At 42.6% G+C, this 71,559-nt stretch overlaps 2 protein-coding genes and 1 pseudogene across 7 annotated transcripts in view; all 3 read left to right on the top strand.

Annotated features, from left to right (window-relative positions):
• Window positions 1–11,549: 11,549 nt before the first annotated feature.
• On the top strand, window positions 11,550–12,163 carry LOC110544092 (transcription factor BTF3-like; annotated as a pseudogene).
• Window positions 12,164–15,686: 3,523 nt separating this feature from the next.
• Nucks1 (nuclear casein kinase and cyclin dependent kinase substrate 1) lies at window positions 15,687–42,533 on the top strand. Of its 2 annotated transcripts, none has more exons than XM_021636383.2 (7): window positions 15,687–15,917; window positions 26,094–26,143; window positions 29,986–30,091; window positions 31,081–31,136; window positions 34,492–34,644; window positions 36,088–36,234; window positions 37,430–42,533. In XM_021636383.2, the coding sequence occupies exons 1-7, from the start codon at window positions 15,901–15,903 to the stop codon at window positions 37,627–37,629; spliced, it is 729 nt and encodes a 242-aa protein (XP_021492058.1). In that variant the 5' UTR covers window positions 15,687–15,900; the 3' UTR covers window positions 37,630–42,533. The 2 variants fall into 2 exon arrangements, with proteins under 2 accessions (XP_021492058.1, XP_021492057.1); XM_021636382.2 differs by having other exon boundaries at window positions 15,694–15,917; window positions 36,085–36,234.
• Window positions 42,534–67,672: 25,139 nt separating this feature from the next.
• The window catches only part of Slc45a3 (solute carrier family 45 member 3), a 20,596-nt gene continuing 16,709 nt past the window's right edge, over window positions 67,673–71,559 (top strand). Inside the window, exon 1 of one of the 5 annotated variants that reach the window (XM_060364254.1) lies at window positions 67,673–67,693. The gene's annotated coding sequence lies outside the window, so the exon portion shown is untranslated. Of the gene's footprint in view, window positions 67,694–67,944; window positions 68,081–68,784; window positions 68,938–69,007; window positions 69,107–71,559 lie in introns of those variants that run through there. The other 4 variants (XM_021636413.2, XM_021636412.2, XM_060364252.1 and 1 more) reach the window with 4 other exon arrangements.

Below are 71,559 nucleotides of genomic sequence, written 5' to 3' on the forward strand. Positions count from 1 at the left end.
TCATGTGGGTGTCTGTTTGGACCTATGAGTTTGTGGAGGTCAGAGGACAGCTTGCAGGAACCTGTTCTCTCCTTCTAACACGTGGCTCCAGGGTAATCAGGCTTGGAAGCAAGTGTCTTTACCCACTGAGCTATCTCACTGACCTTCTTTTCTGAGACAAAGCCTTGATGCGGACTGACCTAGAACTCAATATGTGGCCCAGGCTGGAACTTGTGATCTTGAGTACTGGGATCATAGGCATGTGTCAGCACACCCAGCAAGAAGGAAGCATATTTTAATGACCTTTCATATAACACCTACAAATCATGAACCTTGGTTATGTGAACAAATGAATGGGACAAAAGGTCTAAATAAAATAAGAAAAAGGATAAAATGTCTCCCCCCAATTTCCTGTATGTGTTGTAACCTGCTTAAATTCTATAGCCCCTCTGTTGAGACCTACTTTATTTCTTAGTATAACTATAGATCCTCTGTTAACACCTTTAGCATATCAGAAGCCATTTTGCCTCCAAGTGTCCATTTGCATCATGTCTCTGTGTTTTAATTTCTCAACCTCCATATACTTTGTTACCTGGACACTCTACGAAGTCTCCCACCTGCAAAATCAATCAAATTAAAGGTCAGTTAGAAATGTTTTGTCTAGCTAGCCAAACTGATGTAATGTTGCTTCTTACACCTGGATATCTGGTTGTGTTTTTGTTACCTGGTTGTTACCTAGATGCAGTTTGTTTCCTATACCTGGTTACAGTTTTGTTACCTGGTTGTTACCTGGTTACAGTTTTTTGTATAAAAAAAACAGCCTTAGGAGCAGACCAACATCATAATCCTGCTCCCAAATCCAGATTATGGACCTGGCTGTTCAATTCCTGTTTAGCATTCAATAAACCTCTGTTGAGTTCAGTTTGGTGTCTGAGTGGTCAGTGAGTGGCTATTCCTGAGCTTGTAACAGTGCCAAGAGCCACAAGTTATCCTCTGACCTCCACACATGTACCTTGGCACACACAGGATGCACTCATGCACATATAAAAAAAATAAATGAGTAAATAATGCAATTCAAAATTTTAATTTTGTCATTTGCTCCAGTGTTGCCACATACACAAGTAAACAGAAAGGTGATTGCATCCCCGTATTCACTCTGGCCTTTCTCATAATAGCCGAGACATCGGATTGGGTTATACGTCTATTGATGTTTGAGTGGATAAAGAATGTCACATCATGTGCCACATATTATCTATGTGATATAGATAATAATGCAATATTATTTATCCTTTAAAAGAGGACACCTTGCCATTTACAACAACATGGAGGACATTACACTATGTGAGATAAATCAGACACACAAAAATAAATATTTCATGTGTGAAATCTTGAAAAGTAGGAAATAATTGAAAAGTTTCCATGGGGACATGGAAAAATGATAGATGGTAGCAATTTTTCAGTTATAAACTGGATATATTTTATAGACTTAATAATGTACAGCATAATGACTGCAGTTAATAATGGTGGATTATCTTCGTGAGATGTCCTACAAGGATAAATCTTAAATATTCTCACCACACCAAGGTGTGTGGCAGGCATGTTAATTTGACTCGGATGATATTTACAGTTATTACTCGTCAGTTATATCTCTATCAATCCAGCAGTATAACCCACAGAATTGGGGGCATCAAGAAAAGAATGTTTGGCTTAGGGGAGTTGAACTTCTGGATACCCAAGTGGAAATGTGTGTGTTTTAGACATAGTGATACTGGGCTGGAATTTAATTTAATTGATTTAAAAAGATTTAAGAGGGGCAGCAGAGGTTGCTGGAAGCACACCCATATTGCACACAGCTGGAGGGAATGCCTTGGAGACTGTCAAGAGGTCAGGGTGAAAGAGGAGCAGCATCGCCATCCCAAACACTCGGTGGTGTGAACTGGCTGTGCGACACCTCCCACTCACCTTTCTCTCTCTGAGCTGTGGGCAGGTTTTGTTAACTCTGTCCCCTTGGTGGTTTCTGCTGAAGGAATAAAGTTTTTGCAACTTTGCATTTTTTGCTGTAGCGAAAACAATATGATCCCACCCAGCGCACACCCTGCTTCATAGATATAAACTACATCTGCAAGTGAACCCATTCTTTTCTCTTGTTATTCTACTGTGTGAAGTGCGAAGGAACCAATGTTGTTGTTTTCCTTTTCCTGATGAAGTCACTTCCCAGTGTGTTTGAAATCTGGGATCATTATCTAGGTAGTAAACCACAAAGATCACTCAGCTATTCTTCTTTTAATATAATTTTGTTTTTAATTTTTGAGAATTTCACCAGGCAGTGGTAGTAAATACCTTTAATCCCAACACTGAGGAGACCAAAGGTGCCAGATCTCCACCTTCAAGGCCAGTCTGTGATAACCGTTGTCTGCTACACAAAGCAACTTCTCTGATGAGGTCTGAGAGCTGCATTAATCTGTGGACATAGAGATACAAATTTAGAGTCCAGTTGGTACTATGTCCATTTAACAGAAAAATAGGAGTAGGTTAACTCTTGGTGCCTGTAAGCTTTCCAATTATGAGTTCTTGACTGGATTTAGTACCAGACATCTGCTTCCTTCTATGAAGCAGGCCTTAAATGGTTGCTTACTCCCATATTTATGCCACTATTTCCCCCTTGGGTATATCTTGCCAAGATGTTCTTTATTGAAGTTTGCAGGATTCACAGCTGGCATTTTTTTCCTCCAGCCCTACATAGCACCTTCCAGGATTATGAAAGCTGCCCATCAGAGAAGACACTTCCTGATCAGTACCAACATGATTTTTCTATGTCTATGAAAATCAGTGTGGTGTCCTGAGCAATAGGGCCTTACCATCTGTTGATTTTAAAACAGTAGAATCTCAGTCATTGTATTTTACCAATGAAGACTCAGAAGCCAGATGCTGAGGTGAAAACTTGCTAGCTCAGGGAGGCAGAGAAAGCACCCAGCTGACCTTCCTACTCAGATGACATCCCAGAAGATAAAAGCTCTTCCTCCTTAGCTCAACCCAGAAGGAAAAAGCCCTTTCTTCTTCTCTGCAATATCTTAAATACCTTTCAGCTCAATGCCCCTTCTTTCTGTTTACTCCCTGTCAGTTGGTTTCTTGCTCTGCCTTTTGACCTTGGGTTAACTTTATTTAATCCTGTGTATAGAAAGCTCCTTGATTAAAGGTGTGTGCTAGGGCTGAGACACACCATAAACACCTGTTTAAAATAAACAGAAAGTTCTTGGATTAAAGATATGTGCTAGGGCTAAATTCACCATAACCATCTGTTTAAAATAAAGAAACAGACAAGAAACAGGTGAGGCTCAGGCTTGGCAGGCGTGAGGGCAGGCCCAGTGAGACAAGGCCTCAGCAGGGGAGGCCTTGATGAATTTTAGGCAGTCACAGTGGAAAGCTGATGGTATCATACAGCCAGTCAGCATTTCATTTGAAATCAGAGATTTATAAACTTTGGGCAATAGGAGGGATTTTGAGAGTGGATGTGATTTACTAGGGTTAGTGTGTCAGGAATACTTGCTTTTCTTGTAATGGTGCAGTGCCTCATTTTCCATGCAGTAGCATGGTCCTATCACATGAAGGAAAATACATAATTATCCTAGGAGTGAGGAGAAAACAGTACAATTGAAAGTCACTGCTTAAAACTAAGATCTCCTTAGCTTGGATAGGGCATTTCTAGGAGTATTTGAACTGGTTTCCTTATCAGGAAAGAGTTCATCCTGTAATTTGCCCTAAGGGCTATGTGATGCTCTTTACAAGACCTGGGGTCATCCAGATTTGGGGGTGGGGGGATTTTTAGGGCTTCAATGACAAAAAGGAATTAACCATCACAGACTGAGCACAAATAAATAGCTATCTGGAGATGTCAGACTTCAACCTAATCCAGCAAAGCCTCACATTTAACCCTATGTTTCGCATATGAGTGAGAACATGTAACATACATTTTTCTGAGTCTGGGTTATCTCACTCAATATGATGTTACCTAGCTCCATTCAGTTAACTACAAATTTGATTTTTTTTTCTTTACAGCTGAATATAATTCTATATAGGATATCTAGATTGTTTCATGTGGATATTGTGTATCCCTATGAACATGGATGAGCATGTGTTTCTGTAGTAGGAGACAGAGTCCTTTGGGTATATGCGTAGGAGTTGTACGGTTGAGTCATTTGGTAGATCTATTTCTAGTTTTCTGAGAAACCACCTTACTGATTTCCATAGTGGCTGCGCCAATTTGCATTCTTACCAACAATGCGTGAGGGTTCCTCTAGCATATTGTGGGTTGTTATTTTTTTTAAGATTTTATTTTATTTTCAATTTGTGTGTGTGTGTGTATTTGTCATACGTAGGTACCTGTACATAAGGGTAAGTACCCAAGGAAGCCAGAAGAGGGCACCAGATCTCCTGAAGCTGCTGGGAACTGAATTTGGGTCCAGTGTGAAATTCAGGACCCTATCTCTCCAGCCTCTGTCTTTTGTTGTCTTAATCTTAGACACTCTGATGAAGGTAAGAGGAAACTTCAAAATGGTTTTAATTTGCATTTTCCTGGTGGATAACTTTTTTAAAACATTTCTTGGCCATTTGTGTTCTGAGAACTCTTCAATTCCACAGCCCACTTGTGTGTGTGTGTGTGTGTGTGTGTGTGTGTGTGTGTGTTTGAGATGGGTTTGTTTCTCCGCGTAGCCCTGGCTGTCTTCACTCTGTAGAGCAGGCTAGCCTAAAACTCAGAGATCCACTGGGTACAGTGGTACATGTCTATAATCCTAGCATTCTGGGAGTCAGAGGCAGGTAGATCTCTGTGAGTTCGAGGCCAGCCTGGTTTACATAGCGAGTCCAGGATAGCCCAGGACTACACAGAGAAACCATGACTCTGAAAAACAAAACAAACAGAAACCTCAAAGATCTGCCGCCTCTGTTAAATGTGTGTGTTACCACAGCCCACTTTTTAATTGGGTTGTTTGTTTTCTTGGTGTTCAGTTTTTTTAGATTCTTGGCTATTCTAGACACTAATCCTCTCTGTGTACAGCAGGGAAATTTTTGTTCCTATTCTGAAGGACCATCTCTTTGTTTGATTAGCAGTTTCCTTTGCAACACTGTAGCTCCTTAATTTTATGGAGGACCCACTTATGGATTGCTAGTCCAGATCCCAAACAACTGGAATCCCTTCAGAAAGTTCTTAGTTGAACCTGAAGTGGTCTATTTCTTCTGGGAGTTTTAGCTCTGACATTGAGATCTTCAATCTATTTGGGATTTATTTGTGTGCAGGGTGAGAGAAAAGGATCATTTCATTCTCCTACATGTAGATATCCACTTTTTTCAACACTACCTGCTAAAGATGTCTTTTCTCCAATGTTTTTTAACATTGTTAAAAAAAAAAAAAAGTCAGGTGGCTGTAGGTGCTTGTGCTTACATCTGGGTCCTTAATTCTGTCTCATTGATCACTGTACCGGGTTGTGTGCAAGTACAATGCTGGTATTACCACTGTGGCCCTGTAATAGAACTTGAAATTAGGAATGGTGGTGGCTCCAGTGATGTTTTTATTGTATGAAATAATTTTGGCTTTGTGGAGCTTGAATTTTAAGGTCTTTATTCATTTCTGGGAAGAATTGTGTTAAAATTTTGATGGGGATTGCAATCAATCTGTTGATAGCTTTGGCTGGAGGGCTATTTTCATAATATCAATCCTGCTTATTCATATGCATGGAAGGTCTATCCATCTTTTGATGTCTTTTTCAGTTTCTTCATTGTTTTAAGTTTTCATTGTAGGCAAAGTGGTGGTGGCTCACCATCTTTAATCCCTGGCAGAGATGGGCTAATCTCTGTGAGTTTGCAGCCAGCCTGCTCTACAGAGCTAGTTTCAGCATAACCAGGGCTACACAAAAGAAACCCTGTCTCAATAAACCAAAAGGGTTTTTTTTTAATAATTTATTTTTCTTTTATGCACATTGGTGTTTTGCCTGCATGGATTTCTGTGTGAGGATGTTGGATCCTGGAATTACAGACAGTTTTGAGCTGCCATGTAGGTGCTGGGAATTGAACCCAGGTCCTCTGGAAGAGCAGCCAGTGCTTTTAACTGCTGAGCCATCTCTCCAGCCCCTCCACAAAAAAAGGGGGTTTTAATAGATCTGTGCTGGCTAATTTTATGTCAACTTGATACAGGCTAGAATCATCTAAGAGGAGAGAACACCAATTGAGAAAATGCCTCTATAAGATGAGGCTTCAATTTATTTGTAATAGCCAGAAGCTGGAAACAGCCCAGATGCCCCTCAACTGAAGAGTGGATGAAGACATTGTGGTAAATCTACAAAATGGAGTATTACTCTGCAATGAAAAATAAGGAAATCATGCAATTTGCAGGTAAATGGTGGGACCTGGAAAGGATCATCCTGAGTGAGCTGTCCCAGAAGCAGAAAGACACACACACAGTATGTACTCACTCATATAGACTTATAGGATAAGCCTAAAATCTGTCCATCTAAAGAAACTAATCAAGAGAGAGGACCCTGACTAAAACGCTCAATCCCCATCCCAAAAGGCAAAGAGGATGGACATCAGAAGAAGAAGAAAGCAGGAAACAACCTAGGAACCTGTCACAGAGGGCCTCTGAAAGGCTCTGCCCTGCAGACTATCAAAGCAGACGCTGAGACTTATGGCCAACTGTTGGGCAGAGCACATGGAATCTTATGTAAGAAATGGGAAATAGTAGGTTATGGAGAGGACAGGAACCCCACAAGGAGAGCAACAGAACTAGAAGATTTGAACACAGGGGTCTTCCCAGAGACCCATACTCCAAGCAAGTACCAGGCATGTGGATAACCTAGAACCCCTGCGCAGATGTAATCCATGGCAGTTTAGTGTCTAAGCGGGTTACATAGTAATGGGAAGAGGGACTGGTTCCGACACAATCTGATAGGCCTGCTCTTTGATCACCTCCCCCTAAGGGAAGAGCAGTCTTACCAGGCCACAGAAGATGACAATGCAGCCACTGTGGATGTGATCTGATAGACTAATATCAGAAGGAAGGAGAGGAGGACCTCCCCTATCAGTGGACTTGGGGAGGGTCATTCATGAAGAAGGGGGAGAGAGAGTGGGATTGGGAGGGGAGGAGGGAAGGGCTTATGGGGGGATACAAAGTGAATAAAGTATAAAATAATAATAATAATAATAATAAAATATTAATTAAAAAAAGAGGATGAGGCTTCAAGCAAGCTTTGTGAGGCTGTTTTGTTTTGTTCTGCTCTGTCTGGTATTTAGTTTTTGGTTTTTGGTTTTTTTTGAGACAGGGTTTCTCTGTGCAGTCTTGGCTGTCCTGGACTCGCTCTGTAGATTAAGCTGGCCTCAAACTCATAGAGATCCACCTGCCTCTGCCTTCTTGAGTGCTGGGATTATAGGAGTGCTCATAATCTTAATAAGTGATAAATGTGGAAGGCCACAGTCCATTGCAGGTAGTGGCACCTGTGTGCTGGTGGTCCTGGATTCTAAAAGAAGCAGGCTATGGAAGCCACGAGGAGCAAGCCAATAAGCAGCATTGTGCTTTTCCGTGGCCTCTACATCAGCTCCTGCCTTTAGGATCCTGCCTTATTTGAGTTCCTGTCCTGACTTTCTTCGATAATGAATAATGATGTGGAAGCATAAGCGAAATAAACCCTTTCCTACCCAAGTTACTTTTGGTCATCACAACAGTAGTAACACTAACAAAAACAAGAACCTTCACTTTCTTGGTTAGATTTATTCCAAGAATTTTTTTTTTTTTTTTTGGCTATGAGAGACAGATATTCTTTTATTTATTTTTCATTTCTTAGATTTATTGCATTATTGTTTTACATATTTGTGTGGGAGGGTGGGGTAGGGAATACGTATGTGTGTGTAGTTACCCAGGGAGGCCAGAAGAGAGTGTAGGATTCCCCATGGAACTAGCGTTACAAGTGGACCTGAAATCCACGTCCTCTGGAAGAGCTGCAAATGTTCTTAACTGCTAAAGCATTTCTCCAGCCCCAAGACAAATATTCTTGTTTACAAGTTCAGTGTTCTTTCTGTGAGACCTCAGGACCCCTCTTCTCAGCAATGTTCATGCCACAGTGTTTGTTAGCAGTTTAGATATGTAAAGCTGTAAACCTTCACTACCACAAGAGTGAATTTTCTATAGATTTTATTGGTGTCTAGTAAAATAACAAACACTAGTCTTTGCCCCTTTTTCTTCAGCTTAAAATAAATGTCAAGTTGTATGTTGTCTATTGTTTTAGCAGCAGATTGTCACCTAAGCTTAGCTCTTAATGCTCTTCAAAGCAAAGAAGATAGATATCTGAAGTGGAACACTGAGGGCTTGATATGTGGCTCAGTTGGCAGAGTACTTGCCTATCATGACCAATGTCCTAGGTTCAACTCCCAGAACTGTATAAATTAGGCTTGGTAGCACACTCTTACCATCTTGGAAACCAGAGGTAGGAATACGAAGTGTTCAAAGTAATCCTCAGCCACATAGCAAGTTCAAGGCTGACCTGAGATACTGGAACCTGTTTCAGAAGGAAGAGGAAAATCAGAGGAAGAAAGAAGGAAGGAAGAAACACTTGAAAAGATGGAGACAAATAGCCATGTCCCATCTTACCCTCAAGATGTATTAGGGCCTGATCAAAAAGACAAAGCTCTGCCGTTCCATGGAGTCATATAGAGTGGCAGAAAGTCACCAGATTGGAAGCTTCTCTTAGGAGCTGGAGAAATGGCTCCATGATTAAGAGTTTACTGGCCATTCAATGGAACAAAGATAGCATCTTCAACAAATGGTGCTGGTCTAACTCGATGTCTACATGTAGAAAAAATGCAAATAGATCCATATTTATCACCCTGCACAAAACTAAAGTCCAAGTGGATCAAAGACATCAATATAAAATCAGACACACTAAACCTGTTAGAAGAAAAATTGGGAAGAGCCTTGAACTCAATGGCACAGGAGACAACTTCCTGAACAGAATACCAACAGCACAGGCTCTAAGAGCATCAATAGATGGGACCTCATGAAACTGAAAAGCTTCTGTAAATCAAAGGACACTGCCTTTGTAAATCAAAGAACAAAACGACTGCCTACAGATTGGGAAAGGATCTTTACCAACGCTGTATCTGACAGAGAGCTAATAGCCAGTATATATAAAGAACTCAAGAAGTTAAACAGCAACAAATCAAGTAATCCAATTAAAAAATGGGGAACAGAGCTAAACAGAGAATTCTCAATAGAGGAATATCAAATGGCCAAAAAACTCTTAAAGAAATGCTCAACATCCTTAGTCATCAAGGAAATACAAATCAAAATGACCCTGAGATTTTGCCTTACACCCATCAGAATGGCTAAGATCAAAAACTCAAGTGACAACACATGCTGGAGAAAGGGGAACCCTCCTCCACTGCTGGTGGGAATATAAACTTGTATAACCACCCTGGAAATCAATCTGGCAATTAGGAATAGCACTTCCTCAAGATCCAGCTAAACCTCCCAGGCATATATCCAAAACATGCTCAAGTACATAATAGGGACATTTGCTCAACCATGTTTGTAGCAGCTTTATTTGTGATAGCCAGAAGCTGGAAACAACCCAGATGCCCCTCAGTTGAGGAATGGATACAGAAATTGTGGTACATCTACACAATGGAATATTACTCAGCAATAAAAAACAAGGAAATCATGAAATTTGCAGGTAAATGGTGGGAACTGAAAAAGATCATCCTGAGTGAAGTATCCTAGAAGCAGAAAGACACAAAGGATATATACTCACTCATAAGTGGATATTAGACATATAATATAGGATAAACCTCCTAAAATCTGTACACCTAAAGAAACTAATCAAGAAGGAGGACTCTGGCTAAAGTGCTCAATCCCCATTCAGAAAGGCAAAGAGGATGGACATCAGAAGAAGGAGAAAACAGGGAACAGGACAGGAGCCTGCCACAAAGGGCCTCTGAAAGGCTCTACCCTGCAGGGTATCAAAGCAGATGCTGAGACTTATGGCCAACCTTTGGGCAGAGTGCAGAGAATCTTATGAAAGAAGTGGGAAATAGTAAGACCTGGAGAGGACAAAAGCTCCACAAGGAGAGCAACAGAACCAAAATATCTGGGCATGGGGGTCTTTTCTGAGAGTGATACTCCAACCAAGAACCATTCATGGAGATAACCTAGAACCCCTGCACAGATGTAGCCCAGGGCAGTTCAGTCTCCAAGTAGGTTCCATAGTAATGGGAACAGGGACTGTCTCTGACCTGAACTGATTGGCCTGCTCTTTGATCACCTCCCCCTGAGTGGGGAAGCAGCCTTACCAGGCCACAGAGGAAGACAGTGTAGCCACTCCTGATAAGACCTGATAGACTAGGATCAGATGGAAGGAGAAGAAGACCTCCCCTATCAGTGGACTTGGATAGGGGTATTTGTGGAGAAGGGGGAAGGAGGGTGGAATTGGGAGGAGAGAAGGGAGGGAGGTACAGGGGGTGTACAAAGTCAATAAAGTGTAATTAATAAAAATTAAAATAAAAAATATTTTTTTTAAAAAAAGAGTTTACTGGCTGCTCTTCCAAAAGACCAAGGTTTGATTCCCAGCACACACATAACAGCTCATAACTGTAACTCTAGTTCCTGAGCATCCTATGCTCTTTGTTAGCCACTTCAGACAGCAGGCACACATATGTAGACAAAATGCCCATACACCTAAAATACAATGAAATACACAGTTATTTAAATGTTTTAATGAAACAGAGTCTCTAACCTATGATAGCTCCAAACTACCTACGTAGCCTTGAACTTGAACTTGAACTTGAACTTCTGACTTTCTGCCTCCATTTCCCCAGTGCTGGGATTACAGCTGTGTGCCTCCAACCCCAGTTCTTGGAGACAGAAAAATTTAAGACCAGATATGGTGGCACATACCTGGGATTCCAGCACTCAAGAGGTGGAAGCAGGAGGATCAGAAATTTCAGCCCAGTCTAGACTATAATAGACCCTATCTCAAAAGAAGAAAATGATAATAATAATAATAATAATAATAATAATAATAATAATAATAAAAGAAATGTAATGGAAGTGTTGATTTCTTTAAAAACTCAGTTATGTTATGTAAACTTTTTTTTTTTTTTAATTTCAAGTGTGAGATTTTAGTTTGTCCACAGCTGATAATTACCTGGTGCAGGGACATGGTCTTTGCCAGTTGGAGTTAACTGAAGTCTGAGGACTCAGGAGTATAAATACAAGAGCCCATAGGGAGAACTTGCAGAGGCTTGGAAGAGATGGACAGAGAGAATACTTCCGAGAAAGAAGACTGTCTGTTGCATTTTCTGGTTTGCTGGTTACCTGGACTGCTGGGTATCCTGACTGCAGAGACTGATATCACATCTACCCAGCTGGAGGAAGTAAAGAGGTCTACATCCCCTTTTCCTTCTAACCTTCTTTCTCTCCTACCTAGGATGGGGGTTGAAAGAGAGGTAGAGGTTTTAGGAACCCCAAATAAGTAGAGCTTAAAAAACTAGTGCTTACAAAGAAAGAGAACTAGAGCTAAAGGAAAAGAGAACTAGCCATGCCCTGCAGAGTAATCACAAAACTTGTTTAAATCTCCCAGGACTCCGTACTTCCCTCTAGTTGCTTTCTTGGATCCCTGTGTGTGTACCTAATCTCAGCAGGTCTTCCAGAGACCCCCTGATCACGAATCTTCGTCCCACTCACAGACCCTTTTCTGCTGCAACAATATGAAAGAAACTGTCATGACCCAGGAAAAACTAACCAAACTGCAGGCACAAGTGTGTATTGGTGCTAAAGGGACCATTCACAGACAGAAGGTGGTTCCTAGAACAGGTACAGCAGGTAGTGAAGAACTTCAGTTCTCTTTTTAAAAGTTACTCATAAACAATATCTCTGGTATTGAAGAGGAACACTGATCCATTTTAACAACTCCAAAGTTCAGGCAACAAACACCATCACAGACCAGGCTGAGGTACAGAGGCCGGTGGAAATGCTTTCCAGTATCAGCTTTGTGCAGTCATTCTGACTGGTTGAAGGAGAACAGCAGAAGCTCTGCCCAAACAACCTGAGAATGGCAGAGCACCAGTTGCCACTGGAGAGAAGGAGGATGAAGTTGTGGGTCATGTGGAGAATTTTGATGAGGCTTCCAAAAATGGAGCAAACTGAATTGAGGCAACTTGTGAGGAAGATGAAACTTGGAAAAGTTACTGGGGCTACTGTTTCATGTCATGACCACTTTTAGAAATTCTTATGAATCTGATAAGACCTACATCTTTAATGTTTTTTTTTTAAGTTCAAGACCTCTGGACACTACAGTCCTTTTCAGTTGTTGTTTATACACAATTCATTCGTCACAGCAAATTAAGCTGAAGCAGCCTGGAAATCAAGTTTGAAAAAAGGTTAGTAAAATTCTTTGTCTAGTAAGAAGAAGAGAAGAAGGAAAGAAAGAAAGAAAGAAAGAAAGAAAGAAAGAAAGAAAGAAAGAAAGAAAGAGAGAGAGAGGGAAGGAGGGAGGGAGGGAGGGAGGGAGGGAGGGAGGGAGGGAGGGAGGGAGAAGAGAAGAGAAGAGAAGAGAAGAGAAGAGAAGAGAAGAGAAGAGAAGAGAAGAGAAGAGAAGAGAAGAGAAAAAAGAAAAGAAAAGAAAAGAAAAGAAAAAAGAAAAGAAAAGAAAAGAAAAGAAAAGAAAAGAAAAGAAAAGAAAAGAAAAGAAAAGAAAAGAAAAGAAAGGTGGCACATGTCTATAAACTCAGGGAGGTGGAGGCAGGCTGATCTCTGTGAGTTTGAGGTCAGCCTAGTCTACAAAATATGCCCAGGATGGCCAAAGCTACACAGAGAAACTCTGCCTTGGTGGGTGCCAGGGCGGGAGTGGGGGAGGAGAAAAAAGATACAAGGAATTAGAACACAGCTCTTGAAGAAAATGGGTTAGATTCTCATTAGGGTTATGGAGAGATTCATCAGTTGTGCCATTTCAGCACTACCCAGCCTTAGTTATTTTGGTGTGTGTGTGTGTGTGTGTGTGTGTGTGTGTGTACACAGGTGTGGATTGCTGGAGATAAACTCTGAGCTGTATTTTAAGCACATGCAGTACCATTGAGCTCCAATCCCACTTCTGTCTTTAAAACGTTTGTTTTTATTTTAATCTTTATTTGTGTGTATGCTCATGGAAACCAAAAAAGGACATCAGATGCTTGAAGAGTTGCAGTTATAGGTGGTCCTGAGTTATTAAACATGAGTGCTAGGAATTTAGTTCTTCGGCAATGTGTACCATCCCTCTAGTCCCCCTACTGTCTTTTTATTGAAAAAGTTCATTTGTGGCAGGAAGGCAGAAGACACCTTTTATTGTATAGGTCCCAGAGATGGGATGTGGATGAGCAGGGTTGCCAGTGAGAGTCTTCACTTAGTGAGCATCTAGCTGCCCTGCCCTCTTTTGTTGAGGTGAGAGTTTTACTATGTTCCTCAGGATAGTTTTGAACTTTCTAGCTCAGGTGATCCTCCCACCTCAGCAGGTAAAAGCTTTTGCTTTGATCCCTTGGACTCACATAGTGAGAGGAAAGAAGCCACTGTTGAGACTTTTCCTCTGCGCTCTGTATTCATGCTGTGATACACAAGGAGCTGGGGAGAAACATGTAATAAAAAAAAATTGGAGATGGATATTGGAGGTTTCACAACAACATGAATGTACCACAGACGTGTGCTCTTAAAAATGGCTAAGATGGCACATTTTATGTCATGGAATTTTTTTTTTCTTTTCTTTTCTTTTCTTTTCTTTTCCTTCGGTTTTTCAAGAGAGGGTTTCTTTGTGTAGCCCTGGCTGTCCTGGAACTCACTCTAGACTAGGCTAGTCTTGAACTCAAAGGGATCCACCTTCCTCTGCTTCTCGAGTGCTGGGACTAAAGTCGTTTGCCACCACTGCCCGGCTGTTATAGATTTGTCTTTTTTTTTTTTTTAAGTGAAGAGGGAATGATGTTGAATGGAAAGAATCAAGGATAACTTTTGAAGTATTTCTCTGTTGTATTATGCTGTTCTCTTCCCTTAGGGAAGTAGAATTTTACATTGGGAAACTTTAAGGAAGCAGATAGTGATGTGGTTTGTTACTTGGGGACTAGATCTCCACTTGGTTTTGTTGTTGACTCAGGGGCTCTCATAGCCCAAACTATCCTCAAACTCTGTATATAGTCAGAGATGACCTTGAACCTCTACCTCCTTTCTGTCCTCCTGCCACTGCCTCCTGGATTGATGGCCCAGTTTTAGGGCACATGCTGGGCAATTGCTAGCAACTGAGCAACATCTCCTCTCTTTAATTGGTTATTAACACTGAGTGTGGTAACGATTGAAGCATATTTATAACATAATACAGTGTGTTACTTTTCTATCCGTATGACTTGAAATATCAAGTCATAAGAATAGATTTATTTTTTTCTACGGTTTCAGATATTTGCATCTAGGGCTGCTTGGTCCTACTGCTTTGTGTCTGTAAAGAGGTAGAACATTGTGGTGCAAAGCCTGTCAGCAAAGTAAAACTGACCATATTGTGGCATATTGAAGCAAAGAGAGACGGAGGTGGTCAAGCCATGCTCCTGATATCATCTTTAATAGCACACTCCTAATGTCCTAACTTCTACCAGTCCCTGACTCACAAACACTCTCCCACAGACTGGCTAAGGCTTTGGCATATGGGTCCCTAGGGGACATATAATACAAAGTATAACACGAAGTAAATCCTAGCTATTAATACAGGGATGCTGAGCTCTACTTCTGACTTAGGCATTCAGTCTTGAGGCAGCCCCAACTACTTTTATTTTCTATTAAAAAGTGAACCTAACACTTAAGCCGATACCTTTCCGCATAGCATCTCGTTTATAAGGTAGTGTCAATTATAACGTAGTGTTGTTTCCTATTCTACTTATAAAACTGAAGTACAGAAGGGGAAACTTAACGCAATTACTAAGTGATAGACTGAGAATTACGAAGCAAATGTTTTGTCACCACTCTCGCTCTTAATCATCCACCTCTTTCTCTTTGAAATGGTAATGTCGGAAGATGGGATTTTATTGAGTATGAAGTAGTTCTCAAAGAACAGTTTGGAAAATGAAGAATGGAATAGAAGAGATTCCTTGTGAGCATAACTCTCAACTTCAGCAGCGTGACTGCCCCCTGGGAGGTTAACGAGGAAGCCGGAATACAGGATTTCTAAGATTAAGGTCAAATTTTTGAACCTAAGAAATTTCCCTCCAATTCTGAAGTAGTCTCTTAGTGACGAATCTGCTCCCCATCCCACGAGTCTTGCAATTATCTGATTTGCAAAATAATTACATCAGGAGAAATTAAATCCATTGCACGAACACCTAGTCACTGAACTAGAACTCTACATAAAATCAGGTTCTTTGGCGGGGAGGGGTAAAGATGTAACTCAAGACGAATCTGCGGCTCTGGCGTGGAAGCCAGGGGGCGGGCAATCGGCGACCATTTTTGTTTTGCGGCCATGCGCTCTCAGAGCACCTTGACTAACAGGACCATGGAGGAGGCGGGGCCTATCAGGGAGCAGGGCGGGGCCTGGGAGGCGTGATGATTCAAATGGACTAATAACTAAGGCGCGTCTGACAGAAGTCACCAATGAGCGGGCGTGCTGGGGCGGAGCACACAAACCCTAGTGTGTTTGGTTGCACCACGGCTTTGGCGCATTTTCGGCTGGTTTGATTCATCCATTTTGAAGAGACGGGGGAGCGGGGGGCTCGTCAGATCCAGGGGCCCGAAACAAGCAGCCGCGGACTCTGAGAAGCCAGCAGCTCGGGGCTCGGCAGCAGCGGCCCCGCCGGCCGGAGCGGGGGGGTGGGGCGCCGAGTGCGCGGGGAGGGGGGTCCTGGTCCTCAGCTCCTCGACTTGGTCGCGCCTCGACAGCGAACATGTCTCGGCCTGTCAGGTCAGTGCAGAGTCCCAGGCCCGGGGAGGGCTGGCCGGGCTGGGGCAAGTGGCGAAGGAGGTGGGCAACGGGCCTAGAGTCGTGTTCCTGACCACCATGCGCGGCCTTCTCTCGGGTCCGCGCGCGCCCGTGCGCGTGGGTGCTCGGCGGCGCGCGAGGTGGCGGCGGCGCGCCCGTGCGCGTGCCTCCACCCAGCAGGGCCCGGGTCGGCTCCGCGGCCGCCCCGACCTCCGCCCTGGCCCTGTCGCGGGCGCGGCGCGCACTGAGCGCCCGGTAGGCCGCACCCCTGGGCCCTGCCGGAGCCTGTCACCGATCCGGAGAAAGACCACACGCGACCCCATCCTCCCGAGGCTTGCGGGCAGCCTAGCGTCCGGGCGAGCGGGTTGCCCGTGCTCCGCCTCCAAAATCGGGGTCGCGGCAGGCCCCGCCTCCTAGCCCGGCCTGGGCGGGACCCAGGCTTTCTTTTCCCCCTGGGGCAAAAGTGAGTTTTGACCCTAAGCCCGGAAACCAAGGGCCGCTGCTTCTTCTCCACCAAGGAGTTCTTAACGCGTTAACCCACCCCAAGTTCTCCCTTTCCTCCCCCTGCAAATGCCCTTCCTCCGGGGACGTGCGCGTTAACCGCGCGACCCAAATCCCGTGTGGTTCTCGTTCCCCCCTCACAGCGCGTACAGGTCTCCGATACTTCTGTAACCCTCTGTTTTCCCGTGTCACGTTAATCGCAAAGGGACTACGTTCCGCTAGCGCTCAGACTTTTATTCACATGGTTTCAAGAAGTTTTTAGTTTTCTCTCGCTCGGCGGGCTCCCTTTAATGCCTTGGGTAGAGGGGTGAGGCCTCAGAGACGCAGAGACCAGGAGACCTAAGTCAATACATGTTACTCGGAAAGGAGTGGCCCCTTTTGCCTTTAGTTCTTGAGTGTTTTTACAGTTATCAATTATCCTTTCCTAGTTTCGGTATCGGAAGCATCTTAATACCAAAGAGAGGTTTGGATCTGGCAACGGTCTTGTGTCCCACCTTTGTGTCTCCTGACAAGATCATCTACTATTGGTGGTAGTTTGGGACCCCATACTCACTCCTACTCTCCGGGTGGAAATACGGAGACTGTTGCCTACCTGCTTGCTCTTTCCATTCTGTTGTAAACCGCACCTCCAAAATTACCATGTCTTCTGTGAAAAAGCTTTACTGGCATTTGGGAAGTAGTCGGTATGACTGTTTCAGGTTATAGTGAATACTTTGGGGATTTAAAACTAACCAAAACTCTACCATCAACTCAGGATATTTAGGATTAGGAAACAGACACTATTAAAATTTTCGTTTTACTTGGAAGTAATTCCCATGTGGTGAAATTTTATTTAAGTTCACTTAATCTGTCCGAATTTGTATCTGCAGCTCAATTATTTTAGGCCTTAGATTCAAGTTGATTGCTTAACAGTCCCGGGGTTAGGAAGAAAATGAGAAACTGGGGGTTCTGGCTGGCAGCTTAACTGGGACCTGGATAACGTGTATCATGCATTAGTTGAGACTAGAACCTAGGTTATTTTGATGTTTTCCTTTTGCTAAACAGATGTCTCAGTTTTTTATTTATTTCGGGGGATGGGGCAGTTTCTCGCTCTACCGCCTTAGCTGGCATGGAACTCTGTTCTAGGCTTGCCTCAAACTCACATCCCAGTAGTGTGAGACACTGCTATTCCCAAATTTAACTTTATAGCTAACTGTGCTACTGGGTGGCCAAGAGTCTGAGCGGCTATTGTAGGTTAAATTAAATAAAGATTACTGGGATGAAAACCTCCAGTTCACACTGAACATACAGATAGAGTGTGGGCATGTTAGTGGGTCGTCAAAAATGACCCCTTATTCCACAGAATAACCGAATTATTTGTTTTCTAAAAGGATTCTTTTCTTGAATTGTTTTTGTTTGGGTTTCATCGAAGGATTTTAAAAATAGGTGGTAAAATTGATAGTGGTTGGCATCAGCTATCGATGACCTATGGTGCCTAGATTTTATAGTTAACAAAGTCCTAACCTCTACCATGACGTTTTTAACTTTCAGAGTGCTTTCATGACTCTTGAAAAGAAGGAAAGAAGTTGCTTTGCCCAGCACAGTTCTACACAGAGTTTTGTTAGGCCAGTGCTAGGCCCACACGCCTTTAATCTGAGCACTTGGGGCAGAGGCAGGGAGATCTATGCATGGACTATACAGAGAAACTCTTTTTCACAAAACAAAAAAGAAATCCCCCTCTAATCCAGCCAGGACTGTTACACAGAGAAACCCTGTCTGGAAAAAAAAGAAAAACAACAACAACAAAAAGAAACAGACAAAAAAGGCCCCGGTTAAAGGGGAAATTTGAAAATTGGAGGTATTTTAGATTTAGCAAATAAATATAAAAACATGCTTAAATGTATATCCCATTGTGTGCTTAGAGATGAGCCTGATTCCTTTTATTTTTAAGACATCAGGGATATCTTATAAAGCTAGATGTGCTGATTTAGGCTTATTATTTCTAGCACTTGGGAGACTGAAGCAGGAATATGGAAGATACAAGGCCTACCTGACCTCCTTAAAAAAAAACAAAAATAAGGAAAATACATAATACATTTACAAAGGCTGAGTAAGGGGCAGGCTTTGCTTTATAAAAGCATAAATTGTTGACTCCTTCCACAGAGGACTGGTAGGCCTGGAACTCAAAAGTTCTCTGCTAGAATGCTACCTGGTTTTAGGAGTCCTTTTTTTTTTTAAACCCTGAGCAGCCCTAGCTGGCCTGAAACTCACTTTGTAGATCAGGCTGGCCTCGAACTCGGAAATTTACCTTCCTCTGCCTCCCAAGTGCTGGGATTAAAGGTGTGCACCACCACTCACTGCTTGGTACATATTTTTTAAGAACTGAGCCATCTCTCCAGTCCATGAGACAAATTTTTTTAGGTGTAAATTATAAGACAAATTTATAATGTCTGATTTTTTTACTGATGAATTAATTACACCTTTACACCCAAATGTTCACTCTTAAAATGTTAATTTTACTGTTTGTGACAGGCTTTTGTAAAGCCAGCTGATTTGTAACTTAATGTGAAGTCAAGGATGACCTTGGGTTTCTGATTTTTCTGTTTCCTTCTGGAAGTAAACCTCTGATTGACAGGCCTGATTTGTATATAGTGCTAAGGTTTGAACACAGTTTTGTGTGTGATAAGCAAGCACGCAACCAATTGAGCTATAACTCCAGCCCTCATTCTACTTTTAAATAGATAATTAAGTCCATTGATTTAAATAAACTCTGCTTTTTTTACTATTACTATTTGTCTCCCTATTACTATCAAAATCTACTGGGTTTGTGTGGGTGTTGTTTTTGAGACAGATCTAGCTGTCCTGGAATTTGCTGTGTTTAGTTTTTGGGTTTTTGTTTTGTTTTTGTTTTATGAGACAGACGTAGCTTACTGATAGAGTGCTTGGCTGGTATACAAGAAGCCCTAAATTCTACCGGAGCGTCACAGAAAGGAAACAAAAAAGGGTTATTAGAGAAAAAAAAAATCTGTGAAAATGCTATTTTTATTTTAAGAGGGTTTTCAGTTTTACATCAGGATCTTGAAAATGGAGAAATCTGGACAGAATGATGTGTCAGTCAGATAGATGGTCAGGTGTTGTAATGTCTCTGTTCTTGGCCTATCATGTTCTTCTTGTCCTTTTTTTTTTTTTTCTTCAGGGGAGGGAACTATTTTATTTATTCATATGACATAGGTGAAGAGTGATGGCAGGCTGATGACATTTGCAGAAGATAGGAAGTTAGAAGAAATATATACATTGAAGTGGTGTGAGGAAGTTGTTGGAATTGTAGTGTGACATCCACTGTGCAAAGGATTGTGTTAGCACCATAGAGTAGAATTAGTAGAAGAAGAGCATAGTCCCAATTTATTCCCCATCCTGTCTTTTGTGAACATTGTTATGTTTACTTATGGGCATTACTGAGTATTGTTTTATCTTTTGCTTGGAGGAACTCAACTAGACCATGAAGAAGATCCTTGAAATTTGTGATGAGTGACTTGTTAAAACCATAGTATTTAGGGACTAGGCATGGTAGCACACACTTTTAATCCTAGTACTGGGGAGACAGAAACTGGCAGATATCTGAGTTTGAGTTCAGCCTGGTCTACATAGTGAGTTACAGTACAGAGGGGCTATGTTGCAGAAAAACAAAACCAACCAACCAGAAACATAGTATTGACTTTGAAAGAAAAAAATGAAGCTAACAAAATGTTAAAGAATTATCTGAGAAGGAAGGGATAGGGTTGCAAATGGTAATTACAGTAGGTAGAACACATGACCTAGTGTTCTACCTAGCAAATGGTAGAGAGGCAGGTTTGGGTTCACTAAGAACCATTTAATGAATGGAATTTTCTTATTGTAAGCTACTTTGGATCATGAGTGGATCTTAGTTCTTTTTTGGGATTTCATTGACAAGAGTCAAGGCTGAATGAAATTGTTTAGAATTCAGTATCCATAACAGAAGTTGTTGAATATTACTATTTGTCTCCCTATTACTGTCAAAATCTACTGGGTTTGTGTGGGTGTTGTTTTTGAGACAGATCTGGCTGTCCTGGAATTTGCTGTGTAGACCAGGCTGGCCTCAGAACCCACACCTGCCTCTGTGTGGCTAGGATTAAAGGCATATACAACCACACCCAACTAACATTGTTTAAACTTTAAAGAAGTAATTTTTATTGAGCCTAGCTTGGGCTACAGAGTGAGATGCTTGCTCTCTAAAACAAAAAATATTTGCAGCCTGGTGCGATGGTCTGCTCCTATAATCCCAGCACATAAGAGGCTTAAAAGTAGAAAGATCACCAATATCAGACAAACCTGACCTCAAAAACATACATATTTTATAGCAAAATAGAAAAGAAGGGGTTGAAGAGATGGCTCAGTGATTAAGAACACTTGCTAATAAGGACCATTACAGACATGTGCCACCACTGCCCAGCTCCTAGGACCTTTCTTCTTTTCTTTTCTCTTCTCTTCTGTTCTCTTCTCTTCTCTTCTCTTCTCTTCTCTCTCTCCCTTCCTTCCTTCCTTCCTTCCTTCCTTCCTTTCCTTCTTCTCTTCTTCTTCTTACTAGACAAAAGAATTTTATTAACCTATTTTCAAACTTGATGTTCAGCTTAATTTGCTGTGACGAATGAATTGTGTAGACACAACTGAAAAGGGCTGTAGTGTCCAGAGGTCTTGAACTTAAGGACCATGCTGCCCATAACTCCAGCTCCAGGGGAGTTGACCCCCAGACCCTCTGGTCTCTTTCTTTCTTTCTTTCTTTCTTTTTTAACTTTAAACCCAGCTTATTTTTTTTAAGATTTATTTTTATTTATTATGTATACAATGTTCTATCTGCATGTACACCTGCATGACAGAAGCACCTGCATGAAAGAAGAGGACACCAGATCTCTTTATAGATGGTTGTGAGCCACCATGTGGTTGCTGGGAATTGAACTCAGGACCTCTGGAAGAGCAGTCAGTGCTCTTAACCTCTGAGCCATCTCTCCAGCCCTCTGGTCTCTTTCTTGAGTACCTGCACACATGTGTCATTTACTCTCACAGACAAATACCACTTTTCTGGTCATAAGTTATAAACAGTTTTTCTTAAAGGTAAAGCCTTCAAAAGTTTCTCTTCAGTGTACTTTTTTTCCCTAAGTGGCTCTTGTTAGAATTCTAGTCGGAAGTAAATTATATGTTATAATCAGCTTTGCACAAGAATATAAATGCCTGAAAGATCATACACTTAGGTGTTAGGGTACAAGCTTTCTCTATTATTGTCTATTTGCTCTTTTTCTTTTAAAATGCTGCATATGTACCAGTAAGTTGATTCAGAGGCCCAATAACAGGTTTGAAAAGCATTGCTCTGCAGGATCTCATTCATCTAATAAATGAGATGTTGGCCACCAACGAATGCGTGGAATTAGCAAACTTGGGTGTAAGGGGGCTGGGTGTCAAGAGAGTGTTGGGTCCTCTGGAACTGACTGGAGTTACATGTGGTCGTGAGCACCTGACTTGGGTGCTGGATCCAAACTCAGCCAGTGCTATTGATTACTGAGCCATCTCTCCAGCCCACAGAAAGTCAGTTTTTTATAAAATTAATTAACTCTGCAATAAAAGTAGTAATAAAGTCAGCATTGGTTGAACTGTAGATTGTTTATATCTCTCTTGGGCCTGGCGCAGTGGCACATGCCTGTAATCCCATCACTCCAGGAGACAGAGGCAGTTGGATCTCTTGAGTTTAAGGCCAGCCTAGTCTACAGAGTAAATCTAAGACAGCCAAGGCTACACAGAGAAACTCTGGCTTGAAAAAAACAAAACAAAACAAAAATAAAGTCTCTTGGGGCCTTAATTTTTTTTAATAGCTGTGCTCTGTGTTGTGTGTATAGTTTAAGTCCTGATGATAGGGTTTGCATTTGACAGTCGATTGCCAATGTTAGTTCAGCTTTCCTCACATAGATTTCAGATAGATGTGCAGACTTGTTACAAAACAGCAAAATTCTAGGGTTGTCGTGGTGATACATAACTTTAATCCCAGTCCTCATAAAGCAGAAGTAGATGGGTAAGTTCAAAACTAGCCTGGTGAAATAATTTCAAAACATGCTTTCTAGCTCAAACACTATTCTCCTTCACGCTTTCATTCTTCAGACAGAATTCTGTTTCTTACAGCAGACAAAAAGTAATGTTCCTGGTATGTGAAAATAACATTCTTGTTTGGTTAGGGTTTTTTGTATGTTTAGTTGGTGGTTTTTGTTTTTTTTTTTTCTCTTTTTAGGAGAAATTACACATTAATTTGTACAATATGTGGGTATGCATTTCATATCATGCATGTGGAGGCTAGAGGACAACTGTGGAAGTCATTTTCCTTTTCCACCATGCTGGTCCTAGAGATTGAACTCTGGTCATCAGAGTTGGTGACAAGTGCCTTTACCCGTTTTACCAGCCCTCAACATTCTGTCACTATTTAGTAGAAAGAAATTGATAATTAAAGTTTTATTGCTTTGGGGTGTATTGAGACAGGGTCTTAGGTGGCTCAAGTGGCTTAGGTGGCTTTTGAACTCAGCTGTGTAACTGAAGATTTTGATAATCTGATCCTCCTACCTTTACCTCCCAAATGGTGAGACTACAAGTTTGTTCCACCATGCTTCACTTTTAAAGTCCTATCACCTGTAAATTACTTCCCCTTTACCCATGTTCAGAACCAAATAGTTAATTGTAAGCAAGTATTCCCCACCCTCATTTAATTTGGGTTGGGGAACCACTAATAAATATACCCCAAGAGTACATTTTCTTTAAATAAGCAAAATCTTTCTGTATGGCACAGGCTGGCCTCACACTAACAGCAAAGTAATCCTCCTGTTTCAATATAAGTGTATAGATTATATCAGTTAAAGTAAATACAAATGCATCATTGAAATTTGAACACTTCTCAGTTGCTTGGGGAGGAGGTGGTCCTGATTCTTGTGGTGTTTGTTTCCTATGTTGGGGATTTTCTTTCTAGTACAAAGTTTTGGATTTGTTTGGATGGAACTTCAGTTGGCTTAAAGGATGGAAATTGCTATAATTCAGTTTGGGGCTATAGAGGTGGTTCAGTGGTTAAGAGCACTAGCTGTTCTTCAAATTATTCAGGTTCAATTATCAGCACCCACATGGTGGTGGCTCACTAACTGTCCATAGTTCCAGTTTCAGGAAATCTAATGCTCTCTTTTGAACTCTGATTGAAAGATAAAATGGCTACTCTTCCCAACCTAAAAGGAAGCTTGAAAACTGCCATATAAAGCTGGAAATAAGGTAACATAAAATAGGGAGATGATGCTGGGCAGTGGTGGCAGGTACCTTTAATCCCAGCACTCAGGGGGCAAGGTAGGCCTAGCTCTGTGTTTGCAGTTATACAGTGGAAGTTCCAGGACAGCCATGACTACACACAGAGACCCTATCTTGGAAAAAAAAAAAAAAAAAAAAAGGTAAGGAGATAGAAGTAATAACAACTGATATTTATTAGATAGTCATTACTTACCTTGCACTCATTCCCAGGCAATCTTGAATAGCTTTGCTTTAAGGTTGATTTTTTTTCCTTGGTGTGGTAGCACATGCCTTTACTATGGAGGCAGGCAGATCTCTGAGTTCGAGGTAGCCAAGGCTATATGGTGAGACCCTGCTTCAAAAAACTAATGTGTGTGTCTATATTAGTGTGTGTGTATGCGTGTGTGTGTGCGTAAGTATGAGTATGTAGGTTTGTGCACAAGGAGTCCAGAGGAATGGCTAAGATTCTTTAGAGCTAGAGTTACAAGAGTCATGAGCCATCTGCTGGGAATAGGACTGGTCAAGAGCCACTTTAACCACAGAGCCATTATCTCCAGCTCCATTCTTGAGTATTCCTCCTATTTTACAGTTGGAAAAAAAAAATCATGGTGATTGAGGAAAAATTCCTTACTCAAGGAAATAGAACCTGGTAGAACCCTGATGCAGTCTAGTGTAGTCATCTGTGTTGTGTTGAAATTCTCTATTTGCTCACGTTTCTGGTAGTTACTGTTCAACTGAAGAGTTCGTTCCACTTGGCATTTAAATAGCACTTTGAGACTAGGACTCTCTGCAACCCAGTCCACCTCAGACTCTTGCCTTCCTGGGGGTGACAGGTGTGTTGCCACCATTTCTGTCTCCCTAGTAGGATTTTGATAAGACTTTGTTTGTTTTTGCTAGGAATAGATAGAACAGGACGTCTCATACCCTTGTACTTAAGTAATCCTTATAAATGTTAGATTTTGATCGTGGTAGGTTTTGTTTTGTTTTTTCCAGCTACCACTTTCACAAGACCAGGTTCATACTTTAGCCATAATACAAGTGTGCAAATACACTTTTTAAAGTTCCTTATGTGAAATGCTGTATATGACCTGTGCACATTCTCCTAAATACTTTACAATTATCTCCAGATTTCATAGTTTTCACAGAATAAAACAGAAGGCAAAATTCCATTGGTTGGGTGTCGTGCACATCTGTAATTGCAACAGTGGAGACAAGAAGCAGGACAGGACAGTCCTGAGTATGAGGTCAGCTTTTGTTGTACCCTGAGACCTGTCTCAAAGCAAGCACCAAGTTAGGCACCCTTAGGACCTGGAACTCCAGCTCTAAATCTGAGCTCCATAGGTACCAGAACATATATGGTATACATGCATGTACATAAATAACTTACATATAAAATATATCTTTTTATAAAAGGTTTTATTTTATATTCACTTTACAGCCTGATCACTGTCCCCCTCCCTCCTTTTCTCCTAGTCCCACCCTCATATCCCCTCCACCAACTCCCCCTTCAGTTGTAGGACTAGGTGCATCTTCACCCACTGGGGCCAGACACGGCAGCCCAGCTATGTGAAAAGGGATCCAAAGGCAGGCAACAGAGTCAGACATTCCTCGCTCTAATTGTTAGGGGACTCACATGAATAACAAACTGCACATCTGCTACATATGTGTAGGTCCAGCCCATGCATGTTCCCATGGGCATTTTTTTTTTAGCATCATTTGACTTCACCAGTAAATTTTTTTTCTTCTAAAGCTTAGTGTTAACATAATGTGGGAGCATTGCAGCATAACTATATTATACCTTAAAAGCTTTTTTTTTTAATCTAGCAGTAATCTTGTTTTTTCAAGTGTAAGTGTGTATATCACAGTAAAAATAGTTGGTGACTATTACCTCTAACTCTGAGTTAGAGAATAGCCTTGTCTATATAAGCAAGTTCCAGGCAGCCAGGGCTACATGATATAGAAATAAAGAAAAAGAGTAAAATCACACTTAAACATCTGGCCTGGGGATATAGTCATCTATGTGTAATATATACTACATACATGTGGTGAACAGGTTCATTTGCCAGTTTCGTTTCGGGGGAGGTGGAAAATGTAGAGCTTGGGAGAACAGTGTTTAAAGTTGTCGCTGAAGTGCATAGCATAAGTCCAAAAGGTTTTTGCTTTGGAGTTTTTTTGGTATTTTGTTTTTTGAAGGAGGGTCTCTGCCTACCTCAGAAATCAAATCCCAAGGAATTAAAGTAATACACCATTATGCCTGGTTTAAGAGCTTTTCTTTTTATAAAACTAAAATGTGTATTCTGGTGTCTAAGAAATCAAACTTTTTTTTTTTTAATCATCTAAATTTGTCTCTTTCTGCAGAAATAGGAAGGTCGTGGATTACTCACAGTTTCAAGAATCAGATGATGCAGGTATGTCTTGTGATCTTCTGCAAGTCATGTTTTGTACTGCAGAACTGTCAGCTTATGTGCTTTTTATCATGCTTTTAGAAGGCTCTATTATTTGAGATTACCAGTGGTCTGTGTCAAACAAATCATGAACATGACTATTATCTTTGAGATAAGTTCTGGGCCTAGGCTGTCCTTGAACTCAAAATGCTTTTGCCTTACCCTCACAATTACTGGATTGCAGGTGTGGGTATGTGTGTCACCATGCCTGGCTTTTACCTTTTTCTTGTAAATCATTGAAATAAACGTCTGTTTGTTTTTTGTTTTCTTGGGGTTTTTTGTTTGTTTTGTTTTGTGTTGTTTTGTTCCTCTTACCTGGTTTTAGAATCTAAAGGTTAAATGTCCAGTGATTCTGATTCAGGGTTTATTTGTGCAAAATACCTACTGCTAGCTAAGCACAATAATTAATGTGAGCCAGAAGTCCCAACTGTTCGGGAAACAGAGACAGGTGGAGCACTTCAGCCCAGGAATTCCCGACCAGCTGTGACATCATAGCAAGACCCTGATTCAAAAACAAGAATATTGTGCTGTTGCAGTTGTTATCACAGTAAGATCTCTGCGTGAGGAACCTGTGCTTTTGTATAATGAAGTAAAGTGAGCCTTTATTATCTGGTTTTACTTGATTAAATGTTTATTATTTTCTGTGTGGGGGAGTTTGCATTTATGCCTGTGCACCAAGTGTATGCAGTGCCTGTACAGGCCATAGAAGGGCCTCAGATCCTGGAACTGTAGTTGGCTGCCATTAAGAGCTGCTATATGGGTTCTAGGAATTGAACCCTTGTCATCTGAAAGAACAACTAGTGGCCTTAACTGCTGAGTCCCTAATTTTACTTTTTTGTTTTGTTTTAAAATATTTATTTATTATTTACACATTATTCTGCCGAATGTGTACCTGCACGCCAGAAGAGGGCACGAGATCTCATGTATCTCATGTGGTTGTGAGCCACCATGTGGTTGCTGGGAATTGAATTCAAGACCTTTGGAAGAACAGCCAGTTCTCTTAACCTAAGCCATCTCTCCAGCTCCCTAATTTTACTTTATAGAGATAATAATGTACCCCTTGAGAAGCCTTGGAAGATACACAGAAGAATTAAAAACTTGATACATAATTCTGTCTCTAAAGTAATACAAACTAATTAATTTTACTACATTCCAGGAATTGTTCTAAATGTTTATGTTTAATAGCTTCTTTTTTAGGGCAATGCTGTTATGGGATCTCATTTCATTTTGCAGTTAAGGAAACTAAAGTAGAGTTGATACTTAATGTCCCTTAAGTTGACATGTAGCTGTTTTGACCTTTTTCCTCTCAACTTTGATCTTTTAAAAAATGTAGTTGAGGGACTGCGGTAGGGCTCAGCAGGCAGAGATGCTTAATGCCCAGCTTGACAATTTGAAATTGCTCCCCAGAATGCATACAGAATGCACTTATCTGGCAGGCATGCCATGCCATACACATGCAAATAAATGCTTGACTGTTCTTTGGGTTTTGCTTTGTTTTTGTTGTTTGGTGTTCTTTTTCTTTTTTACCTTACTGTGGCTAAGGGTCTTGCTGTAGAATTTTGGGCACTGCTCTTGTCTTTCTTGGGTCTGTTTTTCTTTTTCTTTTTTTTAAAGATTTATTTATTTATACAGCATTATGCCTGTATGTGTGCCTGCACACCAGAAGAGGACACCAGATCTCACTGTAGATGGTTAAGAGCCACCATGTTGGGAATTGAACTCAGGACCTTTAGAAGAACAGCCAGTGTTCTCAACCTCTGAGCCATCTCTCTAGCCCCCCCCCTTTTTTTTTTAATTTTATTGTTATTTTTAAGGAGCAGAGGACCTGAGTTCAGTTCCCATCATCCACAAGCACCTGTCTCATGTGCACATAACCACATACACACACAATTAAAATAATATTGCTACTAATGGTTAGGATTAAATTCTAAAAATGGTTAGGGAATTTATAGTAAACCCAGAAATTTTAATAATTGCCAAAGTCCCAGGCTTACTTATAGTTCCTCATCATTGTATGTGGAAGAGGAATAACAACTTTGGGAGTAATCATCAGTTAAGGTGCTATTTTCTTATGAGGTGTTTAAAATTGGAGATATTTTTCTATAGTTAAAAGTGTCCAGAGTGCATTATATTGTAAAAGGAACTTATATTCACCTGGTTCAGTTGTTGTCTTTGAGGATTATTGCCCTCTTCTGTTAAGGTAGGCCTAGTCCTGGAAGCTTCTAGTCTCTGTACAGTGTAACGTAGGCCTAGAATGTTTTCAGCCTGTGAGACACTGCTTAGTAAGCTCACCCTTTCTTGTCTTACTAAGCTCAAAGCTGTCTGGTTCAACTCAGCTGTTCTGGCTCAAACTCCTCTCCCAGCTGACTTCTCAGCCCTCAAATACTGTTTGGCCTCAAACTAACTCCAACAATCTTTTCTAATGTTCTGGCTCCTTCTCATTCTTTGGCTCATTCAGTTTTCACCAGAGTTCTCTCTTTTCAGGCCATCTCTTTATTACTATCCCAGTAAGCTGCCTCTTCTTTCTCATTGTGCCTTAAGTAGCTTCTATTTTCTTTCTCTTCTTGTGAGAGTTGGGCACATCCTATTCTGTCAGGTCTTTCTATGATTCATCACTGTTTTTGCCACTCAGTTAGACATCATTTTCAAACATGTGCTTCCTTCTACCATCTAACTTTACCTTCATTGTTTGGGACTAAAGGTGTGTGCCACCACACCTGAACCTAAGCTTTTCTTACCTGAAATTTGCTCTATACCAGGCTGGCCTTGAACTCAGATCTGCTTGCCTCTGTCTTCCGGCTTAAAAGTGTGTTTGTAATTCCAGTTGGATTGCACATACCTAGAAGGCCTTTGGATGTGATCTCTGCCAGGGCAACCATGCTCTGAGTTAAAATTCCTCTGCATTGTAAATTTAATACTTCAGTTTAAGAGTAATTTACTTGATCACAATATTGTGTTAAGAGTATAGAATTTGAAGCCAGGTGTGATGGTGCACACCTTTCATCTCAGCACTGAAGGCAAAGGCAGGTGGGAGGACAGCCATAACTACACAGAGAAACCCTGAAAAATAAATGATTATAGAATTTTAGGGTTTTTCTTTCTAAGATGTTTATGATAAAACCATGTTACTATAATTTCAGATAGATACAAAGATGTTGAAACATGGGGAAATCATAAAGTAAATGGGAATGTTATAAAAGGCTGTAGTGTGGATGTGTAAGATGTATGTGTATAAGAGCTAGACAATATGTAAAATGGAATTAAAATAGGTGGGACTGGGGAGGAATTTTTAAATTTTACTTACTGTTGTGTGTGTGCTTGTATATAATATGTGTGTATAGGTGTGTGTACTCACAGAGAGCAGAGAAAAACTTTTGGGAATAAGTCCTACTGTGGCTTCCGAGGATCTAAGTTAGGTTTTAGGCTTGCACAGCCAAGTGCAGAGCCATCTTGCTGGTCCTTTTATTTTTATGGTGATAGAAATAAAACTCAGTATGCTAGGTGCCTGTGTGTGCTTCTGTGCGCAACATGATGCCTGCCGGCTACAGAGATCAGAAGAGAGGGCATCAGATCATCTGCATCTAGAGTTGTGAGCTACCATGTGGGTGCTAGGAGTCAAACCCAGGTCTTCTGGAATAATAAGCATGTGCTCTTAACCATTGAGCCCCCACCAGCCCCCACCCCCCTTTAATTAAAGAAAATACAGGGGAAATCTGGTCCCATTTGTTTAAAAAGCATGAGGAGTAATGTGTGGTTTTAGCATGTAAACATCATAATTAACTGAATTTGAAATTTTTCTGGTTTAGATGAAGACTATGGAAGAGATTCAGGACCTCCTGCTAAGAAAATTCGATCATCTCCTCGAGAGGCTAAAAATAAGAGGCGGTCTGGGAAAAATTCACAAGAAGACAGGTAGGAGGCATCATTGTTCTTATCTTCCTACTTACATTATCAGCATTCTAAAGTGATGACAGTCTGTGAGCTATAAGGATGAAGTTCCTGTATGTATTCTGGGTCTCACTTCAGACCTGCAGGTCAGCCTGTTTCCCAGAAGCAACTTGGTCTCAGCTTTGGATCAGAAGTGAGCTCCGGGACTGCTTCTTGCTCCTTTCTCAAACTTAAAGACATGAGCCAAAAGTGTGTTTTAACTTTGTAACTTGCTAGTTTAAGGTTGGTATTGATATTTCCTTGTAGTTCGTCCTCAGTCAGGTCAATAGCAGAGTAATAACCACAGCTTGTGGTGTTCTAAGCTCTGTGCCCTGTTGAGTTTTACTCTCACCTTTCCTAATGTTTTTTCTTATTGTGCTGCTATTTATTTCTATTAAAAATTGAGCTTTTCCTTGACTTTTCTCATTGAAATAACTAGAGAAGGTCATATACTTGGTCATAAGTTAGATTTGTAAACTCTCCTTCAGTATTGGGACTTAGTTGTTTTTCCATGAGAGTAAAATTATAGCTATTCACTAGATCCCTGTAAGGTAAGGGAATAATTAAACAGTCTCATTCCTCAGCACGTTTGAACACTTTATATGTGAAAGGAATGAAAGAGATACTCTTCAGTGTTCTTTTAATTAAGATACCAGAAATCTGATTGGACATTTTTCCCCTAAAGACAAAGTGTTAACTTTTTAAACACAAAGCCTCATTGTGTACACTAGGCTGTCATTGAATACACAGAAATCTCTCTCTCTCTGCCTCCCAAGTGCTGAGATTAAAGGCATGTGCCACTATACCCAGCTTAGGGTCCTGTTTAGGCTGGCTGGCCTAAAATACACTATGTAGCCCAAGATGGGCCTGAACTGATGTCAGTCCTGGGAGTGCACATGCAGCCATAATGCCCAGTGACCATATAGCCTTTGATGTAAGACTTTTCAGCATTTTTTTTTCTATTTGCCTTACAGTGAAGACTCAGAAGAGAAAGATGTGAAGACCAAGAAGGATGATTCTCACTCAGCAGGTAAACCATATTTATTGCAGTAGGAAGAATTCATCATTTATTAACAATCAGTTTTGTATGTAAGATACCTTTTTATTAGGGTAGCTGAAGAAATGGCTCAGCAGTTAAAAACACTGGCTGCTCTTCCAGGGGACCCAAGTTTAATTCCCAGCACCCATATGGTAGCTCACACCAGTCCATAACTCCAGTTCCAGGGGACTTAACACCCTCACATGTATATACATGCAGGCAAAACACCAATGCCCATTTTTGTTTTTAACAAAATCTCAAACATTTGATTTTACTAATGGAGACTTGGGAGCCAGATGCTGGAGTGAAAGCCTGCTAGCTCAGAGAGACGGAGAAAGCACCCAATTGACCTTCTCCATAGTCTCAAAAACCCTCATACTAAGTGTCCCTCCGTTCTATTTCCTTGTCTATCGGTCCTCTTGACTTCCTTTTACTCTCTATGGTTTTTTCCTATGTTCACTCCCTGTCAGCTGATTGCTGAAATGGGGGATTGCTGCAAAGTACAAAGCCGACCAAGGTTACATAAGGAAAACCTGTCCCAAAAAAATTAAAGGACTAGAATGCTGACTGTTTTTGCAGAGGATCTATTTCCATTGCCCACATCTGATGGCTTACTACTTTCTGTGACTCTAGCTCTGGGGAAATGGAATACCAGAGGCCTTCTCAGTCACCTGTGTTCACATGTACATAGTCCACATTTATACATAACTAAAAGTAAAAATAACTCAGCAGATAGAGGCAGGTGGGTCTCTGAGTTTGAGAACAGCCTGCCTGGTCTACTATATGACTTCTAGGCTAGCCAGTCTACATTCCATAGAGAAAGGGACCCTGTAATTTAAAAAAAAAAAAAAAAAAAAAAAAAACTAAGAAAAAGGTAAAGTTTTGTTTTGTTTGTTTTGTTTTTTAATTAATGGGGAATAGCTGTGGATAAGAATAATCTTGTTGTGTTTAACTCTTGAGGTTTGAAAGTTGTATTCCTTACTGCTTCTGGCTACTTTAATTTTGTCTAGTATGCCCCTCCTCCTTTGCATTCCTGGATGTTATTTTTCTTAACTGCTGTTGAATAAAAATACAAACTTTACTCTCTTGAGGTGTTTTGTCCTCCTTGCTACTATCTAAAGATCCAAAGATACATATGTAGTATGCTTTGGCATTCATTGCTTTGTGAGCTCTAATTTGAATTTCTTAACCTTTACTGGGTTTTTAAATGTTCTGTACTTGTGTTAAGCACAACTCCTCCCGAGTTGGTTTCATTTAGGGTCTGCTGTAGTCAGCTTTATTCCCTAATTGTCTCTAGATGAGATTTTTGGCGCTAGAAGTAGTTAAACATTGACCATGCAGGGGAAATCCCTATAAAGCCCAACCAACTAGTTTAGGAACTCTTGATAGTCAGTAGTTACTAGAAAGTGGCCATGCTCTAATGGAAGGCCTCATACCATTCACATGTGGACAGCATTAGTTAGACTCACTGGCTTATTAAAACACACATACGGTGAAATTAAGAGGGGTCTGTTTTGGGAGTGAGCCAGAGGATGTAGTAATAGGGGATAGATTAGATCAAAATGAAGTGTATAGCTGGGCATGGTAGAACACATCTGTAATCCCTGCACTCAGGAGGCAGAAACAGGCACATCTCTGTGAGTTTGAGGCCAGCATGGTCTATAAAAGCAAGTCCAGGACAGTCAAGGCTACACAGAGAAACCCTGTCTGGGGAAAAAAATAACAGAAAAGGATTATATGTTTCTATTCTCACAAAATAAAAGGCATACTGTGTTTTTTATTTCTAATATGTATATTTTGCCTGCATGTATGTTTATATACCCTGTACATGCCTTGGATTCACAGAGACCAGAAAAGAGTGTGAGATCTTCTGGAGCTGTAGTTACAGGTGGTTGTGAGCTGCCACCAAGTGGGTGCTGGGAATTGAATTTGTCCTTTTCAAGAACAACAAATCCTCTTATTTGAAGAACCACCTACTAAGCACTCCGTTTTGTTTTGTTTTTAAAGAAAAAAAAAAAACTAAGAACAGCCGGTCTTGGTATTACACACCTGTAATCCCAGCACTCAGGAAGGCAGAGGCTCTCTTGTGATTTTGAGGCCAGCCTGGTCTACAAAGTGAGTCCAGGACAGCCAAGGCTACACAGAGAAACCCTGTCTCAAAAAAAAAAAAAAAAAAAAAAAACGAAAAAGAAAGGGGGGAAAACCCCACTCTGCCTCCGAGTGTGAGGATTACAGGCAGGAGGATCTCTGGGTCCCAAGGCTACACAGAGAAAAAAAAAACCCGAAGGAAGGAAGCTCAGCCTAGAGCTAGTAGGCTAGCAGCCTGCCCTTGATTTAGAAGATTAAACAACTATTGATGGAGCGTTAATTAATTCATTGTGGTATATGAGAGAAAAATTTTATAGGCCTGTCCACAATCCTTAGCTAGCTCATCTAAACGTGTTTTTAAAGATTTCCCTCTGCCTATCTCTAAGTTGAAAAGGTCACCCAATTCATTATAAGGAGTAGTAGTTTAGCATTGTTTTTCAGTGTTTCATATCTCAAGATAGAGATTAATGAAAGTTAGGCTCCTTTTAAAATATTTTTCTGACTTTATCTTCTAAAATTACTATACATAGATTTCTGTATAATTGATGATTTTAGGATTAAATAGTTATAAATTTAAAGTGTTAAAAGAACCGTGTGTTCATAGTTTTTTTTTTAATATTTTTTTTATTTTTTTTATAAGTTACATTTTATTAACTGTATCCCAGCCGTGTCCTGATCCCTCATTCCCTCCCAGTCCCTCCCTCCCTCCCTCATCTCCACCGTGCCCCTTTCCAAGTCCACTGATAGGGAGGACCTCCTCCCCATTCATCTGATCCTGTTTTATCAGGTATCTTCAGGACTGGCTGCAAAGCCCTCCTCTGTGGCCTAACAGGACTGCTTCTCCCTTTGGGGGTGGGGAGACCAAAGAGCCAGTCATGTGTTCATAGTTTTTAGTTCATAATTCAGTTTTCCAGTTTTTCTAGAGTGCATGCTAGAAAAACTAAGCTAGGCATGATGGCAGAGGCAGGCAGTCCTCTGTAATTTTGAGACCACCCAGATCTTTATATACCACAAGTACCTTTGTTTTTAATTTAACTTGATTCTTAACATTAGCACTCTATATTTTCCAAGGTTTTTTAAAAATCAGTCTTTATAGTACAGGTAGATCTTGAACTCTCCACACTCTAGATGGGGTCATAGATGTGTGCCACCATACCTGCCTTTAAGAAAATTTTAAGGATAAATTTTATTCCTCTTTGAATGAAGTGAAGCTGTTTCTTATTTTGATTGTTGTATCACAGTAACTTTTATATTGCAGAAGACAGTGAAGATGAAAAAGATGATCATAAAAATGTACGCCAGCAACGACAGGCAGCATCTAAAGCAGCTTCAAAACAGAGAGAGATGCTCTTGGAAGATGTTGGCAGTGAGGAAGAGCCAGAAGAAGATGATGAGGCACCATTCCAGGAGAGTATGTGAAGTTACCTACTGTTCTTTAGTCATTTGTTTAGGTGGGCTCTTGTATATCCTGTGTTGACCTCAATTTAGTGTAGCTGAGGATGACTTTGAACTACTGATCTGCCTGCACCACTGTTCCCAGTTTTATGGAGAAGTGGGGATCTATCTAACCTGAGGCTTTGTGTATGCTAGGCATTGGAGCTTCATCTCCATCCTGCTTCTTCTTTGCAATTGTAGTTTTTGACTTTGGTATTTTGCTAAATGTTTTATTTCTTAAACTGGGCAGATGCGACCTGCTAAAAGATAAAATTGTGCAGCTACGTGCAGTGTCACATTCTTTTAATCCCAGCACTCAGGAAGCAGAGGCAAGCAGTTCTTAGTGAGTTCAACGCCAGCCTGAAGTGTGTTCCAGCCAGAGTGAGTTCCAGGACAGCCAGGGCTACCTTGTAAGACCCTGTCTCAAAACAAAAGAATAAAACAATAGAGATAGATTCCTCAGCTTTCCCTCCTCCAGAGTATCCAACATCCTGTTCTAGAGCATCCCACACATATGTATAAGTGAAAGATAAAAACAAAATTTTGTTTTGTTTTGTTTTAAGATTCAATAGAATTTGGCAATAGATCTGTTCAATCCTGAACATAAAAGAGATGACTGCATTTGGTACTTATACATGACCAGAAAGTCTTAACGGTTATTCATCATTTATAATAGTCTCTACTCTAAGACACTTGTGTTCAGACACTGACTAAACAATAACCTTTAATGATGTTTACAGTTTGCATCTTAGCCTGGCAGAGGATTATAGACCACTTCAACTTGCCAAAAAAGTTACAGAATTTATATTTTTTTTCACATGTTAGCATTGTTTTCTTGTTCCTTATTCAAGGTTGGTATTAAAATATACCAGGTAAGTTTAGGCTTGTTTCAACAGTATACATGAGAGTGATAGAGCTACCAAGAGTTACTTGGTATTTAACGGTTTCCAGGTTTGTATTTTTGCAGTACTAGGGTTCAATGTCAGAGTCCTACACAGTGAGTGTAGCCAAGTGCTGTACCTCTGTTCATCTCAGCCTTGTTTGGTCTCAAGGAAACCATAGCTGCCTTCAAATTTGCCTCCTCTGACTTCAACCTCCTGGGTGTAGGGACCAGATCTGGTTCAGTTCTGTTACGTTTTCAACCAGTTCTTCGCAAGAGTCATTCATAAATTTTTTAAAAAAATTAAAGTAATTTAGAACAAGTCAGTCATCTATTATATGTAAGATCCATACTATACCCACTCTACAGTGGGCCAGGGGCACTCCAGCGAAGTTTGGGGTGTAGCTCCTGATTGAATCCAGTAGTACTTAACTCCCAAATCCTATTCCTCCCGTCATTCTCAGCACTCTCTCCCTTTGTTCACTTGGAAGGATGTATACATTTAAGTTGGACGTTGAAATTCTTCTTTCCTCTCAGAAGATTCTGGCAGCGATGAAGATTTCCTAATGGAAGACGATGATGATAGTGATTATGGCAGTTCAAAAAAGAAAAACAAAAAGATGGTTAAGAAGTCCAAACCCGAGAGAAAAGAAAAGAAAATGCCCAAACCCAGACTAAAGGCTACAGGTGAGACCTGTGAAAGTAAAACCACATTTCTGCCTTAAAAATGCTTTCAAGAACTAAACTTAGGTCTCAGCATTGGCCTTTTATTTGGTAGAAATACAAGAAATCCAAAGTTCACATGTGGACTGGAGAGATGGCTCTGTGATTAAGAACACATACTGCAGCCAGACGTGGTGGCTCATGCCCATAATCCCAGCACTTGGGAGGCAGAGGCAGGAGGATAGCTGTGAGTTCAAGGCAAGCCTGGTCTACGAAGCCAAGGCTACACAGAGAAACCTTGTCTCGGAAAAAGCAAAGAGCTCATACTGCTTCCAGAGGACCCAAGACCCCAGCTGGCATACAGGCACATACATATGTACATAATTAAAAATAAGTTTTGAAGAAAAAAAAGAATGGGCTAGAAAGGTGGCTCAGTGGTTAAGAGCACTGGCTGCTCATCCAGAGGACCGACCTGGGTTCAATTTCCAGCATCCACGTGGGAGCACATGGCTGTCTGTAACTTTAGTTCCAGGGGATCTTACACACTCACACAGACATGATTGCAAGCAAAACATCATTGCACATAAAGTAAAAATTAAATTTTATATGTATATGATTGTTTTTTTATAAAAAGAACCTGTGGAGTTGGCCTATATGTGAGAATAGACTGCTTGTTTCAGGCATTGTTCCTCACTGCTCATAGAGCATTGACTGTTCTGGGGTCAGTCTCAGCAGATAGGGAAGGCTTTCTGTTCCCATCTCTTATCTTATCTGCTGTTAGGATTAAATAATACTGACAGTAGAAACAAAACTAACCATGACAATAAGGATTTATCTTCTGGGTCTTCAGGGCTTCTACCAGGTACTCTCCTAGTTGGACCTAGTTTATTAAATCTATATTATATTGTTAAAGCCTGTATTTGCTTACAAATTAAATAGAATTATTACAATAAAATCTGGCAAATAGAATTAATGAAATGCTTATTTTAAACCTTTATTCATCTCCTCATAGAGGGTAATGGGACTCTAAAAACTGGCTCTAGTTTCTGCTCAGAAGTTGCATTATCCTCATTAGGAGTAATAGGCTTTTTCTATGGCCTTGTCTCCTTTTAGTGAGACGGGATTGTTTTTTATACTAATAAACTTATTTTTTGGAGCTTATTTTTTAAAGGCATTTTGTTCTCTTTCCTTCCCCAAATTGCTACTTTGTGTATTTCAGTGACGCCAAGTCCAGTGAAAGGCAAAGGGAAAGTGGGTCGCCCCACTGCCTCTAAGGCATCAAAGGAAAAAGCTCCTTCTCCCAAAGAAGAGGATGAGGAAGCAGAAAGCCCTCCAGAAAAGAAGACATCTGCAAGCCCCCTACTCGAGAAGTCTGGAGATGAAGGGTCTGAGGATGAAGCCCCATCTGGGGAAGATTAAAAGTGATGTTTGGGGAGAGATTTTATTAAAAAACAAAAGAAAACAAAAAAAAGGAAACCTACATAGGACACGGTTTGGGCTGTGGCTTGACTCATGGGCTTTCAGTGCTATTTCATTTGTCTAAAATAATGTTTATCTATCTGTCTCACTATCAAAACCATTGTATGTTGAAGTGTTTAAGTTGCCATTTTGTCTTACGGTTTTTATTCTTTGCCAATCCCTCCCCTTCTCCCAGTGAAAGCCATGTGAATTAATTGACTGTTTCATCTTTGTATTTTTAATGAAAGGAAGAAAAACCATGCTGTAAAGCAATAAGATTTGAGATGAACGCTATGGAAACTTTGCTTTTTGTTAAACAATATCAACTTGAACAACAGTCAAAAAAAAAAAAAACTAGAAAGGTTTTAATTGAAAATTATTGTTATTTCTTTTCCTGTACTTTTGACAGACCAGTTGTCATTTAACATGAGCTTATATGTCCAAAGTATAAATGTCGAAAAGAATCATGACTAAATTTATACTAGTGAGGCAGTTGGAAGGTGAACATGAATTCTGGATTAACTCAGTACTCAAATTATTTCCCCAGGTGTAGTGGGAATGAGTTCCCAAAGCTTATTTGGGAATGTGGGCTTTCTTATTTTATATTTGTTATTCTCAGAGTCAGTAGTCCTTTTGTCTCAGTAACAGTGTTGTTGTTTTTTTTTTTTTAAATGGACCACCAGAACCAGAATCACTCTTAATTTTATGTCATTCATGTTTTCATTGATTCATGTTTTTAAAAATTATATATCCTGTTTTTTGGATAAAGTTTTTCCAATGATCAAAAATTAAAGAGATTTCTTAGCATTTCAATGACTAGATGACTACACCTCACAGTGCACTTCTTTACAGGCTAGCAATGTCAAAGTTTTAAACAAATAAAGTATGAGTTAGTGTGAAGCTCAGATACAAAGGATTAAGATTTATCCTTTACAAATACAGGTAATTAAAATAAGGGCCCGTGAACCAGGCTGTTTTTATTTGGGGATAGCAAGTTTCCTTTTGATTTTTCAGTCTTTGCTTTTGTTCATAGTAACATGATATGACATAATCTCACACATCCTCCCACTGCTTTCGTACTATGGAGCTTGATTGCTTCTTAAAGTTGGTCTGACCCCTCTTTTCTGTTCATGTTTCTTAAGCAAGAGCCTGAGCCTCAACGGGTTGAGCAAACTATATTTTAACAGTGCCTATGTGCCATTGAAGTCTAGACACCTTAGCAAAGCATCAGGACATAGACCTGTAGGTTTGATCCTCCACATTCAGATCCCATGCACCAATAGAAGCAAAGTTTAAGAGTCCTATTATGCTACTAAATTAAAGATTCAGTGGATTAATTTCTGTATATTTTTCTGCACTTAAGCTAAATTTGCTTCTTCAGTATTCTGCTTTTGTGTTTTTTTTTAAGTGACGTATTTGTCTCAGACAATGTCATTTTCTCATAGGTGTTCATAGGACAAAGGGTTATTTAAGAAATATTTTTTACTCTGGTTTTTAAGACACTTTAAAGAACATTCTTAGATCTGCTTTAAAAATAAATAAACAAGTAAAACATCTAGTGGCAGAGAGTCATTTCAACCCTGCACTGTTAATAAATGAGTATTAAACATGGCCAAAAATAGATACTTGAACATAAGCAGTTGGATTATTATATTATGTAATGAAATATATAGTTGTGAGCTATGTAGTGGGGTATTACAGATTATTCTATTTGCTTTAGTGGGCTTGCTCAGGTACCCATCCTTAAAGAAAGGAGACTCAAGGTTTCCACCAGGCATCTCTCCCTTTTAGGGGTTTATAACTCAGTCTTACATTCCTAGTGACATTTGGGCTTTACTTAGGTTATATTTCATGAAAATTTGTGGGTAGGGTCTCTCTCAATTTTAGCCTCAAATTTTTAACAATTTCTTTAATATATCAATCTGCACTAACATCTCTGATTTTATCTACCTGTAATTGAGAAATAGTGTCTTCTAGGTTACTTGTGTAAAATGTGTGTCTAATTGGACTTCTTGTTTAGAGTCCCTTTTAAAGCTAATTCATTAGATTGAAAATTATATTTTTAATTACAGGTTTGTTGGGTTGGTTGGTGTCTCAAGTGAACACAGGCTCAGAATGACTTTTGCTTTCACTTTTTTAGTGGTTTATAACACTGGTCTTCTCTTCAAATCATGCATGCAAATAGGAAGACATTTAATGTGACTCAACTGGAAACAGGTGCTCAGCAGTTAGCTCTAATAACTACATGAGGGTATGTCATAGCTATAAGCTCATAATGACTGGCCCTTGGCACCTCCATGTTTTATTTTGTATCCTCTTTGTTCCCCTCCCACCCTCACCCATCCCTAGTGTGCTTGTAGTGAAGTGGCAATGCGTCCATCACCTTATTTTGCAGTGCTCAGGAATGGGATGTTTATTTGAAGGTGCCTATTGGTTATCAAAGCTCAGCTAGGGTTTACCTCTTCAGATTGCAGTAGCTCTGCTGACTAACACTACATTCTAGTTCTCCTGGCTCTGTTAAAAGCCTCTGTCTCGCTCAGTGGTAGCTCACTGCTGTGCTGCTTTTAACCCTCCACCTCAGATGGGCTTTAAATGTCCACTGAAACACTTACTGCTTTCATACTTCTCACTCACACCTTGCAAAAGAAAACTAATGGTAGGATGTTTCTTCTTCCACAAACACCTTTTCTTAAAAAATGGCAACAACAACAACAAAAAAGTGCCAGTATTTTGTGTACCTCAGGCTGGCCTCCAACTTACTACATGGCTGATTTTTAAACTCTTGGTGGTTTGGTTTTTTGTTTTGTCTTTGTTGTTTTTGTTTGTTTTTGTTTTTCCAGTCTTCAATACTTATATTTTGTACTAATTCAGAAAGCATTTTCTTTTTCTTAACGTATCAGTAGTGGAATTTGAGGTTATACTCTTAGAAGGACTTTTGTTTGGATGAATATAGTCAGCTGAACCTAACTTTTTTTTTTTTTTTTTTTTTTTTTTTTAGGCCTAGTTTCACTTAGTAGCTTAGCTGGGAATCCTTCCCCTAGCCTCAACTCTCCACTACTGGGATTAATGCCACCATTACTGGTGACACTTTTTTACATATGGGTTTTTTAATTTTATGTCCATGAACATGCAGGTGACAAGTGGAATTTTGGCCTACAGGTTGGAGAGGGGAACGGTGTCAACAAAGCTCAGGCATAGAGGCCACTCGAGCAGATTTTAATAGTCAGTGCCCAGTGCCTATAACAGTTCTCTTTACATGTAGCACCAGAAGAAATCCAAGCTAGGCACTTGATGGTGTGTAGAAGGAGGTCAAAAACAAGCAGTCTGTGGTTCTTGCCAAAGGGGAGGGAAAGTTGCTTTGGTTGCTCTTGGGGGTGGGATATTGTCATTTTCTTTGGAGGAAGCTGCTGAGTTACTTGAAGATAGGAAGTTTGTTTTTTGAGTTTGGGATGTCAGACTGTCAGTAGCCATGTTTCTATTTCAACCTCCTTTTCCCTTTGTCTTAGAAAACAAAATACATAATTCTCAAGTTCATATATTACACTTTTGTTCAAAGCCTAATTCACAGTGGTGCTGATTATAATAACCACTATGGGGGCAGAATCCTGTATGCCTACCTGTTGCCATGCCACTGAGTAACAAACTGATGACATCTGAGCATGCTCTCTGTGGCTGTAGAGCATCACAGTGGTGTAGACACTTTGTATATTGGGGGAGGGGGGTTTTCTAGATTATAGGGGAGGGTAAATAGTTTTGGGTTGTTTTTTTGTTGTTTTGTTTTGTTTTTTGTGGGTTTTTTTTTTTTTTTGTTTTTTGTTTTGTTTTGTTTTTTGGTGGGTTGGGGAGTATAGTACTCAATTATGCCCTGAAAATAACATGTATAAACTGCTAAAGTGTATGGGTGTGGGTATGTGTGATTGCGTGTTTGTAAATGTCTGGCAATTTAACCTTTGTCTTCTGGAAGTTAGTGAATTTTCTTCTTTTTCCTCTGGAAGAATTTGTTACAAAATTTGTAAATAAGAGCGCTACCTAGTTCGTTGACCATGAACATGTTGCAGCAAACCTTACCTGCTTCACTCTTGCAAGGCATAAGTCTTGCCAGGTTACACAGCCGCCGCAATCTCAGTAATTGTTTGCCTTGATTCATCTTTTAGACTTAATTTGCCAGTCCTAAAAACTCCTAGTCTTCCTCGGTTTTAGTTCATAATCTTTCATCTGAGCAGAAAGGATCAGAGAGCTAGCCTATCTGTCTTAGGCTTTGGGCTGAGAGTCTGGCATCCTATTCTTCATACTGCATGCATTGTGGCTAGATACATGATCAGACAACAGAGGGTTGGGCATTCTTGCAATACCTTAGTGCTGAAATCTACAGCATGGTACTAAGGAAGTTAAAGTTTGAATGTAACCACTTTATTTAAAGGGTTTTTTTTTTCTTTAAGTTAAATGAAACCGAGTTGAAATGAACATGATTTTGTTGACCATGTTCGTAAATTATAGATGCAACATGCATTGGTAGAATTGTGTGGTGGTCTGGTGTGATACTTCATTTACATATCCCAGTCTGTATGTATTTGCATAAACAAAAAAGCAAACTCCTGCTTTGCTCTGATTGGAGGGTTTCCAGGACTGCTGTCTGCCCCTGAGCCTTGTTTTAAGGATGTGGACCCTTTGCTTGTATTTTGTATTAAAAAATGAGGAAAAGAACCTCTTATTATTGAGCATGTTGGCATTGTCCCCTTTATTATTTTTTTTTTCCTTTTTTGGGGACATGAAGCAAGTTACTCTTTTTCTGTATCTTTTTCTTTTGTAAACCTTTTGGTTTGTTTTGTTTAAAAATGGCTTTATAAAAGGGCTTTTGTAACCCAGATGTGTGCTCTGTGTGCTTCTTGGGACATTCATAACAGATACACTGACTCTTGTATAGCAGTTACCTTGGTCCATCACTGCTAATCTGACTTGAAGGGTGGACAGCTGTTTCCCAAATTGTTTAGAAACTTATCAGTGACAACCTGTGTTAAAAAAAGGAACACGTATCTTGACCCAGAAGTTAGTGTTTAGGAACATTGAATTAAGTGACAGTAGGTTGACTAATTTTTGATGGAGAGGGATTGGGTATGTTAGGATCCCTTGTCTGCAATTCAAGTTCAACAACCAGATGTATAATGAAACTTGTGCTTTCAATGCTCACAGGACACATTTCCATTCATTGTCAAATACCCTAGAGCTACACTAAGCCATCTTGTGACAGACACAATACCAGACCAGCTCTGACGTCAGAATCACTTTCTAAAGATTTTTCTTTACCTTTCTGAAAGGTAAAGGACTGCAGTCTGGTCTTGTAGTATGTTATTGCTTACATGGGGAAACATGCTGTATGATCCCTCTTCAGAACTGAACTGAGACTAGCTATTTGGTAATCCCCACCAACAACTTTTTTTATTTGCTTGCTGAAATAGCCACACATTTATTGTAATACTGTTCTTGTATCTTTGCGGTGATAATATGTATGTATGAGTGTGTGTGTATATATGTATGTATATATATATATATATGTATATTTATTTAAAGATGGGATCTGTATATAGCCCTGGCTGTCCCAGAAGTTACTATGTAGGCCAGGATAGCCTTGAACTCACAAAGATCCACCTGCCTCTACTATCTGAATGCTTGGACTAAAATGTACCACCATGTCCATCAAACTTAATATTATTAATGGAGTTGTATATGCCAGGTTAATACTGGTTTCAGTAGGATATATTTTTAAAATTTATCTATTATATTTTATGCATATGAATGTTTTGCCTGTGTGTGTGGCTGTGGACCATATTCATGCCTGATGCCTGCTGAGGTCAGAAGAGGGCAAGTTCCTGGACATCCAGAGCTACATAATAGACCCTGTCTCAAAGATGGCTATTGAATAACAACCAGCTTGACTTTGCAGCAGCTGCCCTCTGCCAGTACAGGGCAGTGTTTCCCAGCACTGAGCTAGTGGCATACCTGGGCTCATGCTCATTTTCTGATGCTGTGCCATCATCCCTGGTCCTTAACCATCTTTAGACATAACCAGAAAACAAAGGCATTCAAATAAGTTGAGGCTTTGTGTATAGGGGACATACAGATGTCATACCACATTGAAAACTTTGAAACTTTCCTGCCTTCTCCCAACCCTACCACCCCAACAGTGCTGGGAATTAAACATAGGGCCTTGCACATAAGCAAGGGCTCCACCCTAAAGCTTCATCTTTAGCCCTTCCTTTGCTTTCTTCAGTATCTCTGCATACCTCAAACACTTGAACCAATACAGGGGGCTAGAGAGATGGCTCAGTGGTTAAGAGCAATGGTTGCTCCTCCAGAGGACACAGGTTCAATTCCCAGCACACACATGACAGCTCACAGCTGTCTGTAACTCCTGTTCCAGAGACTCTGACTGCCTTACACATCTAGGCAAACTAAAAATAAATTATTTGGGTCTGGAGAGATGGCTCAGAGCTCAAGAGCACTGGTTGCTCTTCAAGAGGTCCTGAGTTCAATTCCCAGATGAGATTTTGTGCCCTCTTCTGGAGTGCAGGCATATATGCAAGCAGAATATTGAATAAATTTTTAAAAGAGAATTACAGATTTAACAGAAGGGCAGGATTATGTCTAAAGATGGTTATTGGGGGCCAAGCATAATGTCACTTGCCTTAAAATGTCAGCACTTCGGGGGCAGAAGCAAGTTGATCTCTATGTTTGAGACCAACCCAGTCTACATAACAAGTTCCTGCACATCAGTAATACAAAATAGACCTTGTGTCAAAGATGGTTATTAAAAACAATCCGCTTGACTTTAAAGCGGTTGCCCTCTGCCAGTAGAGGGCAGTGTTTCCCAATGTTGAGCGAGCTGGCTCTCTGGCTCATTTACAGCTGTTGTGTTAATCAATTGGTCCCCATCAACAGTCCGCTGCCTCTGCGTCAGTCTGTGATCAGTGTCCACTGCAACGGGTGGCAGTAACCATCTGAGTTTTAAACAGGAAATGAGATCTCTTGATTTTTTGCTCATGTTCTCTTGTGCTGTTCCCTTCTTAGAATTCTGAAGCTTTGCAAACAGCATCCTAAAATAAATGTATGCACTGACATTTCAAAACTCAGTTGTGAACTCTTGGCCTTGTTGAAACAGGTGTTGACTTTTGCAGTTGTCCTGCACTGTATGTTTCAGCCCTGACAAGATTTCACACAACAAATAACAGAGCCTTGTACTTGAGAATATATATTAGCTGGCCACTCCTTGATCTTTCCCTCTGTTCTCTCAGCCCAGTGGCCAGCTAACCATTCTGACGGGCTCTGGCTGGACCACCGCCAGGAGAAATCTGTACTCTGGGGTGTGCTCCCTGTTTCAATAGTGAAGTCCTGAACAAATATTGTGGAATGCAAATTGTGCTAATTCTGGGGACAGGGAGCCAGAGGGTGGAGCCAGAGTTTCCAGCCTAGTAAAACAAATAGTTACTTTAAGGGTGATAACAAAATGTTGGAAATGATTGTTTGCCTTGACTTAGTGCTCTAAGCATGCCCTGAAATGATTTATTAAAAAAATCTAAGGAACAGAGCAAGCATGTGTACTTGTGTAATTGATAATGTTTAAGCTGTTAAGGAATGTGTTTGTGTTTGTGTGCAGTTGGCGTGTGTGAGTGTTGTATACAGAAATATATATACATATATTCAAGTATATAAGGAAGACAGCTCTTTAGGGGCTGGAGAAATGACTCAATGGTTAAGAACACTTGTTGCTCTTTTAGAGGACCACAGTTCAGTTCCTAGCACCCATATCAGTTGGCTCTGAACTGCTCAGAACTGCCTATAACTCTTGCTCCAAGGGATCCAAGGCCTATAGCCTCTGAAGACATCTGTCCTCTCTCTCTGTCTCTCAATCAATTAATCAATCAATAAACAAATAATATTTTAAAAAGAAAGATTCCTTTTTGACTGAGGTGTAGTGTTACATGTGTGTCTAATTGTATTTTTTCCATCCCAGACAGGAATGAGAAGTCTGTATATGTTCCTGGCTACCTAAACTAGGGTAGGTGAGTGAAGTCATTGATCCAAGAAAAATAATGGCTTAAATTTTAGGGAAAAATAACTGCCAGTTTGTAATCCTAGTGGTCTAGATATTTAGTGAGAAGTGATTCTTACCCACCTGGAACCAAATGTGTTTAGTGAAATAACTAACCAAAACTAAGTCTTGAAACACTGGTCTTTACCAAATGCAGACAGTGGCACGAACTAGACCCTGGCTTTGCAGCTCCTAATCTAACTGAAGAAAAATACCGTGCACAGAAAAAAATTCATGGTTTTACTGCCAAAGTAATTAAAAATAGTGACATCACAACGTTCTTTTGTAAGATAATAAATGTTTTAAAAGACTCAGTTGACATTCTGCTTATTTGTTTTGTTTGTTTGTTGAGACAGGGTCTTACATATCTGTAACGTTGACAGAACCAAGGTTGGCCTGGAACTCTCTATGTAAACTGGGCTGGACTTGAACTCAGAAATCTACCTATCTGTGCCCCCTGAGTGCTGGGATTAAAGGTGTGCGCCACCATGCCCAGCCCTGAAGTTCTGTTTAGATCTTGGATCATCATCTGGGAATTGGTACCCTAACTTCGTATTCACTACATTCCACTTGCAGGCTCAATGTTTTATCTTTTCCTCCTACTTCTGGCCTAATTTGCCCCTATTTCTTTTTACTTCTCTTGTTTTTGTGGATATGCAGTTCTCTTCCATAGATTTAAATTTTTCTGAGACAAGCACATTTGTTTAGATATGAACCAGTCCGCTGGAGGTGGATGGGAGGCCAGCTGTCCTGTAGAGAGTTAGGCGACTGGCCTGAGTGCAAGATAAACAGCATTTCCTTGTAAACCTGGAACAATGGGAGAGCTTAGATTCCAAAGCTCTATTGTGAATGCTGTTCTGGCTTTAGGTCTGCAGGATATAGACAGTATCTAGGTCAAGAGTGTGGCTATTGTCCTAGACCTTGCACAATGGGTCGGTGTTGGGCCATCAGCAAAGCAGGTCATCTCACACCCAGGTATTCCTTGATTCTCTCCTGCCCACTCCCATGGAGCAATAAAACCTACTTACTGCTTGGCCTCTGGGCTACTCAGCCCTCTTTAGAAGTCAACACTGTTAAGCAGTCTGAGAAGCAGATGCTTGCTCTGGGAAACTTAAGTCTGAGTTGGGTCTGACAAGGAATGCCAGGCAGTAGAAAAAGCAGTTCCTAGAATGCCCATTCCTCATAATTGGAAGGCAGTTTTTATTGACAGTGAAAATTACAGCAATTCTATTCTAACACACCAATGCATACTCACACAACTTAGTGAACATACACCAGATTTCTTGACAGGAATGAGTCTAAGAGCAATTTAGGTCTTAGGACTTTTGCATGTCTAGTATTTTCATTGCTTAAGGAACTAATGCTCAGGATAGACAATTAGATTACCCCAGGGAACTGACCTGAGTGCCACAGAAAACTAGAAGTTATTAGGGCAGCGGAGTCTCCCAGGGTACTCACTGTATTATAAATTCATTTGAAGCTAGGCATGGTGGCACATGCCTTTGATCCCAGTGCTCGGGAGACAGGCTGATAACTGTGAGTTTGAGGCCAGCCTGGTCTACAAAGCGAGTCCAGTACAGTCAAGGCTACACACACACACACAAAAAAAAAAAAAAAAAAAAAAAAACCTGTTTGGGAAAAAAAAAAATAAGTTTCTTTGATTTCACATGCCCCAACCTATATACACCCATCGCTCTTCTCACCCTGTGATTTGTGGCTGGTTTTATTAAGTCAGAAGATCAATTTGCAGGAAGATCTTGAGCAAGTCACCGGCCTCTCCACCCCTCAACTCCCTGTTCTCTTCTTCTATTGAGAAGATAATAAGGGACTGTTTTTCTGCTTCAAAGGGACATTGTAGCACAAGGGAGGGTGGAAAGTAGGCTCTGTCTACACACCATTGCTGTTGGCACTGTAGACCAGCTTTGCACAAAAGCAGCAATGTCATATCCAAGTAAAGCACCCTGGAGTCCAAAGCCCCATTCCTTCAACCCTGAAGCCTTTAGAGTTGTCTCAAGTATAAATGAGTTATTTATTAGTAGGAACACACTCAGGGAAAGGTAATCTTTAACAGAAGAATGGTTAAGAATGGTTTTAAAGGGAAAGAGAATGATAGTGGTACCCAAGTCATCTGTACTGCTAAGGTGCAGTTTGGGTGTTTTTTTCTTAGAGATAGTACACAGAACTATTGATGGTCATCATTTCAGCTTCTTGTAGGAAAAAGGAATCTTACCCAGTGATTCTAAACCATATTCCTAGTTATGTGGCATACTCAAATTGGAGGATGTTGATGTGAGTCTACAGAACAGATTAGAAATACTTGTCAAGGGTTAAGGAGTAGAGCTCAGTAGCTAAGCACTTGCTGATCACTGTGTGGTATAGGGTCCCAGCAATGAAGAAAAATGGCATATTTTTTGGTATGTGAAGTGATCATATGTTAGTGGTTTTTGCCAATGGAATTTAAACAGAGAGGAAGACACAGAAGGGGATCCACAATCAGCATAGAGTCACTTAAGTGATGAAATTTGATGTGCTGCGTCCTCAAATACTAAAGCCAGGCTAGAAATGCTTTTTCTGAGGCTCAATCACGAGCCCCTTTATGACTAATAGTATTTTGGCAGCCAAGCCCAAGGACAAGCTACAAGATGGATGCCTTTCTCCCCCACGAGTTCTTTAATCTGCAGGGAACAAAGACCCAGTTTCGACAGATAGGGAAGCATTTGACTTAACGTCTGTTGGGCAATGGTCACCCCAACTCAATTGGTCAGAAACCTGCTGGCATGTAATCAGTTCTCCCATCAGATCATTGTGAGCATCATTTGTGCATTTTAGATAGAGAACTCCCACGAGTCCCAAGTTCCTCTTATGTTATCTGGCTGCTCATGTTAGTTTTAGTCAAATTTTCAGTTTTCTCTGCTCAGTTGCTATCACTGAGTTCCGTTAATGTGCATGACACACGCTTCCCCTCACTAGACATTTTGGACAAGTGTCAGCATTTAAGGTCGTGAGAACTGTAATTTTTGTTCCCATTAAGAGTGTGGTGCTGGAAAAAAAAAAAAGCTGAAAATGAGGATAGTATTCTTCTCCCAGGCTTAGTTCTGTCCAGTTCCTGTAGAACTGATTCTCAGATTTTAATTTTTCATTTTATTTTTTGAGACAGTCTTGCCTTACAGATAGTAGCCCAGGCTACCTCATTCTCCCAGGTGCTAGAATTTGGGGTATGTGCCACCCAGCTCAGGAAAAGTATGTAACTTAAGTGTGTTCCTGTCCCTTTTCTAATTCCAGAGTCAGCACAGACAGTGAGAGAGCAGATTATTAAGGAAGGACTGCAAACTGATAGTCTGGCTGCTCGTAAATATGCTTTCTAACAGGGCTTCTCCAAACATCACCGTGGCCAGGAGTCTCAATCTCAGCTGGAAATTTGTCTGAAATGTAAAATCCTGGGTACTGCCTTGACTTGCTAAATCCCAAATTTGGCATAGGACCTAGAAGTTTGGGTTTAACAAGCCCTCCTGTTGATTCTGATGGCCACTTCCAATATATAGTATGCCCACAGACCAGCTGAACTACATTTTTACTGTTTCCTCCCCCATCCTTCCCCTGTTCCTCTTCCCCACCCCCACTGCCTTTAAAGTGAGGTTATTGGCACAGGCCGTTATGGTATCACAAAGCTGATGGTTCGGTTAGCAGCACCAGTGAAATCTTAACCACCGCATCCTCGTTTACCATTCCTGGTAAATATTGTCTTCCTTTTTTACTGTGTGTGCACATGCTACCCGTGTGTGTGGAGGCCAACGAACTTTGTGGAACAGGCTCTTTCTTTCCATGGGTTCTGAGGATTGAACTCAGGTGTTCAGGTTCATACAAGTACTTTTACCCACTGCAATATCTCTCTGACCTGGAAGGAATTATTTTTTTCTTTCCTGGACATTTCATCCCCCTGTTGGAGTCACCAGCAATAGAACTGATCAATTTATCCCCCCAAGGCTCCATCACACACCTCTTCTGAGTCCTCTGCCTTTTATCCTGTGACCCAAGAATCCTATCTGCTAAGTGGGCACAGTGCTGGCTCACATTTGTAACCCCACCACTCCAGAGGCTGAGAGAGAAGCTACAAATTTGAGGCCAGTGTGTATTTCATAGTGATTTCTAGGCTAACCTAGAATATGGAATAAGACTCTATCTTTAAAAAACCAACCAACAACAACAACAAAAAGCCAATACAGTGCTGCAAGATGTCTCAGTGGACAAGTTATCAACTGCTATCAAGTCTGAGCACCTACTTCCATTCTACATGGAATTTAGCTGATAAAAGAACAGAACTAACTGCGGAAAGCTGGACCCTCCATGTGTACCAGTACCTGTGCTCACACACAAATAAATAAGTCCTAAAAGAACAGGCTGAGAAGACCGCACCATAGGAAAGAGCATTTGCTTTGCAATCACAAGGACCTAAGTTCACATTCCCAGCCCTCACATATAAAAACTGAACATGACTGTAACCTCAGAGTTGGGTCTCAGAGACAAATGGATCCACAGAGTTTGATGGCTGATGGCCAGCTTAGCCAAAAGAGTGAATTTGTGGTTCAGTGCAACCCTATCTCATGGCAGTAAAGCAGAGAGCAATAGAAGACACTTACTGTCATCAGATACACTGCCTTTAATCCCAGCACTCTGGAGGCAGAAGCAGGCAAATCTCTGAGTTCAAGGCCAGCCTAGTCTACAGAGTGAGTTCCAGGACAGCCAAGGGTAGAAAGAGAAACCCTGTCTCAGAAAGGAAAAAAGAAAGAAAGAAAGGAAGGAAGGAAGGAAGGAAGGAAGGAAGGAAGGAAGGAAGAAAGAAAGAAAGAAAAGCAAAAAAGACATCTGATATCTTACTTTGAGTTCCATAGGAGTGTGCACAAGCAAACCCACCTGTCTGTGTGCACAAACCACACATGTACAACATGCACAAATACACATGCTCACTAAGAATCGCACCTGCTATTAGATTTCCTACAGACCTTTAGGCCTTGTTCAGATCCTTCTTTCCACTCTAGAAAGACAACTGGACAAATTCCTTCCTATATGTCATGTTCAAGAGCGGCACACAGAATACACATACAATTTCATGTAACAAGGTAACATGGCTGTCCTTAACTTAAAAGAGGAAGAAACTGGGATCTAAACATGGTTAAACAATGTACCCCTTGTCACATATAGCCTGATACCCTAACACTGGGCAAATATTTATTGACTAAAGTCAGCAGGGATCAATTGCAATTTGGTTTTGTTTGTGACCTAGACTAACTTCTGGCAGAAGCACCAGGTAACCAAAAGCTAGATGAAAAGAACATTGCTGTAGAGGGAAAATCAGAGACCTGGGTTGGAGTACTGGTTCTAAACTAACTGGCCAAGGCCTCAGTCTGAGTTCCAGTTTTTGCAGCTGCGAGCTCTCTGCAGCAAATGTTTCTTATCATTGCTGGGAGGAACACACATGAGACACCTTACAAAGGCTCATGGAAGGTTTTCCTCTGGGGAATGAGAGGTTAAAGACACATCCGGAGCTGAAGCAAGAAATAGTAACTGAACCACAGTGCTGTCCATTCTTGTTGCACAGGGAAGTTATCTTTCTGACTGTTTTCTCTAAGGGTGGAATGATGGCGCAATCTAGGTAAATAAGCGAAAGGGAGTGCCAGCTGGGGCTCACACAGCCTTCCACTCAGTGTTCCTTGCCTCTTTGGGCCTCCTGCCTGCCTTGCCTTAGGCACTGTCTGTTTATTTGTTCTCATCCTGAGAACCACCTGGTAAACAAGGTGCTTCTGTACACATCTTTTATACGTTGGAGTGATCTAGAGAGCAGCCTTTGTTGGAATGTCCTAGAATCTAGGAAGGGTACAAACCAGGCCTGCCTCCCAGTATTCTCTTGGCTGGTCAGATATTCCTGTTTAGGGACCGTGGATGGTAAGCAGGTGGGAGTGGCAGATAACTAGTACTCTAATAAGGAGCACATTGCCATGAGTTCCAACCTGGACCTCACTCTCCGATGCTCGAGTGGAGGGGTAAGGGTGGGCAGGTGTCTCGTGAGAGAATACCATAAGCTCTTCCTTCTCTTTGCTGGCACTGGCTGAGCCTGCCTGAGTCTTGTATGGCAGGCCACACTTGGGATAGCCCATCAGTACCATTTTAGGTACCTCTAACTTCCTGTAGAGATTGCAGAATACCAAATTCTCAATCTTCCTGCCTCAGCTTCCCAAATGCTGGGAATCTAGCTTGGATCATTCTTCCTTTTGGATTGAGGACAGAAGGAGAAATTCAGAACTAGAATCTCATAGGCACTGATTTATCTAGATCAGGGCCTCCCAACCTTGACTATCTGCTGGGGCCCTGTTCTCTGTGCAGAAGCATATTTGGCCTCCACTCAATAGGTACCAATAGCACCCTTCCCCCAGTGATATAATAAAAATGTCTCCAGACACACAAATGTCCCCCAGGAGACAAAACTATCTTGAGTTGAAAACTATCAACCTAATGGTTTCCTGGGATTTCCCCCTAGTGACTTGATTTGATGCTTTCATTCCAGGGGCCCTGCTAAGGGTCAAGGGTAGAGCGGCTAATGTAAAGAATCCCAACACTTGGCCTCCACTTTCCTACCCAGCTCAGAGGAACCCATGGAAAGTACCTGGCTTTCCATGTGGACCACTGCAGCCCACCCAGCTGTCCAGGCCACTTACCCCTCTGAGACTGGCCCACATTTGCATCCTGACACAGCGTGCTCTCAGTATCATAGCAGTGCTACAGGGTTGGCCACATGTCCCAGGTGCCTAGAGTGCCTCTGAGTCCACCAGTACAGCATGTCCTTGTGTGTGTAAGAGATAGGGTCAGGAGGAAAGAGCTGACCCCCATCCTTGCCCTTCATTAAAACAAAAAGCAAGTTAATGAAAGAAAACATATTTATGTAACCAAAGTTTTATGTGACATTCAAACCTTCAGATTGAACCCCCAAAGACCCAGGGGAAACTCTCTATTTTTATGTCGAGTTGATGAAGAAGGGACAACCGTGTAGAAAACTGGCATAATGACATCCAAGGAGGACCCAGCAAGGCTGTTTGGGTTCTCCTTGGCCTCTTGTCTGGAGTGAGACTCTCCTGGAGTAGGAGTCTTTGACCTTGACAAGAATCCCTTTATGCCAGCTCCTACAGAGAAAGAGGGATTTAGAGTTAAGAATGCTGACTTGGGAGAAAGGACCTCAGCAACTATGACCTATCTTAAGGAAGGGAAGAAAGTCTGGTATCTGTTGTTTGTCTCAGTAGATGAAGGGTGAGAGACAAGAGACCAGAGAACTCCTCAACTGAGGCCTCCAGGGCCTTCCTCTTGAGACACTGTTTTTTGAACCCTAACAAGAGAGACAAACTATGGGAGGCTGGGATGCTTTCCTTCTCAGAGTTCTCCCCTTTTCCCAAGCAAATTACAGCTTCTGTAATGAGAGAAAATAGTTTCAGGGCTGAGCTGGGAAACCCAAGTCCCTGGTGCCCCCACCTCACGAGTGTCCTGGGAAGGGAAAGAGTAGCCCTTTCTCTTGTCTGCACCTTTTCTACCTTCATCAGGGAGCCCAGCCCAGCCTGGTATAGGGACTGTTTTCTCCATCCAGCAGAAACTTCTACACCATGCACTGGGCAGAGCTGGGATATGGAGAATTCCAGAGAAGCTGAGCAAAAAAATGAGATTATATGGTAGAGGAGGATCTTGAAAAGGTCATGGTTTTTATTCTCAGGCCTCAGCTTCTGCCTTGGAGGTAGTTGTCCCCTAACACTACTGTGGACAGTTCCTGGGCACAAAGCTGGCTGGCTAAAGTTTGGCTAGCCTGCAGGGATACAGTAGGGAGCAGGTGACATTGGTTGGAGTCTCAGGACAGGCATGCCGGATCATCCTCTGCCACTTTCCTCAGTCAGCGCCTCCCTGGCAGGTGGTTTTGGGAAACAGTCCCTATGGGGCCATAGGTGAAGAGACAGAGGGGACAGCTGTGGGGGCAGGAAACAGCTGGGCTGCTGCTTTGCTAGAGTGGTCACTCCTATAGCATAATGCAGGATGTGGCCCTTGGGGACACTGTGGAGAGGAAAGGGTAGAAAGAATGAGGGGGGTAGGGGCAGGGAGCCAGGAGAGAGGCTCTGGGCCCCCACCTCACATGCTCTTTCCTCTTTCAGTTATCCATTCCAATTCTCTAGAAAAATAAAATTCTAATCTTGAGGTGACAGGGATGGGAAAATGAGAAAGAGGAGTGAATTTGTGGTCCTTTGCTGGCTATTTAGCAGCTTCTTCCCTGAGGAAAGTCAGGACAGTGAGCCATAGTCTTCAGGAACAGGAAGGAGAAGAAGCTGGGATACTTTAGAGACTATAAACCCATAAGGTTTATAAAAAAAAAAAAAAAATTTTTTTTCCATTTTAACAGCATTAGGGACAGAACTTAGGGCCTTGCAAAAGCCACTAAGCCACACCCCAACCAAACTTTCTTTTTTTTTTTTTTTTTTTGTTTCCAATTAAAATTTTTACTGTGGAGCCGAGTATGTAGCTCAGTTAATAAAATACTTGCCGAACATGCACAAAGTTGCAGGTTCAATCCCTAGCACTGCCTAAACTAAGCATGATGGCACACACCTATAATTCTAGCACTTGGGAAATACAGGCAGGAAGATCGGAAATCAAGGCCTGAGGTGTCTGAGACCCTGTCTCAAAAAACATTTTATTTTTAAAACTTATACAGCTGTATAATCTCATACTTAAAAAAAAAAAAAAGTTGGACATGGTAGCACATGCCTTTAGCCCCAGCACTCAGGAAGCAGAGGCAAGTAAATCTCTATGATTTACAGGCCAGCCAGTAGTACATAGTGAGACCCTATCTCAGAAAACCAATAAATAAATAGAAAATGCAATATAAGTAGAACACTTACCTAGCATGCATAGGACTCAAGGTTTAATTCCGAAATACCAAGGCATACAAAAGAAAAAAAAGGAAAAAAAATATTTAGAAAGCTCAATCATATACTTTGCCCTTTTTCTCCCAATGATAATAGTGTGTAGGAATACAATATGATAACGGAGCCTAGGATATCAGCACTGATCGTTTTTCCTCAGATGGTCCACCAGGCAGGGAAGCAAACAGACAAATGAGTGTGTGTGTGTGTGTGTGTGTGTGTATTTAGCTCTATACAATGTATGTGTGAACAACCATCACTAGAATCCAGTTGTACATGTTACACATTTCAAGGATTTCCCATGTTGTCCTTTTATTAGCACATTACCTTCTATCCTTTTTTGTGCCTCCAATGCTAAAGTTTTCTTTCAAAATGCTTCAAAGGAGCTGGAGAGATTACTTTTCCAGAGGAAAAGCTTCAGATCACAGCACCCAAACTGGGCGGTACACAATCATCTATAACTTCTTGGGATCTGATGCCCTCTCAGGCTTTCATGGGCACTGGCACATACACACACACACACACACACACACACACACACACACAGAGAGAGAGAGAGAGAGAGAGAGACAGACAGACAGACAGACAGACAGACACAGAGAGAGACACACACAAATAAATAAAACTATTTATTTATTTAGTGTACCAGAAAAGAGCATTAGATCCCTGTATAGATGGTTGTGAGCCACCATATGGCTGCTGAAAATTGAACTCAGGACCTTTGGAAGAGCAGACAGAGCTCTTAACTGCTAAGCCATCCCTCTAGCCCCAAACAAGTCTTTTATATTAAATGTTTCATGTGATTCTGAGATTACTGTCTCTCAACACAATCCTTTTCAGAGCTAACAGAGTGGTGACATACAGTAGTAATTCATTGCTTTTTATTCCTGGTCTCTTACTACTCAAATCTGTTCTGCCACTTACCTATTGACAGACACATGGCTTTTCCCCCACTAGCTTGATGACAGGCAGATAAGGTTGTTAAGTGCCCACCCATGCCAGCGCTTCTGGTGGGACGTTGAGTTTTTATCCAGCATCAGCAGTAGCATCCTGCTGGGCATACTGTGGACCCTCAGTCACTGGTCTTTGACAGTGACTACAGAAAATGAGTTTGGTCCCAGTGAGGGGAAGGGAGAAAGCAATATTAGGATGGCTCATGGTAGTTGGACAATAATAATAATAATGACCAAGAAAATCAAAGCCCTGTTTTAAAAAAAAAAAAAAATGACTGATCCGAAAATAGGGGCCATTATTAGCACAAAGTGGTTAGTACTACAAGACAACAAAAGGTAGTTTTATATGCATAACAAGGTGAAAGATGGCCTGAAGTAGGCTGAAGGGAGGTGAAAACAGGGCTTTGGGGACAAAGCTGATTCCTCCACTCACTCTCACATTCTTAGCTATGTGTTCTAGGGAGGCAGTCAGTCTCTGAGACACAGCTTCCTAATCTGTAATGTGGAGATCAGATCTTTGTCCTAAGGGTCAGAAGGAATAAATAAGATAGTATGTAGACAGTTTTTTACTCCCAACTGCTGGAGTAGTTGTTAGTTTTCTACCTGCCTCCCTCCCAGTCATAGAAACTAAGGCAGGTTAGATGGCACAAACTGGAAAAGGAGCTGGGTCTAGAGCACAGAGGATAAGGGACATAGGCTACCTTAAGCAGTGAGCTGCTAGATAGATGTAGGATGTCTCAGAGCAGAGGAGAAATCTACAAGTAGGGACTCAACCCAAAGGGTGCATTTACCATTTGGCTAGGCACTCCATCACATTGCCATATATCTTAGGCAATGTTCTATTTCTATGAAGAGACACCATGACCAAGACAACTCTTATAAAAGAAAACAGTTAATTAGGGCTTGCTCACAGTTTCAGAGATTTAGCCCATTCTGATCCACTGGCCAAGAGAGAAACTCTGGGCTTCATGTGGGTTTTTAAAACCTCAAAGCCCACCCTCAATGACAATATTTCCTTCAATCAGGCCACACCTTCTAATCTTTTCAAATAGTCCACTCACCAATGACCAAGCCTTAAAATCTATGAGCCTATGCGGACGATTCTCATTCAAACCACTACATCATTATTATCATCTTCATCATTCCCACTACCACTATTATCACCACCACCATTACATCAGCATTTTTTCCCTCACTGAATGTATTGATACTTTTCCATGCCAAATACATAACTCCCAAAGTGATCTTAAAAACTCTAAAGTAAACCCTGCCATTCCTCTGTGTGTCCCTCTGAAGGACTTCCTGCTACAGAAGAATGAGATCCACACAATCTGGTTTCTGCCAGTTTACCTGACCCTGTTTCTGGTTCCTCTTGCTTTGGCTGGCTTTCTTCCTGAAACTCACACCTTCAGTTCCATTTTCCTAATGCTTTCCTCCTAGATCTCCCAGGGTGGGCGCCTTCTCAGGATCAGCTCAAACATCACCCCCAAGGGCTTTCTCTTCCTGGCCCCATCCCAGAAGCCCCACCCTATCATCACATTTGGCTTTCTCCATCACCATCTGAAGTCAGGAGTGAGTGAGTCTGTAGATTTTTAAAAAATAATTTATTATTTTTATTTTATGTGCATTAGTGTGAAGGTGTCAGATCCCTTGGAACTAGAGTTACAGACAGTTGTAAGCTGTTATATAGATGCTGGGAATTGAACCTGGGTCCTTTGGAAGAACTGACAGTGGCTCTTAACCATTGCCCTGAGTCTGTGGATTTTGGGGGGATATATTCTCCAAGTCAGTAGGGACTTCATCTATCCCATTCATCAGTGTGCTCCCAGATTATAAAAGAGCCTAAGAAATATTTTGTGAGGTGACATAGGGAGCACCCTGAGATTTCATTGGGACTGAGAAAGGCCCACAGTATGGGAAGAATGTGGGTCTTGGAAACCAGAAGACCAGGTGCCTCTATTCACCCAGGCTCTGCAAGCCCAGGCAGAAAACTGGGCTTCTCTGAATTTAGCTTTCCTTATCTACACAATAGATGTTGCTACCATGTGGCTTTCATGAGAGTGTGGTAAGAGTAAGAGGTAAATGAAAGAACAACACAGGTGTGGAGTACACTGTGGCTTCAGTATAAGTCCATGTACTTACCCAAAGAGAGGAAACAGCTTCAGATTTCTGGATGGGAAACTCCCTTTAATTGGTGCTGTCACACTTTTCACTTAAAAAAAGCAGGCACTCTGATAGAGTGGTGGCAGGGTGGGGACACATAGCACTCTCTACAGTCTGAGGCCAGGCTACTAATGGGGTTCTATGGTCCACAGGGAAAGAAGAGTATATATATCTATGTGCATGTCTGGTGCCCACAGAGAACAGATGAAGACCCTGGATCTTCTGGAACTGGAGTTGCAGACAGTTAGCCACCATGTGAGTGCTGGACACTGAATCTTGGTCCTCTACAAAAACAGCCTCTTAACTGTTATGTCACCTCTCTAGCCCTGGTTTTTACATTTCTAAGTGGTTAAAAAGAAGATTGAAGGAAGATGGGACTGGGCGTGTATCTTACACATCCAAGCCCATCCTGGCTTGGGTAAAGCCCTTGGCTCCATCTGTAGCACTTAAGGGGACACCTGGAACTCAAACTCCAGTGTCCATAGGTAACATTTCATTAGCCTGAACATCACCTTTGCTGACATCTGTGGCTTGTTTTATGCTATGCGCAGAGGCAAGAAGCTTTGGAGGCCATGTGGACCATAAAATAACTGCTGTCTGCCCTTTTTCAGAAAAGAACCTTGGCAGAAAGTCAAGGGCCTGCTAAAGGGTCTGTATGGTGATAATGAAGACAGCATGGCTCCAGGGGCCTGGTCCCTTCCCAGGGCTCTGCTGCATGTATTGAAGGGCCTTGGTTCAGCCCACACCTTTAATTCCAGCACTCAGGAAGCAGAGGCAGGCAGATCTCTGGATTGGGGGCCAGCCTGGTGTGAGTTCCGGGACAGCCAGAGCTACACATAGAAAAACTCTGCCTAAAAAACTGAAAAAGTGGGATCGGGAGGGGAGGAGGAAAGGGGCTTATGGGGAGGGGGTACAAAATGAATAAAGTGTAATTAATAAAAGTTAAATAAAAAATTAAAGAAAAAACTGAAAAAGAAGGAGGAGGAGGAGAAGCAGCAGTGGCAGCGGCAGCAGCAGCAGCAGCTTCCTGGATCTTTGAGGAGTAGCTCCATAGTAATGCCTGCAGGAGACCTGCCTGTTGCTCTTGGTCTCCTTCCCCCTGGTAGTCAAAGTGGCTTTACTTCTTTGAGACAGCGACTCTTTAAAACAGAGGTGACCTACCCCGGGGAGTGTGTGTGCCTTCTGCCCTCCTAGAAACTATGCCACCCACATCTCCTCTGCAGCCTGTGTGGGAGATAGCCTTTGAGAGACTGTTGAATTATTCTTAGAGAGGACAGGAGAAATGCTGGCTTCAGGGAGGTGGGAAGTCAGTTCCTAATAACAGGCCTCTCTGTTTCTGGAGAATGTATAATAATCCTCCAAGTGACAGAGATGCCAGGCCTGAGGGAGACTAGACCAGGACGTGGAGGGAAGCTGCTATGTGGCCTTGTCAGGGCAGAGGGTGGCACATGCTCACAGCCACAGTAGGAAGGGACATGAATCAAAATGCAAAATGTCCTCAACAGCTCTGGCCTAAGCCAGAAATGCCTAAGCCAAGATGCCAAAGAACAGAGTTCAAGAGAAGGAAGAGATGCTAGCAGGTGAGGATACAGGGTGGCAGTTGGCTTGGGCAGCTGCCCAACCTCTGGATGCCTTCCTCTTCTCTGATCTTCCACCATGTCTGGGGAGTCTGGAGCACAAAGCTGGAATCCCCATAGCCTTGCTTCGTCTAAGGAAGAAAGCAGTCCCTTTCCAAAAGGTCTTTCAAGGAACAGAGATAAAGTTCATGGTCCTGCTTCACTCTGGGGGTGCTTTCTTTACAGAAAAACTAAGTTTGAAAAGAAGAGGGCAAGGCTGGGCTCCTGGACTAGAGGCTCTGTGGCCCAGGCAAGTCACTCATTGCTCCTCTGAGTTTACATTTCTGCCCCATAATAACACCTGTCTCTCAAGGTCATTGTAAGAACCAAATGACATGTTGCACACAAAAACCACTTTGAAAACCAGGAAGCCCAGGCAGGAGTACTCACTGAATGAACTACAGTCTTTCTGCTCCCACTGTCTGGGTAGACAAAGGGACCATGCTCATTACACTAGCATGACTCAGGTCCCATCAGTTTGGAGAGTAAGTAGAGTTTTCCACAATATGAAGGGTTTCTGTTCCTAAGAGGCTGAGGTTAGGGACAGCCAATTTAGGGTTGTACTGTCACACGCAGGTTGGGGACAGCCCATCTAGGATTGTACTGTCACACACATGGCTGTGCAGACTCACACATGGGGCTTCTCACCTTCCTATCAACCCCTCCAGGATGGTGTGCCTGTATCTCTGATAGGGCCCTGGCTTCCTGTTTAAGTCCAGAGGCCGTTAAGAATAAGATAGAGTGGGTTTTGGCTTCCTCAAGGCTAGGGCTCTGCTTCCCAGAGGTGTGCAGGGGGAGAAGGGCTGACTACATGAACTGCAAGTGGCACCTCTCTCATTTTTGATGCTTGAAAAGGTTGTGAAGGTTCTAGAAATGCCCATGTGACTCAGGGGAGCCCAGTGCAAGGGGAGCACTGAGAGTTCCAGCCAGAGCTGCTATTCTGTCCATGAGGCTCTTAGCAAGCCACTTGCTTTGCAGTGCCGGATTCTCATCCTATAAAGCAGAATGAACACCCTCTGCCTACCTTTCAGAGCTGTGAGGGACCAAAGGCAAGTGCTGGCACAGGTCACCTGAACTCAGGGCCACATACACAAGCACTGCTGGCAGTGACAACACAGGCAAGCCATGGCATGGAGCTGCAGGTGAGGGACTAGGGACAGGAAAGTGGGATTCCTGCAGAGTGCTCCATCCTGTACTCCAATGACACTCTGACCCTTTATCCTGTGGAACAGATACCCCTTCTGAATCTTACCAGAAGAATCCATCTATTTTAGCAAAGTCAGGCCCTTAGCATATAGTATGGGCTGTGGACAGGCCAGCTCAAGCTAGCCTGATGTTTTGTCCAGGTCTTCATAGCCCAACAGGTCTGTAGAGTAACTGTATTGACTATGGGCAACAGATTAAGCTGGGTAGGAAGAAAGAAGCCAGCTGGAAGTAGTGAGAAGGGAAGTAGAGGACCACTGCCCCACATCTGACCCAGTGTCTGCTGTGTGTCCTTTGGTCTCAGCAACCTCTTGGTATGCCCTGATAAATCCCATTTGTTGATGACTGCTGATGTGGTCTCACATGCTGGTCTGGCATGTGTCTTCCCATGTCTGACTGAATGAAGGTAGCAGTCCCTACTCCCTTTTCTTGCCCAGGAGCCTTAGGCTTTTACACCACCACTTCTGGAGCCAGGTCCCTGGACCAGGGCTACCACTCCTTCTAGAGGCCAGATAAGCTGTGTGCACCCTGCTGCAGCTGGAGGCTACTTCAGAACCTGCTTATTAATAACCTGCTCACTTGTTATCTTGAGCGTTGCATCAGCACCGTGAGAATCACTTTATAGCCACTTAACTTGGTATCAGCCCCAGTGGCTCCCTTAGACAGACACAGGACTAGCCACAGCAGTGAATATTACCAAAACCATTTCAGCACTGGCCTAGCTCACATAGTCCCAGCCCCTAGCTTTCACAGTTCATGGCCCTTGTTAGCCATCCCAATTTTCAGCATCCTCAGACCCTTAAGAAGTAGCCAGGAGCCAGCTTCTCTTACCTGCTTGCTAGCCTTGGGTTAACTTGCACAGGATTCAGGCTGTGTGAACACTTAGAAGAGCAAGGTTAGATTTTATAGCTTGCTGAGACACCATGGGAAGTCCATCTGCCAGCTGGACTCTCACCTTTCTTGCTGTGGTTCCAGTGTCTTCATGGTTTTCAGCTTCCAGTTAGCAAATGCGTGGAAACGCTGATGACTGTAGATGACGTCTCTGTAGGTCCTTCTGTTCATGCTGTGCAATGTGAGCTAAGGGTTTCTCCCTGTACCCTCCTGCCCCTTGCTTGACCCCTCTGCTTCTCCTACCCTGTAGACTGCAGTCACAGGTAACAGCCAAATCAAATCCCTCTGTGATTCTCAGCTGGTATGGGCTCTGTCTGGGCCTGCTGCTGCTGTCACATGGCTGGGTACAGAGCTAATGCTGGGGCCATCTGAGCCAGTCCCCTCCCCCTGATACTACAGGACAGGGCACTGAAGACTTTCTAGCTATACTCAAATAAGGAGCCCTGGGCTCTCACTTCCCTCAGTTCTACCACCTGAGGCAAGTTGCTTGTCCTCAGTTTTCCTAACTGTAAAAGTGGCATCTGCCTACTTTAGACATAGCTGTGAGAGCCAAACCTAGGATGCCTTGAGAAGTACTTGTGAAGCACAGACAGGACCAAATGGTTACCATTCCCCTTCTCCAGCATCCTAGGAGCCCAGTGTCTCTCTTCTCTGCCCCCTTCCCTGACTGGTCCACTGAGCCAGGATTATCTTTACATCTAGGCTTGGTGTGGAGCTTACAGAGTTTGTGGTTGTGGACAGATGGCTGAGTCACCTCTGGACATCACTTTCAGCTTCCTGGGGCCAACTGTTACCTCTCCAGGGTAGAAACTATCCTCGCTGTTCTCCATCTCAGCATGGCACCGAATTTAGGAGTCCATACCAAAGACAGATCTGCTATGCCTGCTTTGAGCCCAAGTCTGTTCAACTTGTTAAAAGCATCTGACCTTTGCAGGTATTTGTTAAATAACATTTGTTTAACAAATGTTAGTGGGTGAGGAATGATGGCTCTGCTGTATACTGAATAGCACCAGTCTGTGTGATACCACAGCCCACACTCCCTTCACTGTAGCAGTCTCCTGGTGACAGAGACTCACTGGTAAAGGGTTTCCATTTCCATGGGGGAGTGGAACTGCCAGAGCTCTGTGGTCTATGGCTTTTCCTCATTCTCTTAAACAGGTAGTTAGCCCCGCAGGCAGTTTGAGCTCTGGGTGAATCTCAGTGTTCAAGCTTCTGAAGACACAGGATCACCCTGGCATTGAGGCCTTAAGGCTGCTGCTGCTGCCACACAGCTGGGTGAGCGGCTGACACTGGACTTACAGGGAGGTATGGGGTTCACTTTACTGTTTATGCCTTGATCTCACAGGCCTGACCAGGTGCCTAACCCATCCCAGTGTAGCCTCCTACAAGAAGAAGACTGTGTGCTGCACATGTGAAGCAAAGGGATGGTAAAGCAAAGAGAGCATGCTTTACCTAATGCCTACTTGAAATCATTTGGACCTTGCCTCTAGGTGAATTTCCTCTCCTGCCCTCTAAATCTCTTCAAAAGCTTACTCTGGTTGCATCCCCGTGACTCTGATCTTAGTTTTCCCTCTGAAGCCATTTCTAGACATTGACTTTGTCCATGCAAAAGTCAAGAGCTTCCTGCAACAGGAGTGGGCTCAGCATCTGAGCTCTAGTTTGCTCTGCCCCACTCCACTCTACCCCTGCTTGTTGAAGCTGCAGCTGGGGAGGCACCTACTCTTCAAAGATTCCCTGGGCCTTGTCAGGGAAGGAGGTGCAAGGAAGTCTGAATGCAGAAGACAGGTCCCTCATAGAAGGGTTCCAGAACATTCTCTGAGGATAGCACTTTCCAGAAAGTGCCTCAAAGACCAGGCCTGTTGTTGTGTACCAAGCTATGTGGTGAAGACCTCATTTGTCAACAAACATAAGGCTCTCTGGCCTGTGACAGCAGTCAGAGTGGAGCATGGTGACCCCAAGACCCAGAGGCCACTAGCATCCCCAGGCTGGGCTGGAAGAGGGACGATGAACCATCTGCTTGTGCTAGTGCTTTCGTTTTCCTACTCTTTTATTCTCATAACACCCTGAAGCTTGGCATGCACAGTGCTGGAAGGCCTGGTCCGGCTGTGGCTGTGCACCCTTCCTGGTCACTCTTCTTTCACCCTTTCCAAAGTACTCCTCCTGGATTCTTTTCTCACACCACGGAACCCTTGTCCAGGACTGTTGCTCAGCCCTGGATGTCCTGCTTCTGGTCTGTCAACCTCTAGCCCTTTGTATACAGGTGGTAGAGGCAGCCACGGTGCTGACCACTCAATTATAATTTTTTTTTGTCCTTCCTTCATTTCATTTTTGCTATTTAAAAATAACATTTATAGGACCAGCAACATGGCTATAGGTAAAGGCACTTGCTGCCAGGACCCCCATGATGGAAGGAGAGAACCACTACACACACACACACACATACCCACAGTACACACAATAGCACATGCACGCACACACATGTGTACATACACTCACAAATCTATGTTTTGAGACAGGATCTCTCTATGTAGCCCTGGCTGTCCTGGAACACACTATGTAAACCAATTTGGCCATGAACTAACAGAGATCAAACTGCCTTTTCATCCCAAGTGCTAGGATTAAAGGCGTGCACCACCAGGTCCAGTTATTTCAAAGCAAATCAAAACGATCTAGAGATATTGAGAAGTTCCTGTTGTCCCTGTCAAATTAAAAAAAAAAAAAATTCTACTGAACAAACTAAAAATACAGCCCAGTATTCACCTTTTGTTTACATCTTTTAAAAAATCATTTCTTATGCAAATATAATTTTTAAACCATTGGATTAATTCTAGATCTCAAAGATAACATCAAATTCCTGTCCACAGTTTTAATGACTATTTTCCCACAGCACAATGATCAAAACTGAGAAATCAACACTAGTGGAGTGCTATTTACTAGAACAAGATTTTATTTGGATTCTACTCTTTCCACTGATATCTCATCTTTTTTCATTTCAAGATTCAATCCTATTGTATGAGTAGTTGCATGGTTTTTTACAAATCTGTATCTCCTTGTGCATGCTATATATTTTTTAAATAATTTATTTTATTTTATGTGCATTAGTGTGAAGGTGTCAGATCCCTTGGAATTGGGGGCATAGACGATTGTGAGCTGCCATGTGGGTGCTGGTAATTGAACCCAGGTCCTTTGGAAGAGGACCTCTTAACTTAACCACTGAGCCATCTCTCCAGCCCCGTGCATGCTATTTTATAACCAGTTCTTCTTACTTGTTAACAGGTCACAAACATTTCCCCAGTCACAACATAATTATCCCATTTTTCTTCCCTTTGGCTGGAATGGACTCTGCTAAACACATCTCCATCACTGAGATAAATCTCTGCTCTTTAGTGTTTTGAGATAAGATCTTACTCTTGTAGCCCAGGCTGCCTCATGATCCTCTTGCTTTTGCCTCTGGAATGCTTTTATTACAGGCACTCACTTACTTGCCTGTCATCATTTTAAATAGTAGCAGAGCATTTCATTGTGTGGACTTGTCAGAATTTGCTGAACCCCCTGGTTATTCTATACTTTGTTTCTAGCCTTTTGCTACTATGAAGAATAATGAGATGAACTTTTAAGTTCTCCTGAAACACATATCTCTGGCTATTTTGTTGTTAAAAAACAAACAAAAAAAAAGTCCTAGGAACCCAGGGGACCCATTCTTTCTTCCAATTTGACAGCATGGATTTGACCCTGTTGCAAATCCTTCTGATTCAAAAAACCTATCACTCTCACCCTGAGGTAAGTAGGAGAAGCAAAGAGTGAAATGGCCATAGTCTTTGCAGTTGGGGAGAAGACAGAAGACACCAAAGGAACTGTAGCTCCTTCCTGGCTTCTCAGCCTTATCAGCAAAGCCCACCACTCTCAGCTACATATCTTATCTCCCTAGAAAGGAGGTTGCTTGCTCTGAGCCCAAGGATAATGGGGAGAAGATGGGGAGGGGGTGGGGCAGAGGCTGCTAATGCATTTTGCCAGCATCTTTGGTTTCTTCAATATCTAGCCAGACTATTAGCAGTTCCCCAAGGATGGCCTTACTCCTCACATCATCCCCCATTTCCTATAAATGGGAAGTGGCTAGGGAGTAAGGTTTTAGTATGTGTGTGCACATGTGAGCAATGGGGGAGGGAGAAGAGAGGAAGGAAAGGGTCATGATGGTTTTCCTATTGCTGACTTAGTGGAGAAGTGAGACCCAGAGAAGTTATTTGCACAGAAGGCTGCATCATGATGGGGAGGGCACAGGTGTGATGAATACCTCTGATCTCTGAAGTTACAATCAGAGCTAGATGAGAGACTCCTGCTTCTGCCTTGTTTCTGCAACAGGAGCCTGTGACTGGGGAGCTGGGGAAAAGGAATTAAACTAAGAAACTGCCTTAGTTTAGTAATATCCATGACCTGGCTTGTCCTAAGCGTTTAGAAACAGTTCCTGGCACACTGGTTAACTATCATTAGTATCATTATGACAGGAAGCTGCAGAAGGGGAAGGGATTTTAGAGCAGGATGGTCCCAAGCACTAAAAGCACTGTGGCTAAGGAAGAAAGTACCTTTGTTGGGACTGGGTCTCAGGCAGTTGTTCCAGCTACTGGGGAATGGTCTTGGATCTCTCATAGCTCTCTGAAGCCCTTTCCCCTCTTCACTGTGTCACCCAGCAATGAGACACATAAATAGGCCCCTAGCAAGGAATGAGGCATAGACAAGATAGAGGACTCCCAGTCCTCTGAGATGGGACAATACTCTTGCTCCCACTGTTCTTTCTCAGGCCTGGAAAATACCACTGGCCATTCTTTCCGGGCTCTGTAATTTTCCACCTGACCTGGCATTCCCCATGACTCCTGCCCTTATTCCTGGGGCAAAGGGGACACTGGCTCCCCGGAATCCCCAGGACTCTACCCTGAGCTCAGTTCTGGTCATAAGTAAGTATGCCAAAAATGCTGGAAAGTCAGCATCCCAGGTAGGGATGGAGATTCATGTGCTCTCAGAGAGGCTATGACCAGATGGTTTTGAAGTTAAATTTAATGACTCAGAACGTAGACTCTTGACATTTTTGTCCTCTGCTTGCCGCTGTATACACACTCTCTTTCCCACTACTCCATTTTTCCCCTTTTCCTTTGATATCTCTCTTTTTATTTTGTCCTCATCCTCCCACCTGGGGGTGCCTTTGGGGAGCAGCTGACTAGCTGTCTAGGCTAACAGAACCCAGAACATGGGAAGGACTTGCTCCAAGGTGCACAGCTAGTTAACACTGGGCTGACACTGCAATCCAGTACCACAGTGGCCAGTTCCAACCTAAGGCCAGCCAGGTCCTCCCTATTAAAAGCATCTCCTGGGACTTTGTAATGCAGATGGTCCCAGGACCCTGTGGATACCCAATCTGCCTCAAGGTCTCAAGATAGCATGGTACATAAACAAGATAGCATTTGTACATAAACTTGCACACATCTCCCTGTGGACTTCATCTCATTGAGACATTATACTTAATATGATGTAAATGCTCACATAGGATAGCACTTGTTCTATTTATCTTGCTCAGAGAATAATGACAAGGGAAGGTCTGTTCATATTCATACTGAGACAATGAAAATAATCCTCAGTCCAACATACAACACATACCAGCAATGCAACATTTCCCTCTAATATTTTTATGGTTAGTTGAGTTCCATGTACCACGAAGATCTGCAGAAATGCCTAGCCTGTGTCAACAAGTTGCCTAAATGATTTTCTCTCCACCTTATAAAATTCCATGGATGAAAGAAGCACAATAAAGCTCCCAACCTCCACCCTGGGGTCAGCCTAGGATTGCAGTGATCTGCCTCCCACCTGAACTGGTTTCCTGCTAGTCAAAGCATTTTGGAAACTTTGACTGGGAACATTTTGGTGGCAATTTATCACCTCTCCTTCCGCATACACGCCCACAAGTTAAAAAAAAAAAAAAGAATTGGGAGTTTGTCTTTGAGTCGCATAAAGAGGCACTGAGTTAGCTTTCTGAGAGCAGGGAGGGTAACTCTCAGAATGTGACAGATCCTTTCAAGGCATGGCCCAGAGCGGGTGGGTGGCAGCTGTGCCTTGACAGCAGGATGTCCAGAACGGCACGTGCGGGCAATGGTCGCAGACTGGCTCGGAGAGCGGAGGGTTGGTACCCCGTGGAGCCGGGTAGTTTTTACTTAAATGTTTTGGTGGCGAGCGGCAAAGGGGGCGGTGCACGGCCCTAGATAATGACAGGGCAGTCTAGGTGCCACGCGGGGGCTGCCCGTCCGGCCACGACCAGAAAGGAGACTGTTTCCCTACTTCCCCGCTCTCTTCCCCCTGGGGACCAGCCCCACCCCTCCATCCCCTCCCAGCACCCCCCCACCTCCGACCCGCCTCGCCCCGCCCCCCTCCTGGCCGCCCCAGCGCGCATGCTCTCTCCCCCCACCGAGTAACCTGGAGATTTAAAAGCTGCCCGCTGGAGCGCGTTGGGGAAACAGGGGTCCGAGCTCGCACGCGCCAGCCCCAGGTGACAGCCGCGCTCCGGGCCAGGTAGGGGAGGGGCCGATCCAGGTGGAAAAGGAGCGCACCGGTGGCCTTGCTCCGCGGTGGCATTCTGCGCCCCGCTGGATGGGGCCGCGCCGTGGCGTCCCGGCCCTGCGCGAGTGGAGGCTCGCGGGGAGGGTGCGGCCCCTGGCGGCCCGGTGCCCAGAGCGGGAGTCCGCTCGCGTCCGCGCCGAGTGCGCCTCCTCTGAGAGCGCAGTGCTGTGGCGCTCGCTGTCCCGGTCCGCGCGCGAAGGGCGGGAACGGAGCCGTGGAGGGCCGGCCGCCCCTGCTGTAGCCTCCCGCCGTAGTTTTCTTTGGAAAGTTGAGTTTATTTCTTTCCTTGTCTGGGCTTCACCCGAAAGGGGCAGATGAGTCATCGCGGCGCGCATGGTCCACACTTAGGGGAGCCCTGCAAGGGGCCTTCGGCTGGGTTCCGTGATCATTGGCGGGGGGGGGGCGCCTCTCATCACCCCAGAATTGGGGCAAGGCTTTGGTGGAGTTGTGAGTGTATGTGTATGTGTGCGGTCCTGTACTCCCTCCCCGCCCCACCCCCCGCCTCCGCTACCCACCTGCGGAGGGGAAAGCAGCGTCGGCTGTGACTCCTGTGTCCCGAGGCTCAGGTGGAAATGTGGAGTACTCTGAGGAGCGAGAGAGCGCTAGGTGGGCGGCAGCACGCCCAGTGGAGAAAACCCAGAAGCCTGCAGGCTCAGCCCTTCCCTACTCTCCGCTCTCCGCCAGAGAACCCTGTGACTGCTCTCTCCCTTGACCTCCAACTCAACCCCCTCCTTCGTGACACGCACTTGACTCGTCCGAGGCCACGGAGTACCCGGTGCTTCCTCTTTCCCCAGGAGTCTGAGTTGGAGGTATGAAGAGTTTGGCCCAATGGGTATCTGCAGAGAACTTGATGTTCAGTTGTGCCAGACCCTATCCTAGCTAAGCTGAACTTTGAATAGCCCAGGCAAGGCCTGGCAGACGGGCAAGGCATAGACATGGCTCAAAATGACTCTTGCTGGGCTCCCAGCAGGAGCGAAGGTGAGACTGTTGATGTTTCTAATCTCTGTTTCCTATGCATGAAGCATAATCCCTTTCCTAGTGTGTGCAGATTTGGTGTAGGCTCACGTGCCTAAGGTGTTGGGAACAGGTTGACATATGGAGCTGGGAAGTGGAGGGCCCAGGAGTGTATGCTGGACAGGAAGCAGAGGGACCTTACAGAACACCATGTCCTAGGGAGTAAGTGGGGCACGATGTGAAGCCTCCGACCCTTCTGCTGGATCCATTTCATCCTCTCATTCCTCCCTTATCTCCCACCCGTCCAGCTCCAGGGCAGTCCTGGAAGCAAGACTGTACTTTTTACAAGTGCCCAGAAAATGGAGCTTGGCTCACTGGATGAGTCTAAAGATAAAAATACAGCTGTGGACATATTGGCCCTAGTTAGGGTCTTTGCCAAAGGGAGCTTTCCTATGCGCTTTGGAGGGGAGGGTAAAACCCCTTCCTCCTCCTGGTTCACTGAGTAAACCCTAAGGAACAGGGGGAGGAGCTGGACAAGGTCCCTGTGTGGTCTACTATGCTCTGCAGGCTGCTAGGGTGGGAAAAGATGTGTTCTGGTCCCAAGCTGGAACTGAGCCTAAGCAGAGCACTGGTGGAGAGAGAAAGCAGGAAGATGGAGAGGAATGGTCCGAGGTCACTGGAAGTAAGACTGATTTCTGGTGGTAACCTCTGGACCATTAAAACCTTGTAGCACTTTAGGGATGACAAAGGCGTAAGGCGGCTTTTCTATCGCCCGTTCCACTCCACTGGCTGTGCTCCACTGGTCTGCAAGTTTCGCTAACTTTTCTGTAAAATGGGGATGATGATGACAATGATCATACCCTCTGCACAGCTCTGCTATTTCAGTTAATTACAACAAATACACTCAGCACTAACAAAGGTATACACAGTCTAAAAATGTAACTTCATTAAACAACACAAATAGAACTTAACTATGTGTTTTTAGCCCAGCGAGCTGGCCTGTAATCTCAGTACACTGCAGAGGCAGAAGCAAGAGGATTAGAAGTTCAAGGCTATGTAATGACTTCCAGACCAGCCTGACTTACATGAGACTATCTAAAACAAAAACAAAACCCGTTTTGTTATTTGTCTGAAATGCAGTCAGTGTTCAATAAATGTTAGGGTTTTTTTTTTAATTTTATTTATTTATTATTTCTACAGCATTCTGCCTGCATGTGTGCTTGAGAACCAGAAGAGAGCACCAGCTCTCATTGTAGATGGTTATGAGCCACATGTGGTTGCTGGGAATTGAACTCAGAACCTTTGGAAGAACAGCCAGTGTTCTTAACCTCTGAGCCACCTCTCCAGCCCTAAATGTTAGTTTTAACTATTATATTTATCACCTCTGTCTGGATGGATCGCCCAAGACTCGGAGGGTGGGGGGAAGAAGGCTGCTGTCTGTTTTTTTGAGACTGTGTCTATGTAGTTCAGGATGCTCTTGAACTCACAACTCTGTCTTGACCTCCCTAGTGCTGGGATTATAGGTGTATACCATCATGCCTGGCTTGGGCCCTACTCTTTTTATTTTTTGTAAAGAGACTGTTCTAGGCCTACTTCTTTGGGGACAAGGTCTCCTGTGCTTTGAGAAGTTTAAGTGGCTAAAAGACTTGGCTCTAGCAAATGGATCGAATCCCATTTCCTCCAAAGTAAGTTATCAGCCTTCTGTTTCCTCTGTAAACCAAGCATGCTAGGACCTTCCTTCCAGGATTTCAGGATTAAAGAGATGACTTCAGGTAAACCTCTGAGCAGAGCAGCTGTTTATGGAGATGTTGATAAATGTCAGCTGCTGCTATTTGTTGACGATGGAGACAGTCATTGTGGATTCACTTAGAAACTGGTCTCCTAGCCAGGGAACACCACCATATATAACCATACGAAAGCCATGAACAATTAAATTTTGAGTCCAGTGCAAAGAACAAACCAAGACTGGGTGGACATCTTGACCTCTTCCCCTCTCTGTACTTCCTAGTGCATTTTATGATTAGTGTAGAAACCGCTGCTTGCCTCCCTCCCAAGAATATAATCATAGGTGCTGGGAGGGTACTGTGAGGCAAAGGAGGTGAATATATGCCCTGAAAGGTTAAGAGCCTTCCATGTCGAAAGGTTATATATAATTTTTGGAAGACTGTATGGGGAGAGTGCCCTGGAGCCCTCTCTGTTGTCTCTCTCCAGCCTTGGGGTAGGGGTAGGAGGGAGCTTTCATGCTACTTTTTGGTATCCACAAGGAAAGCTTAGCCTGGCTCTCTCAGCATGCATTCTGTCACTGAGTTAGATTCCCCAGCCCTCCCAGCAAAAGGCAGTGGCCCTGTTTTCTAGACAGTGTATGTGGAGCCTGGACCAGTTGGTACCAGGCCCAGTGTCTCAAATGCTGATGCCACTTGACTCGCAGCAACAGAGCTGGAGTGCTGAGCTTTGTCTAGTGTATTGAGTGTTGCTGC

The sequence above is a fragment of the Meriones unguiculatus genome, chromosome 11 (assembly GCF_030254825.1).
Source record: "Meriones unguiculatus strain TT.TT164.6M chromosome 11, Bangor_MerUng_6.1, whole genome shotgun sequence".
Lineage (NCBI taxonomy): Eukaryota > Metazoa > Chordata > Mammalia > Rodentia > Muridae > Meriones > Meriones unguiculatus.

What these genes read in the sequence shown, in the direction of transcription:
- Nucks1 (XM_021636382.2), top strand. An exon ending in TCAAGAATCAGATGATGCAG is followed by an intron (nt 26,144 to 29,985) that starts GTATGTCTTGTG and finishes TTTCTGGTTTAG; the next exon opens with ATGAAGACTATGGAAGAGAT. An exon ending in AAAAATTCACAAGAAGACAG is followed by an intron (nt 30,092 to 31,080) that starts GTAGGAGGCATC and finishes TTTGCCTTACAG; the next exon opens with TGAAGACTCAGAAGAGAAAG.